This window comes from Coptis chinensis, chromosome 2, assembly GCF_015680905.1.
Source record: "Coptis chinensis isolate HL-2020 chromosome 2, ASM1568090v1, whole genome shotgun sequence".
Classification (NCBI taxonomy): domain Eukaryota; kingdom Viridiplantae; phylum Streptophyta; class Magnoliopsida; order Ranunculales; family Ranunculaceae; genus Coptis; species Coptis chinensis.
Window position 1 is genome coordinate 8,268,618 of NC_141457.1, and position 72,089 is coordinate 8,340,706.

General features: G+C 36.8%; 5 protein-coding genes and 1 long non-coding RNA gene across 8 annotated transcripts; 3 read left to right on the forward strand and 3 right to left on the reverse strand.

The window, feature by feature from the left end:
* The first annotated feature begins 3,487 nt into the window (after positions 1–3,487).
* U1-70K (U1 small nuclear ribonucleoprotein-70K) lies at positions 3,488–9,835 on the forward strand. Its single transcript, XM_086584655.1, has 11 exons — positions 3,488–3,760; positions 3,852–3,966; positions 4,072–4,151; positions 4,861–4,936; positions 5,041–5,105; positions 5,191–5,253; positions 7,319–7,400; positions 7,483–7,645; positions 8,607–8,684; positions 8,828–9,485; positions 9,570–9,835. The coding sequence occupies exons 1-10, from the start codon at positions 3,653–3,655 to the stop codon at positions 9,483–9,485; spliced, it is 1,488 nt and encodes a 495-aa protein (XP_086440781.1). The 5' UTR covers positions 3,488–3,652; the 3' UTR covers positions 9,570–9,835.
* On the forward strand, positions 6,687–7,219 carry LOC147514690 (uncharacterized). The gene is made up of 3 exons (XR_015209257.1): positions 6,687–6,824; positions 6,918–6,956; positions 7,077–7,219. It is a non-coding gene; the product is annotated as an uncharacterized LOC147514690 (long non-coding RNA).
* Positions 9,836–11,317: 1,482 nt separating the features above from the next.
* On the reverse strand, positions 11,318–12,271 carry LOC147514691 (deoxyuridine 5'-triphosphate nucleotidohydrolase-like). The gene is made up of 3 exons (XM_086584688.1): positions 11,972–12,271; positions 11,792–11,883; positions 11,318–11,710 (listed from the first exon to the last, which is right to left on the reverse strand). Exons 1-3 carry the CDS (start codon positions 12,157–12,159, stop codon positions 11,466–11,468), a joined length of 525 nt encoding a protein of 174 aa, XP_086440814.1. The 5' UTR covers positions 12,160–12,271; the 3' UTR covers positions 11,318–11,465.
* Positions 12,272–12,980: 709 nt separating this feature from the next.
* Positions 12,981–17,627, reverse strand: LOC147514692 (F-box protein At3g59000-like). Of its 3 annotated transcripts, XM_086584678.1 has the most exons (5): positions 16,015–16,149; positions 15,454–15,564; positions 15,206–15,357; positions 13,863–14,027; positions 12,981–13,346 (listed from the first exon to the last, which is right to left on the reverse strand). In XM_086584678.1, exons 2-5 carry the CDS (start codon positions 15,470–15,472, stop codon positions 13,062–13,064), a joined length of 621 nt encoding a protein of 206 aa, XP_086440804.1. In that variant the 5' UTR covers positions 15,473–15,564; positions 16,015–16,149; the 3' UTR covers positions 12,981–13,061. The 3 variants fall into 3 exon arrangements, with proteins under 3 accessions (XP_086440804.1, XP_086440793.1, XP_086440798.1); XM_086584667.1 differs by adding an exon at positions 17,345–17,627 and having other exon boundaries at positions 15,206–16,349; XM_086584672.1 differs by lacking the exon at positions 16,015–16,149 and having other exon boundaries at positions 15,454–15,988.
* Positions 17,628–24,905: 7,278 nt separating this feature from the next.
* LOC147514693 (sulfite exporter TauE/SafE family protein 3-like) lies at positions 24,906–33,277 on the forward strand. The gene is made up of 12 exons (XM_086584703.1): positions 24,906–25,188; positions 25,291–25,450; positions 27,136–27,336; positions 27,774–27,835; positions 27,930–27,969; positions 30,863–30,921; positions 31,020–31,106; positions 31,315–31,365; positions 32,031–32,252; positions 32,414–32,507; positions 32,698–32,838; positions 32,925–33,277. Exons 1-12 carry the CDS (start codon positions 24,967–24,969, stop codon positions 33,032–33,034), a joined length of 1,449 nt encoding a protein of 482 aa, XP_086440829.1. The 5' UTR covers positions 24,906–24,966; the 3' UTR covers positions 33,035–33,277.
* LOC147514694 (guanine nucleotide-binding protein subunit beta-2-like) lies at positions 30,963–38,543 on the reverse strand. The gene is made up of 7 exons (XM_086584697.1): positions 38,359–38,543; positions 38,187–38,281; positions 37,701–38,125; positions 35,819–36,176; positions 34,835–34,948; positions 33,647–33,728; positions 30,963–31,381 (listed from the first exon to the last, which is right to left on the reverse strand). The coding sequence occupies exons 1-6, from the start codon at positions 38,462–38,464 to the stop codon at positions 33,693–33,695; spliced, it is 1,134 nt and encodes a 377-aa protein (XP_086440823.1). The 5' UTR covers positions 38,465–38,543; the 3' UTR covers positions 30,963–31,381; positions 33,647–33,692.
* Positions 38,544–72,089: the final 33,546 nt, after the last annotated feature.

Genomic DNA, 72,089 nt, shown 5'->3' on the forward strand with positions numbered 1-72,089 from the left:
CCCAACAACAAGGTCTCTTAACTTTTCCAAAACCAATCCGGTGGTCATTATTTTCCTTTGGGACTATGGCAAATGCAATTGGAAACACGTGGCTATCGCCATCAGCCGCGATAGCGATTAGTATGATTGACTTGTACCTACCTGTCATGAAAGTGCCATCAATCATAATCAATGGGCCGAAGACATCTTTTGTAAGCTTCGGACAAGGACGCCAGAGCTCACAAACAAACGTTCAAACTTGTGCTCTCAGGGGCCAATGACGTTTGCATTTCGGTGAAACAATCTGAATCCACTCTTTTAAGTTCTTTACAATAATTTGGCAACATTTGGTACGACCGACTAAAGCTTCCCCTTATCCGCAAAGCAAAAAGCCAAATAAACAAAAGTTAGTTAGTTGCTACTATTGCGTTCATTAGTTCTTTGATGTAACCAAGGCGCTTACCTTTTGCATTGCAATTTCTTTTGCTTTCCAAGCAATTTTATACGACACATTTATGCGGTGTGTCGCCTTAACCTCCAATCTGCAATCTGCGTTTTGAGCCATATCAATATTGTCCCTAAGTTTCGATTTTCACAACTTCAAACCCATTTTGCATCACTGTTTATTAGTTGCAATTGCTTTATCTTGTGAACATGTATGTGCTTCTCAAGGTTATAATAACCCATATATCGTAACCGGTGGTCGGTTTTGCAAACAAATGAAATGTGCAAACTGTGAGACTTACACTTCATATAAATCCTCTCGGGAGAAGTGCTTTCGCGACGACGAAATCAAACATGTTTGCTATTGCGTATGACTTCATGTCTTTTATAAGATCATCCCGAAAGTAGGATAGTGTTGTCCTACTTTAGGAGGAACAAACTTCGTGTTCACATGAGGAGGAGTTACATCCACTTTAGCTGGTGTTTCTGGACTATGGGGAGAGCGAAGAGGATCATATCCTTGATGTAAGTCTTCTGAATTGAGATCTTCTACACCGAATAGCGTAGCATCAACCATTCCATTTGTTTCAATATCAGGTTCACTTTGGCCCTCCTCATCATTAACAGTCATATCAGGTTCACTTTGGCCTTCCTCATCATTAACAGTCATATCAGGTTCACTTTGGCCTTCCTCATCATTAACAGTCATATCAGGTTCACTTTGCCCTTCCTCATCATTAACAGTCATAGGCGTGCCTCCCCAAAAAAACTCTTGACTACGGTTAGGAGTAGACCATACATCACAATCATCATCCAATAATTGAATTTCATCATCATCATCTTGATTACCGTCCACCATTTACTACTCTAACTTCATTATCATCAGCTCCATCCTTTACTTGTACTACTTCTTCTTCAAAATTAACTTCATGTAGTATTTCAACTTCATCATCATCACCCTCATTATTGTCAATATTTTGATTCATGGAAATTCTATATTCCTCAGGGACGTCCTCTGTATCACCATATGGATTTTGGGAATCAAAGTCATCATAATCAGGTTGATCAAGATCTGGTACACCATCTTGCTCATCACCATCATTGACCGTCCCTATATTATATCGATGAATTAGCTCCCCACTATCAAAGAATCTGGAACTATATGTTACCTTGCAAGGCTATAGAGTGTACCTTCCACAAACGAGAGAAGCGCGTGTGACCGTTTCTCTTTCTCAGAAGGTTCAGTGTAACTTCGGAGGAAACACCCTCCGCCAAATATCTATATTTCAATGAACACTCAATAAGTTCCACACCACTATCGGTGATGTAAGCTATCATCTATCAACATATCCCATTGATATCGAAGACTTACCGCCATCACCTTTTCGAACGTTGACAAGCCGTGAGGTTGAATGTGTTCTTTTGACGCCGTGAATCTCCACATCTTCCCATTGATGAGTCCCCACTCTCCCTCCGGGGGTTGGTCAAGGGGACTTTCTCGGAAAACCAAAGATTCATAACTATCGGGAAATAAAGCATGTACCCACCCTCACTAATAATGACATAACCAAATGGAACCGCATTACTTACCAATTGCTTCATCGACAAGTTTAAATTGATTAATGGGACGCTTCGACGAGCTAGCTCCTTTCGTTTTGAAAAGAGTGTTTCACGGGAGAAACAATGCTTGAGTCGTCTTTCTTAAACAACTCAAGAAGCAACTTCTTTCTTCTTAACATTAGTCGTCCATTGCTTACCACTTCACCGTTGATAACCCAAACCATCATTGTTTTTCTTGGAGACTTTCTTTGTTTCATAATCATGTTCAAATAACTGTTTCTTCATCAATTCGACACGGGGACTTCTTCGTCAAGTATCTTATAGAAAAAGTAGATCTCTTTCTCGACAACACACCTTCCACGATACTCATGAATCCTTCAAATGAAATACCCCCATCACAAACTCTCAATTTCACCTCGCCACCAACATATTTCATCCGGCCATACTTGTCCGCTTTCATCTCCCCATTATAGTGAATAAGAACATCCAAAGAAGTACCTAACCAGTAAGTATAAAAAAAACAACCAAAAAGCGATGGTTACAAAGAAGTACCTAACCATAAACCATAAAAACTGAAAAGTAAATTCAAACATTTAAGTACAAACTAGTTAAACTAACACTTTTAGGACATTTATGACAGAATCTATCTTAAATGCCTTAATATTAAACCCAACATTAAATATATAATCAACATGGAAACCACCAACACATTACCACAACTATATAATCAACATGCATTTATGCATGGAGACGTCATAGCTGTCTTCAAAACCCTCTTCCTTGAAAGATGAAACATCAAACAAACAAAACACTAAACTACGTGGAACAAAACCGTAGACCCAAGGCCCTAGATAGCTTAAAAAACAACAAATTATACCTTTATCATGTGAATGTGTCATGTTTTCCATGTCAAACCTTAAAAATACAAAAAGGAGAGGACAATGACGAGGGAAGAAGAAGAAACAACCAAGAAAAAAACGAAACTTTGAGCTTTTGTCCTTATTTTTTTAGGTTGGCTCAAAATACGAGGTAAAAGTTGTAAAGGTAATCGACAACCAAAATCACCGAGAGTTGCCGATAGTTTATTAGTCGGGTTGCTTCTTCATTATAGCAAACACGATACTACAACATATTTTGATTAACATGTTTTCTTGATCAAGATCCAACGGTTGTCCATCATTTGTAAAGTCAAACTCATCAGTCTGATATATGAGTTATCGCTGATGAGGTAAAAAGAGGGGAGAGAGTGTTTTGCAGGTCCACGCGTGGGCATTGTTTGAAAATAAGGAGAAGGGCAAAAGTGTCAAAAGTGAGGTTGAAAAGTCAAAATTGAAGAGTGGTTACTATTTGGGAACAGATTGACATTATGGGTTACTAATTGGGAAATTACCCATTGAATCCCTGCATCACTGGCCTACTGGGACGAGATATTTTCATTCTGTTGACATTCCAATATATATATATATATATATATATATATATATCGAGAACCGGAATTATCGGCATATAAGAGTGTATATAAATATAAAAATAACAAACCCTTTTTCTCCAAATCAGTCACCTCACCACCGCCTTTCAAAACAAAAAAAGAGATCCAAACGAAATTATGTATATATATGATCTTCAATAATTAGATCAACGACGAACGAATAATTTGGTGGAAAGAAAGATGAGTGATTACGGTAACAATAACGATGCTTTTATGCGAAACTCAAACGCTGCTGTTCAGGCTCGTGTTAAAGCTCAGAGTCGGGCTAATGTTCAGCAATTGAAACTGGTCTGCCATCCAATTTTTATATTTTATATACGTTGATTGATCCAAATATTATATTATGTCAAGTTTATTAACGGGATATATATGATTGCAGATTGGGCAAAGTCATCCAACGGGGCTTACTTCTAGTCTTTTGAAACTATTTGAACCTCGGGCTCCATTGGAATATAAAGCTCCTCCTGAGAAAAAGAAATGCCCACCTTATTCAGGTAGTAAGTTTTTTTTATTTATTTATTTATTTATTGTATTACACTATTGCGAGTAAATTGATAGGGAGTCTAAATATTTTTTTGCCCTTTGGGTATGTATTTTAGGTATGGCTCAATACGTGAGCAATTTTGCTGAACCGGGTACCGCTGAATATGATCCACCTGCGAAAAAGGCTGAAACTGCGGTGCGTTATTTACTGCATCAATTTTATTTTCTGTTTGTGCTTTATCCTTGTGTCTTTCCATATGTTATGCCTTAGTACTCTTCAAGTGGATAGGATGTCTTCTAGAAGTTGTAACCAGTGGGTTATCATCGTCTGGTAATGTCACCCAGCGCATTTACCATTCGGAGAAATAATTTACCCAAAGTGTATACCAATCAGAAAATAGTGTTACTCAAAGCATGGAGATGTTTACTAGCACATGATATTGTTCTTGATTGGCATCGCCCAAAGTCAATTCTTGTGATTATTGTTTTTTAATTGCAGGGTTATCAATTGTTTTGTGGCCCTAAATTGTTTTATCTGTTTTCATTGTTGTTTCTGTTATAATTAATCTGTATTTAGCTGTTATGCACCGTGAATTCTGAACCACGCGTGTTAATTCAACTTTGAAAATTGAATGATTTATCTTGGTAATAATTTCAAAAATAAAAACATTGGAAAATGACTGGCATGTGTTGGCTATCATGTTTAATCCATAAAAAAAATTGATAACGATCTCATTTGAGTTCTTAAGAGTTGGCCAGCCCTTGGATACCAATCCGTCTCTTTTTTTTTGTCCTGTTGTACACCCTTCTCCCTCCCTCCCCAACCCAACCCAACCCAACACAGATGTTGTTACTTTCCGTCATTGTTGCAGATCTGATTTTTGGATGTATTTTCTTATTTGCAGACTCAAAGGAGGGCTAGAGTTCACCAGTTGCGACTGGAAAGTGGTGCAAAAAAGGCTGCCGAGGAGCTTGAGAAATGTCAGTACCCAGCCCATGCTTTTAATTATAATTTCCTATTTGGTTTGATGTATATTAGACTAACTATTTACTAATTATTTGTTGTTGTTTATTTTTCTTTCTAGATGATCCGTCGAATGATCCAAATATATCAGGCGATCCGTACAAGACACTGTTTGTGGCAAGGCTTGTGAGTGATCTTAGAATATTTTATTCTTTAATTGTTTCAATGTGAATGTTCTTTTGATGACTGACAAAAGGATATTCTGTCACAGAGTTATGAGACAACTGAGAGCAAAATCAAAAGGGAGTTTGAACAATATGGGCCAATCAAGAAGGTAGGTACTTTAGGGCAAGCCAAAAGGCGCTCAGGTTATTGCCTTTTGACTTGTTCGGTAAGAAATTTTGATTGTTGTTTGTCTTTACCTCCTCAAGTTTTCAAAAGTCTTCAAAATCAAATGCCCTGCCCTTTTTATTTTATTTTTACTAAGTTACGTAGACATGGATACGTGTGTCCGTATCCATCATGGATACGAAGTGACTGACACGGTGAAATATAAAAAAATTGAGGTATATCACATACAATATGTGTCAGTGTGTGTCCAACACGGACACGTGGATATGTATCCAACACGGATTATTTTTAAAATATGGCGAGTCCATGTACCATATATTTTTTGATAGCTTCACAAAAGAAATCAGGAGTGTTAGACACCCAAGATGTTCATTTATACCTGACCATAGGTGTGTGAATTTTGATTACTGTCAAAATTTACACATTGAATAGGAAATCAACTGATGTCAGGAAATGGACCTTCAAATTATGTACAGCTCCTTACTCTTTTTTCACATGAAAGAGTACATATCTAAACAAATGAGTTTAATATCACCTTTTGCATGCTATCATTGGTGGTGAGACGTCAGATCTAATGTTTCTTGTGAGATTTATCTGAAGTAATGTTTTTTGTGGAACTGCTGTTTGTACCTAAATAAAATGTTTCCCCAGTCGTTTGTCAGGTCTACATGAGAGTGAAGCAAGTCATTTGAAGTCACTATCTGCCTATATCGTTTATTAGTTTATATCAGAATTAACATCTGACTACCCAAGATGTTTTACCTAAAAGACACCTAAGATCCAATCCATATATGGTGTCAGTGATTACTTGTTTTCGGGAGAAAATTGAAGGTAAACACATACTGGCCTCAACCTGGGAGTCTTGTGAGACTGATCTGTAGTGCGTGTGTGAAAAATTTGTGAGTTTGGATATCTCCTGTTAGTACATAGTTGGATTAATGCTTGCTTATGTCTGTAGTAATGACACAGCTTCATATATTAAAAGGTTCCTACAAATGAGTCGTATTGAACTATTGACCTTGTAATGTAAATTGAAAGCTAGTAAAGAGTGTATTTCAAACTTATACCTGGTCAGTAAGTTGCAATTGGCTTTTGTGAGGCTCTAAGAAAACTTGGCCGCAAGTTATAAATGCATGGTCCCCACTTTTCTAGCTCGTATGCCTACTGTGGAAGCGAGTCTTTTGAATAATCCTCCACAATCTGGTGAATTAATAGATACAGGCCACACCTGCAATTATATACGTGTTAGTTATTTGTGTCCTAATTTGACAGTCAGAGAATTAGTAGGGAGTTAGATATTCTCTTAGTTTTGTGATGATGGTATTTGGTTCTCTAATGGGCAAAATCCCTGGTAAGAGGGTGGTTATTCTGTTCCACATTTGGTATTTTCTCCTATATACCTTGATTTTCTGGCAATCCATTTCCAACATTCAGCTGCATTCGTCTTGGCAAAGCTGTAAATTCTAGTGAGCAGATTAGTAATGCACATAGACTGTTGGCCTTTATTTGTCAAGCCGTATGAAAGGAGAGCTTCAATTTCCTTATCCATGATAGGTAAAACAAGTCGGGAGTATCCTAATCCTTTCCTTTATTTGAATTTTGGGTTAATTCTATAGTTATACTAAAAAATTTGATTTTACTTCAAAGGTCATCCAATAATCTCACGGCCATTCAGAGGATATCTAGGTATTTCCTATGCCATTTTATGTAGTTTTCTTTTTGTTACGTTTGCCCTGGTAAGGGGATGGTAAATTTCTTCACAACCGGTTAAATGGCTTCAAACATTGGTTTTCCTGCGAACTCTAGCAATGGTGGTGATGCATCCAACTTGGACGAAGCTTTACACCTTAAAAGGTGAGCACGGCTAGTGAGGCATAGTGCCTGTCTGCCGTGCCATATAGGATTTTTGTAGTTTGAAAGCTTTATTAGGTTATAAAGTAGAAACAAAAGAAGTAGTTGGTATGAGGTGATTATTTTGTTCTATAGTCTGGATATCTCTGAAGAAGAGGTCTTGTTTTCTGACTTTTGATTGTTTTCGAGCATCACAGGTCCGTATGGTCACTGATAAATCGACAAATAAGCCAAGAGGATATGCTTTCATCGAGTACGCGCATACACGGGATATGAAATGTGTGTAAACAGTATGCTTTTAAACCTTCTGTGTTGTTTTCCTATCACTGACACTAATGGTTTTGATTTTTTTGTCATACAGCTGCATACAAACAAGGTGATGGAAGGAAGCTGAATGACAGAAGGGTTCTTGTGGATGTTGAACGTGGTAGAACAGTTCCAAATTGGAGGCCACGCAGACTGGGAGGTGGTCTTGGATCAACCAGAATTGGAGGTGATGAAGTCAACATGAAGTACTCTGGCAGGTAAATGGCTCTCTTCTGACCATGTCTTTTTAGTTTGCTTTGTGGACATCATAGCTTATTTTGGATGTAAGTTACATTGACACGGATAGGTGTGTCCTTATCCAACACGGATACAAAGTGTCTTAACACAGAGAAATATCAAAAGTTGAGGTATATCACATGTGTGTCCGATACGTATCCGACACGGACACTTTGATACGTATTGGCGTCTGACACGGATTATTTTCATAATGTAGCGTGTTCATGTAACATAGGTTTGGATCCTTTAACCTGCATAAATTTGTATATGTGCTACTGATCCAGAAACGAGCAAGAAAGAAACAACAAAAAAAAATTGGCAACAGAACTCCTAATTTATTTTTTCTGTGTTATACCATGTGATACAAAATTTTAGGCTCCTTTGATGATTTATGTTTTATTAGTATTTTGTAAGGAAGCAGGCAACTCATTTCTGCGCTGCATGCATGCCACCTCACAAAAACAACATATTTTGTCTTGCAAATTCCAACATTATCTTGATACTTCAAATCCTAAGACAAAAGGTGAAGTGGTATGTACGCAACTCTGCCTGCCTGCGTTCTTATTTTTTTATATGCCTTGTGCTCTTTCTGAGCTGCATGCATGCTACCTCACAAAAACAACATATTTTGTCTTGCAAATTCCAACATTTTCTTGATATTCCAAATCCTAAAACAAAAGGTGAGGTGGTTATGTACGTAATTCGCCTGCCTGCGTTCTTATCTGTTCCATTGTGCCCTTTTTTCTTTATTCCATTTATTCTCTATTACATTTATATTTATACTATTTGAGATTGATTAAGCTTTTATCCTCTTATCACATGTGGGGCATTGTAATCACACAGATCCAATATGTTGTTGGTTTTGCTTGCTGACATTCTGTAAACGTATCTATTTCTCAAATGTATCTTACTAAATTAATTGTTGTTTAATATATTTCTCAGAGAGCCACAGCAGTTGACTTCAGGTGGACCCTCTCATTCTGAAGAGCCAAGGTCTAGAGAGGAACGTCATGTTGACAGGTAAAAACGAGTCCTGTTATATATTTTCTCAGTGCAATTTTGCGAGATGTAAAAAGTTCTCAATGTACTTTTTTAGTATGATTGCTGCTTCATTTCTGTTCGGATGTATAATTTTCATATGAACATTTTTTTTCTGGGGACAGGGAGAAGTCTCGTGAAAGGGGTAGAGAGAGAGACCGTGAACGCGAGAAGTCTCGTGAACGCTCACATGACAGGACAAGGGATCGCGAGCCTAGGGATGAAAGACTCCATAGGGACCATGAGAGGACTAGGGACAGAGATAGGGATAAGGACGGGAGACGAGAACATGATCGACCACGTGATCGAGACCGAGGTCGTGATTCTGACCGTGGCAAAGACAAAGACCGCAGTCGTGACCGTGGCCGTGAACGTCTTCGAGACAGGGATAGGGATACTGATCGCGATCGTGGGCGTTCCCGTGATAAAGACACTGACTATGACCGTGTTGAGTCAAAACATGGAAGAGATAGACGCGGTGAGCGTGACAGGGAGCATGACAATATGGAACTTGATCATGGACATGGCTATGACCTTCCAGAGCCTGAACACGACCTGTATGAACCAAGAGGTGAGGGACAGTATTCCCATCTTGAGCCTCAGACTGATCACGAGCGTTATGATCATGATTCTGAACGCAAATATGATCGTTATGATGAGGAGGATGAGGAATACCGCTATGACCGTGATATTTCTGAGCCACGGGAAAGGGAAAAGATCCGTGATCAAGGATGGGACTATCGCCACTCTGAGAGATCTGTTTCACGTGAAATCGAACACTAGGTACGCATGCGAGCACTCTATATTGGTCAATTAGCTATAATATATTAGGGAAACAACTTCATTGTTATTCCTAGAAGCTTATAGATTGCAGGTTTTTTGGATGGAAAGAGTGGAGGTGTGCTTTTGCTTCATGGACCTGGAATGTGTGAAGACGGCTAAAAGCCTTTCTATGGATATTTATAATTTGAGAAGCTAGTTTTGCTGTAAACTTCATTGGTTCTTTTGGACCTTGTTTTAGTTTTCTCAAACTACATAGTTTGGATGTGTTATGCTCCTGCTTTGTATTTTACATAATATGATTTGTACCGAGCAAAAAAACATAATATGATCCTGTCTTATTGCGTGACTAATTTAGTCTTCTGTGCAAATAGTTGAGTGTGGCCTCTCTGTAATTCGTTTATTTCTTTGAGCGGTAGAAGCAGTGGCATTGAAGTTTGACCACAGCATGTGTCCGGAATAGAAAAGTGGAAATTGAAGAGTTGGTGTGTGCCAACCCAGCATTTGGCATCATTACCATTTACCATTTTGTGTTATTCTTTACGTCATTATAAAATATAGGGTTAACTAGTATTACCCCCCACTAGATGAGCCAATTAGAATTCGCCCCCCCACTAGATGGGAAATTAGAGTCTCCTCCTAAATACATCAAAGTGGGTTGACCGAAATTTTTTTTGTGTGTATTTAGGGGGGAGGCTCTAATTTCCCATCTAGAAAATTCATTGGGTACACAATTTCCACAAATATAAGTGTGATTGATTAACTGTTGAAATTATGAGTGTTAAAACACATTAACTGTGTTTTCCGCAACAGTCCGCTGGACGATGTCATTATAATCAAGCTTTAAAAAAAAATTAATTGCACAAGTGATATTACTCATTTGGAAATTGAAGAGTTGGTGTGTGCCAACCCAGCATTTGGCATCATTACCATTTACCATTTTGTGTTATTCTTTACGTCATTATAAAATATAGGGTTAACTAGTATTACCCCCCACTAGATGAGCCAATTAGAATTCGCCCCCCCACTAGATGGGAAATTAGAGTCTCCTCCTAAATACACAAAAATAAAATCAAAGTGGGTTGACCGAAATTTTTTTTGTGTGTATTTAGGGGGGAGGCTCTAATTTCCCATCTAGAAAATTCATTGGGTACACAATTTCCACAAATATAAGTGTGATTGATTAACTGTTGAAATTATGAGTGTTAAAACACATTAACTGTGTTTTCCGCAACAGTCCGCTGGACGATGTCATTATAATCAAGCTTTAAAAAAAAATTAATTGCACAAGTGATATTACTCATTTGGAAATTGAAGAGTTGGTGTGTGCCAACCCAGCATTTGGCATCATTACCATTTACCATTTTGTGTTATTCTTTACGTCATTATAAAATATAGGGTTAACTAGTATTACCCCCCACTAGATGAGCCAATTAGAATCCCCCCCCACTAGATGGGAAATTAGAGTCTCCTCCTAAATACACAAAAATAAAATCATAGTGGATTGACCGAAAATTTTTTTGTGTATTTAGGGGGGAGGCTCTAATTTCCCATCTAGAAAATTCATTGGGTACACAATTTCCACAAATATAAGTGTGATTGATTAACTGTTGAAATTATGAGTGTTAAAACACATTAGCTGATTATAATCAAACTTTAAAAAAAAATTAATTGCACAAGTGATATTACTCATTTGTTTGGATCAATTATTACATCATGATGAATTATCCAATATTTGATCATGCAAAAAAAATTGGCATAACTAAAGGTTAGTGTAATGTGGTTCGAGAGCATGAAAGATCTAAAATTGATCTTACGATGCAAGTTCCAAAAAAAGAGTCAAATAAAACATATACCGTATGAAAGTCTTAATCACCACTTAAAACATCTTTCCCATAAACCTAATAAAACCATTTCCAGAAGACAGATTACATGAAACCTAAACCTCCTAAACAGTAGAAACCACATATTAACCAGAAACGTCTAAACACCAGTTGAACCAAACCCTCCTACACCTCTAACAGTGGAATCCAAATCCTCAACCTCAAAAACTTCAGGAGTCACAATTTTCTCCAAAATCATCTGAGCAATTCTATCACCAGTCTTAACTTCAAAATCAACATCAGAATGATTAAACAATATCACACCCACTGGTCCTCTATAATCAGCATCGATCACACCAGCACCCACATTTATTGAATGCTTCCACGCCAAACCCGATCGCGGCGCTACAAGACCCAACAAAAAAACCCATCTCAGTAAACCAAATCAATCAACAATAACAATAAGTATATAAAACAAATGATTACCAATACGAGCATAGGTTCCTTCAGGTATCGCGATGCTTAAATCAGTTGGTACTAAAGCTTTTCCTCTTGCTGGAACTTTAGTCTCTACAGCACTGAATCAAACACATAAAAGGGGCAAGGCAAATCAAATTTATATAGAGAATGCAACAACATAGAGTAAATGGGTGTTGTTATATTTACCTTGAAAGATCATAACCAGCAGAAAGAGATGAACCTCTAGAGGGCAAAATGGCATTTTCTGAAAGTTTTTTAACTTTCAAGAAAGGGACAAATACATGAGAACTTCCTCCATTTTGTTGATTGAGTTTTTGAATCTTGGGTGATGGTTCTTGGATTTCAAGGCTGTTGTTGTTGTTTTCTTGAACCATTTTGAGTGATGGAAGAAGATTTGTGAAGTGGATAAAAAGGGAGAGTAGTTGGGTTTAATAGCAAAAAATCTGGACATGAATTTTTCAGTTGTTTTGGCGCCTTTAATTCCCGCCATAACCTTAGAGTCTTTTTTCATGCACATGGACCAACTTCAAGTGCAATTGTAACCCAAGTAACTAAGCCCACGTTTCTCAGCAAAACCACCCATTGTCTATGCTCAGTATGCTGTCAAGCAGCGAGTTATCACAGACAACATACCTTTTAAAGTGTCACTACATATTGGGTATATCACATATATGAAATATGACCACATTGGAGTATACTAAAGTTCCTAGGAATAGTTAGCTATTACTAAGTGAGGGAAGAAGGAAATAGTTAATTTGAATTTTGAAGTAGTTTTCATTATGGACATTTGTAAGTTCAGGTATATGGATGAGTCCTTCCATACGTGAAAGCTAAGTAAGTGTGACGTATGACCTGTCCAAATTATTGTACTCCCCACCATGGTTGGAGATGTTTATTTCTTAAGAATAAAGAAACTGCATTTTAGCCTTCCCATACTGTACCAGCTAAAGTTCCCAAAAAAAGAGTTTCAATAAGCATAAAAGCCAGTGGGATTATGACCACCACTTAATTACTCGGGCTCTCTGACTGATTTGGTTGAGAAAGATCCGAGTGAGTGTAACTTCCCTCTGTTTGAACAAATCCACCCTTTTGCAGTTGATCCTTAAGCACATCCTCGGATCCTTAGTAGTAATATCAAACAAATCTTAGATCAAACAATTGATCGAGCTCTTTTACGGAATGAAATGGAGAAATCTTAGATCAAACAACAAATGCATATATACATTTCCTTTTAAAAAAGTACATTCAGTATACAAGAAACAAGTTAAAGAAAACATCATTTGCATAAATGTATTGTGACATCGGAAGAAGCTCGAGGTAGTGATAAGACTTCTTTAGGAATATCCAGCTCTCTCCTCTTGGGACGAGTCCGTACCTTAGAAGTGAAAATGCTCACCTTCTTCAATGTCACAGCCTTCTCCGACAAAATATTCAGGTACTGAAGTTCAGCGGCAGATCCAGTGACGTAATGAAACTCAACAAGTTTCAGGTGATACAGCTTGAACTTCAATGAACACTCGACTCCTCCATCTTCTGCTAAGTTGCTTGAACTTACTTCTGTCTAAACAATGACCAAGAAGAACAATGAAATCAAACCAAGCTTGCAAAGTGAAAACTTTAAAATATCTAAAACAGTCTAACAGATACATATGAAACAAAAAAAGATATCAAGGCCTTATTATCTAAATGAACATGTTTGGTGCCTTCACTCATGGTTCTACACAGGAATTAATTTTCGAATGAAGAGAGAGAGAGAGAGGTACATGAAAATGCGTTATTCAGGTCTTATGTTAATGATTTAGATATATTAACAGTATTTTCCTCTCACAAAGAGGCCTTCGATGTTTCGACGGACATAACGAAGGAGAAAGGTTTGGGGATTGGGACAGACAATATGCTTACAAAGATTAAACTGAATCTATCTATTTTTTTATTTTTACTTCGTTCATGTGTATTGTGTACTTAGAAGTTTGAACAATGTCACGACTCAAAGAGGATGCACACTGTGAATGCCAATTCCTTACTTTTGAAGCAAAAATAAATAATAACAAAAAAAATGCAGTAACACTGCTATTACCGGATCCACGTCAAGGTCAAGGCCTTCAATGTTTGGAGAGTTCAGGAGTAAGAACGCAATAGCTCGGAAGCTACCTCTTGAAAGCCAAGTTTCCACATGCAAGTATCTCAATTTACTGAAAGGAGTTGGCCAATTCTCTAGTTCAGTCGGGAGCTCTGAGATAGCCTAGTAAGAATAAAAGCAGAATCTGTTAAGTTGATGCACTGAAACACAACTTAAATATAGATCTAAGGCTTTAAGCACTTTTCTTCGCAAATGCATCAAGAACATTTCTGGTGGTCACGGTGCATGTCGTAAGAATTGTCGAAAGAACAAATTGGGACTCAAACTGGGAAACCCAAATACAAATTGGAATAACATAGCCAAATTACATAAGCAAAAAAATTGGAGGAACAGAGCCAGAATAGCAGATCGATCCCTTTTCCGTATCTTTGGCTCTAGAGCCACACCACTAGACAAACACTATACATGGAAGCAAAACAAAATAATGAATGCACTGTATGAAATGTCCAAAATTTGGAATGCAGTTCTAACAAATTGGTGACTTTGAATTCCATTTTTGTGAAATCTCTCCTTAGTCATTTCAAACAATACAAAAATTCTTATTGCATTACCTCTTGAAACTTTCAGTTAAACAAAAACAACTATGAAGCAGAATCTGATTCTCCTATCCATGTGTTGATTGTGGATAACCAAAACGGTTAAAATGGTCTTGGCTGCTTTAAGATCCTTTTATGTGTTTGTCGAGGCTCTAACACACATGTGGTAGAAATAGCCACATGATCCATATGTGGGGTGAAAGAGGGAGGGGTTAGGATATAGATCAGTGCTAAACAATAATGCCTTAACTTCAAATATTGGGGAAGCTAAATGAATCCTGATCCTCTACTCAAATCTTTTTAAGTTTCTCTTAATATAGTCTAACCAACTCATACAACCTTTTGCCATTTAAAATCCTTAGAAAGTGTGTTGTTGGTCTATGTTGTGCACCATATCACAAATGCAGTAATATATTTTGACATCTTCGAGATTGTGAAAATTGTCACAGTATTCACCAGTGTCAATACGGCGTTTTGCCAGTGTCCTATATAGTGTAGGTAGCTCAACAACTGCCGGCATTTCAATTGTCAAGATTAAGTTAGATATCAACCGAAACAACATTCTGTACCATCCCATGAACAACCAAAATGTTGCCCAAGAGTCGAGGATCCAATATATTACCTTCAAACATTAACTACCAAGAGCATAACGACAATGATAAACCAAAAGGAAACAAAACAGTTCTCTGTTGAAGACAATGTGAGACTGATGAAGTAGAGAGAAAGGAAGAATTTACAAAATACCTGGAGAAAAGGAGCTGATACCGTTAGAGAATTGATGTTATAAAGTCCGTTGAGACATTTAATCATATGATAACCATCTCCATCTACTATTTGCGGTATAAGACAACTTTGATTGCTACGATATGTTACATCCATCTGAAGTTTAGCAATTTCTAAAGCAAAAAGATTCCCAAGAGAACAATCAGTGAACATGAAATCACACAACAAAAATTTAATTAGATTTGGAGCAGATACCACAAGAAGGAAACCTTCAGTGGCGGAACACATTTCAATTTCCAAGTTCTTGAGTTGAAGAGAAGATATGTTCAGACTTTTGAACTGAGATCCGACTAATATCAAGGTCTCCAAAGCTGGACGACCTAAAAAGAGCTTGTCCAAAAAATTAACACTCGAAGAAAAGTTAAGTGTTTTAAGATGCAAAGTTCTAAGAACAGGTAAACTTATATGATTAGGCAATGTAGCTGTCATTTGACATGAATCATCTAGGCCCAGAAACAAATTCAAACTCGTCAACAACTTAGATGCGAACAGGCAATCAGGAAACACAAAGACCTCAGACACTGGACAAAATTGGAGATTGAGTTCTTGAACATTTCTACAAACTACAACGCAAATCCATGTGACTTGAATTGCAGTAGTCATTATCCCAAATTAAATGGAAAGTTTGGATTGCAGAGTTATCGCGGAGAAACAAAACTCGGTGTACGAAATCAATAAATCTTTGTAAGGATAATCTATACTAACATACTTTAGACAATCAAGAAATGTGTCTATTGAAACTAAGGAAAGGGAAAGAAACCAAAAGATACCTCCATTTTCGAGATAACATACTGGTATAGATTACGTATTTCATGTCGAGGAAAGAAAATATGTGATGTATAATGTGTTCTGGTAGGTGGCTCAGTTTATCTGCTTTCTCTTTCCTTCTCACCACCATTATCAGTAGAGGAAGAACAAAGCATTTTCCTTGCTTCCATGGTATGCTTTGGTGCTGAATCCACTTCGTCTATTTTACTTCTCGCTTAGCCATGTTTAGCCAACAGATGAATTTGTATTACATACTGAACATTGTCTAGGCGATCCAAGTTTGCAAATGTGTTACTTAAACACGATTTAACTGAAACGTGATTGTTGGTCGATTGTTCTGCCACAGGTTTAGCATGTCCAAGAGTTTAGTTGACACAATAATTTGTTACATACTTCAACAAAAATACTAAGTGAAATACAAAATAATGCAACATTAATTCTAAAGAAGCGTCATCTTACATTCTTAATATAAACCAGACTCAGAGATGAAAATAACATAATCCAAAAAACTCGCATCATTGAGTTTTGATAAGTTCTCTCACCAAAACAAAAACTGAATCTATATGAGAAATAAACATACATGTAATGTGCATATTATGGAATAAGGGACCAAACTATTACCATCATCCCACCTAGAACATATTCAAGTATTATGACAATAGCCTAGATTATGAAACTCAACCAAATATGAAACCGGCACAATTATAACATCAAATAGAAGCACAGAACATTGTTATGTTATTCGACAATATGCTTGGCGAGTGTTGCTCCCCACTCAACTCTGCTACTATCCCCAAAATTTGAATTGCATAAAATTTTATTGTCCTCTCTCATACCGGCATATCGTCCTAAACGTGCGGTTTACTTGTCTACTCCGCTGGGACAAGAATATAGAATTCTATCTGTGTGATACCCCTGGCTGTAGCACGAGGAGGGGTATGATGGAAAGGTGCCTAGCCCAGTGGGTGCACCATGGTGTAGTCCCACTTCGCTTAGGGCAGCTGTCTAAGATTCGGGTTGTCCGCCAAATCCGCCGTTAAGCGTGCTCTGGCGGGAGTAATTCCGAGTGGCTAAGTGGGCAATATTTGCGTGACAGAATGGGGTGGTCGTTGCAGTCTGTGAGCACTTGCATCTCCCAACTGAATTGGTATCCCAGGCACAGTGTTTCTACGCTAGAGTATGGGACTAATTGCGTTGCCACCAACTCTAGTGTGTGAACTGAACTGATCCCCATATTGACATCTTACGGCAGTTATAGTTAAGCAGTATGGGAAGGACAAAGATATTTGATCTAGATTAATCTAAGAACAACTTATTGAAAGAGATTATTACCTGAGATGGTTTTTCTTGTCGTAGGTTTCAAGCCAATGCAAATGTGCCAGTGCGGCACAAGAAATGATTAAATGAATTGCAAGATTAATGGGCTTAAAGTTAGCTAGTCACTGGGCCTCCACCAAATGCTAAAACCCACAGTCTGTTGCTCGTAGTTGAAGACATGGCATAATCAGGTTAAAATGCAGAAGTGCAAAGACAACTAGCCGGAACAACAGAAGGCTACATTTTCTAATTGCATTTGTTTTCTTCCATATGTAGGGAACATGAAATAATGGAGCTGAACATGCTGCACGAGATTGTTGAGAAGCAATTAAAAAGCAAGAAGTAACCATGAAGTTTCCCTTGCTGCAAGTGGGAAAGTTTGTATGACCACAAAACATCTTCACATGATGCATATGGACATTTATGTTAATTGATAAGAATCCAAAGAACATTAAAAACCCATTTTAGCTATAAAAAATGTGTGTAAGCAATAGACCAATAAAAGATAAACTTGATCCATGAACTGAGAAAAGCGTCTCAAAACATAACGCGCAGTAGCACATAGCCACATACTGAGATACTGTACATGAGTTGCACTCGCGGGACGCCATTCAGCTTTTATTGCTTTTGTCACAGACTGCACCAAATGAATGGACCTATGTAAACGTACACGCCATGCAGCTCTCGTTTTGAATTTTGAATCGTGCAGTGAAAAACATATAAAGGTTATGGAAATGCTGACAGACGATATTTACGAAACTGCCACCAACGACAGAAATAGAATTCACTATTGCTCGTCACCCCATATTTGTTATACTGTTTAGATGGATACGCCAAAGTACACTATGAGGCTAAAACGTGCAATAAATTTTAATCAAAGGGCACAGAAAACTTGGGACTGCGTACGAGACTGCAAGCACCTGGCATGTAGGCCCGCTAAGCCGCTAACGGAACACGTGATGCTAATTGCCAGAAACTGAGAGAGATATGAGGAAGAAGGAAGTCAAGGAACGAAGCTTATTAGCTCTTTTGGTTAGAATTATCTACTAGCTCTTTCCGAGCACTCTGCCATATGTCGATCACTCATTCGCAATCTAATTATGTACATCGGTATTTTTAGTAACTGCGCATAGTGGAAATCCATTTTAGATGAGAAAGGCCATATCCCCCTGCAGTTTTACCGATCGACAACATGAATTATAATTTAGTTTTTTTGTGGTTTAACTAACCATAAATTATCATCTCTATAAAATTTCAATTTGCTTTGTAACGTTTAATTATGTCAAGAGTATGGGTGCCAACGGGTCGATTTTTAGCAGTTACGGTTTGGGTTTTACTATTTGGAGTTCTATTGGTTTCGGTCCTCAACGGTTTTAACATGAGAATTATATAACCCAATCCAAAACCATCAAAACCCACGGTTTTTTTATCAGTTTCGGTTCTAATTCAGGTCTTTATTATTTATTATGATTATTAAACAATTTCAATCATATCATTTAAACACTAAAACTTGTTTTTATTTTATTTTTCTATTCCTACATGATAATATTTTATGTATAATTAGTGATGTATTAACAATCATATTTACATCAATCTATGAACATATATCAATCATACACGTTAAAACATTTACCATTCATATGATAATTCCAAACTTTGATATAGAAATTAAAATAATCAAATATCTAACCTCAAAATTTTGATTTTTTTTTATTTGCATACACATATATTTGTTTCCTTGTATTAACTCGATCGTGTAAACGTGCAATCACATATATTTGTTACTTTGATATATTTTACGTGCATACATATATATTTGTACACGTGTATTAACTCACATTTTAAACGAACATGCGAGTACATGCGTCTTACAATTACATCTCATCACTAATTTTTAACATGAGCAGTTGAACACTACATATTGGTTTATAATAAGTGTGTGTAATACAATATATCAAGCATGTGTATTCTATTTAAATATGCACGTGCATAAGTTAATAAATATAAAATATATTAGTTAATTCATAATATACACATTGACATTATTATTAACATCTATGATACACTTGTTTAACGTATTGTTATAAAATATACATTTAACAATACACATTCACTATTATGTTATATATCTTTAATAGACTTTTACACGTAAAAAATATATTTTATATTATAATGTATGAGTTTGATTATCTTAAATGTAATAATACTAAATTTTATATATGGAAATCATAATAATCGGTTCCGGTTTCGGTTCGGGTACCCACGGGTTTTTTACTATTCGGTTATGCAGTTTCAGTTTTTTATCGGTTCGGTTTTTAATGACCCATTTTAAATAAGTCTAACTTTTTAAGACCCAAATCCGGAACATTTGGTTTCGGTTCCGGGTAATCGGGTACCCATTGCACCCCTAGTCAAGAGATGATTGCAAGATTAAAAAAATTGAGCTGTTAATAATTAAAAAATTCAAAATTGACAACAATTTTTTTACTAGCTAGATTAGAGATTTCCAAATGAGATGAATTTTTGTATAGGATTTATATATGATTAGAATATTATATTCACAAATTATTAGCACTCAGCTCATCTTGTAGAGTTGTAGGGGTGTGTGGTATAAAATATTGTAAACATAATCTACTCATATCACCGATTAACCGATACATCGCACATTGCTCTGAAGCCCCTCTTAGAGCGGCAACACAAAGGGTGAGCAGATTTATTGGACATAAATTTTCAACTTTGTTAAGAAAAATAAAGATGCCAATGGTATGAGATATGTGGCCTCTCTTTTTCCTTTTCTTTTTTATGATGAAAATACGGGCCTAAAGTTTTTTTTTTTTTGAAAAAGTTGCGGGGTTGAGGCAGACCCCTACCTATTGATTAAACTTCAAAAAGTTGCATACCTCCCTAATTAAGAGTATGATCATTAGAGGGAGAATCTCCACTACAATAATACTGGGCTCTAAGCCTGATGGCCTGAAATTGTGTAATCCCTCAAATGCTACAGTGGCCAACTTGAAGTCTTGAACTAGTCAATGAATATTTCAGTGACTGACTCATGAATCATCGTGTTCTAAGAGATTTCGTTGACGATACAAGAACATTTAGAACTCATGCCATTATCGGAAAAAAAAAAAAGTAGAACTCATGCCGAGATTTCCTTACGCTAGGACGACTCTTTCTAGTATCGCTTTGGGGAAAAAAAATAACATTCCAACCAACAGCAACAATTATTGTGTGTTGAAAAAAGTGTTGAATAACTCTTCATGTTGTTTGTGCAACAACTCGAGGGAGAATTCAAAGCATATGTTCTTTGAATGTGAATACAGTAAAACCATTTGGGAGGAAGTAAAATTAATTGCTACTAGGAGGTCAATCTGCTGCTTTGAGCTCAAATGAAGAATGGTGGTACCTTATAGGTAAATGTAGCACAAATTCTTTACAAGCAGAGATCACCAAAATCTACATCTGTGTGGATTGAGAGAAACCATAGAAGATTTCAAAACAAAAGGCAACCAGCTCAGGTGGTAAAACAGAGGCTCCTTCAAGATATGAAAGTGTATGTACAAAGTCAATTAGATGAAGTCAAGAATATATATAGTGATATAATTGTCACAGCCCGATTTTCTAAACAATTAAAATAATGAATATTTGAAATATAAATATCTCAAACATCACTATATTCAATTGTCTAAAAACCCAGGCTATGACGGGGGAATACAACACATGTCAAAACCTAAAACCCACATCACAACAGGATCAACTTAACCACAAATAAACTCCAAATTCCTCAACTATCACTTTATTAAAAACTTTCTTCCATCCCAATACAAACATAAACAAACTTTAAGAATAACAATTTCCAACATCGTATTCTCATGTCATATAAAAATGTAACCTACGTTATTACATTCTTCCAACAAAGAATCAGACCTAAAAGAAAACTAACGGACCGCTCCAGGCACGAATCCCAATCACACGCCGCGGTTCCACTGCCTTCCACCTATGTTCCCAAGAACACACCCACGTTGCCAAAACAAAGCAAACATGGGTCAGCAAAATGGAATTTGCTGGTATGAGTAGACTAACCACAGATAAACATTATCATACTTTAATTATCCAACCAACACTTTAACTCTATCATGACCTAATCATTCTCAGCTTAGAAGACAGGTAGTTCCGTCATCTCAACCGGCATAGTTCTTCCCAAGCAAAACTTATATTATCTTAACTCATTCAAATCACTCGTTTTAATATCTAAATCATTGCATTAAAACTTACCGATATCCACTGCTGTATAAGGGTAGGACCGCGTCCCTGCGTAAAAATATTATTAAGTCCTACCCTCCTGCAAAAGAAAGTTAGCAATTTTATATAATATGTGTAGATATCCTATAGGTATTCCAATGCAAGCCCAAATACACTCGCATAATCAAATCAATTTCTCTTATTAATTAATCAATTACTTTTCTTATACACATATTTCACAACCTATGTACCTTAAGTCATTCCGCCACATTCAAGGAATACCCAACCTTACATTCGTGACACTCAAGGAATACAACTAACATGAAGGCAAATACTTTAGTTCCTCTCTAGGGTAGTCCAAACAACTGGTCATTCATGGCACATTCAATGAATACGGGTCATTCATGGCACATTCAATGAATACCCATAGATAACGCTTAACGGTCATTTATGGCACATTCAATAAATGCCCACCTAACCTATGACATCAACAAATATAAAACTAAATTCCAAAACTTGCGTGAAGAGTTCTCAAAGAGGTGGTAAATTTGTTTACGATTATTGAACTTTATTTTATATATCATTTCAGGAGAACGAATGAGTATCTTGATAAGCGTATTTTTTGTTTACGCGTTATTAATTTCATGGATGTCTAAGTGTCATAACGTTGAATATCATAAAAAATCTTGCAAAATCACATAGTAGTTAATACACATACACACGCGTATATATAGAGGTCTTAGCCTAAAGTCAAGTATGCTAATAGCCCTAGACCTATCTTAATAGCCCAAACATAATCCGAGTTAAAAGTCAACTCTGGTCAACGGTCAAAGTCAACTCTGGTCAAAGTCAACACATCATTGTCAAAGTCAAACTGTCGTTTTCATGTTCGACCGGTTCAGGGTCATAGCTATGGTTCATGACTAAGGTCAAAGGTGTATGACTCATGGGCTCATGGTTAAGGCCATGGTTCGGACCCAACTGGCCAAACCCAAACCTTAGAACCCGGAAGTCTAAACATTTAAAGACCCAATTAGATCTATTTTAAGTCCAATGGACTGGCCCCAAACAATATTAGAAACTGGCCCAAAACACAAATGAGTTCGGCCCGAAAACAAACAAAGAAAAGTGTCCCAAAACTTAACTTAAACTGGTCCACAACTTAATATAAAACTAGTTCGAAACAAAGGATTAATCCGGCCCAATAACTAACTAGTGTTTAGGCCCAAAAACTGAAACTGAACTGGCCCACAGCAACTAATTAGTTTGGCCCAAATCCGGAATAGAACTCGGCCCACAACTAACACTAAACTGAAATTTCGGTCCAACTACCATTGAAATTTCGGCCAAGCCAATAAAACATTTCGGCCCAACAACTTAAAATAGAAATGGGCCCAACACAACTTAAAAATGAAATGGCCCAACCACTTAAACTAGCTAAGGCCCAAACCGAAACCAAAAGGCTTTGGCCCAGGCCCAAATCGGTGAACGAATGTCATGTCATCTCCTTCATCGATTTCTCTTCCACCACCGGCCACCCACTCCCATTCCATTAAGTCGGTTAGACTCCCCATAAGAAACCCAACAACATTAATGAAAACAACAAGCCAAAATCGTCCAATCCAAACATCACAAAAACTAGATCTAGGAAATTTCTTGCCGCCATTAATGGTCGGGCTTCAAGCTTCCAAATGACTCTACCAATCGCACTCAACCCCCAAACATCATCCCCAATGTTCAATCAACACAAAAACAACAATCACAGTTCACCTATATTTTTACTGACGATTTTTTTCTTACTGCCGCCATTGATGGACCTTCAGGCTTCTTCGACAGTTCTATGTCGTTTTCAAAGCCTTCAACATCCATCCCTAAACACCGTTCCAACAACATACATCACACAATAACAAAACAGTTCATATTTCTAATTGGCTGGCGCCTCCATTACCAAAACTCCAGAGTTTTGAACCGTCCCAACAGTTCAACAGTTTCAAATACCACTATTACCAAAGTTTTCGACGGTTCTATATCAAATCCAATTTTAACAAAATTTAATAAAACAAATGGCACGAAGTCCTATACAACGAAAACGGAAAATGAGCAAGATCCATACACGAGAAAACCATAAGTTGGTGAAATAGCAAAATAGCTACTCACCTTAACTAACAGCTCAACGAATTTTCCTAGCCGAATCGGTGTGCTCCACCTCTCCCAGCAAACCAGCTTCTTTCTCGCCTCCAATTTTTTATATTTTATTATCTTCAAAACCCTATTCTCTAGAACAATGTGTTTATATACTTGGGTCCGAAACCCAAGCCCAACACCGACTCGGGCCCAAAACCAAGCCCACGTATCCTGAGTCCAATCCGACGAATTTTTAAAATAAACAATTAAATTAATTAATTAAATAGAAAAATACGTATAAGAAAAACACGGGGTGTTATAATAATGTTCTTGGACAGACTTGGTATAATGGTCAGATACCGAAACTATGCTCAGAAGTTCTGCAAATGGTTAAAGCCAGAACAAGATATGTTCAAATTGAATACTAATGGTGCAGTGTCTGATGATCAGTGTGGAACAGGAGGAACAATAAGAGATTGTGAGGGAAATGTTACAATGTGCTTCTCAGGTTCAGGAGGGATAAAGTCTGTCTTATTTCAGGAACTAAAGGCAATATTGCAAGGTCTCTATGATTGTCAGAGTATTAACATTCTGAAGGTGGAGGTAGCATCAGACTCTCTTAGGTCTATCAAGATTCTCTTGGGTAAGGAGAAAATACCATGGTACTGTGTCAATCTAGTCAAAGAGATTAAGGCAGTTTCTGCTAACTTTTCTGTCATTAGGTTCATACATGTCTATAGATAATGTAATAGGGCAGCAGACTTTCTAGCAGCACTATCAAATATAAATGATGTCCTCTATTTTCCTCCTCCTCTAGACTGGATAATATGTATTGTAGAGGAGGATAAAAGAGGTCAAGTTTATATAAGAGCTTAATATAGGTTGGGTCTGCCTAACCCCAAAAACTTATTTTAAAAAAAAAACAATTACTGTGTGATTCACGAAAATAAAAATTCCAAATTTTGTTAATTCAAATTTAAATAAGGCCTACTTGGACCCGAAAACCAGATGTCGAAAATATTGGCATCTTACCGTCATTTAGGAATAAAATCGCAATTTTGTCATGGCTCTGGGTATTTTAATTATAGGTGATGTCAACTCTTCAAGAATAAAATTCTGGCGTTGTCTGACAATGTTTAGGATGTCCATGATATGCAGCTGTTTTTTTACTTATAAATACATATGCAATGTTTAGGAAAGAGAACTCAATGAGACACGTGACTGAAACCTACCTACCCACTCGATCTCCGGCCTTCTAGTCTCTCTCCATGGATTTCTCTAAGGTGCCACAGATCGTATTTATAACAACATTGATAGTGTGTTTAGGTCTTGTAATGGTGACTCAACTAGCCAATGCAGAGAGGCCTTTGAGAGCTGGTGTTGATGAACAAAGTCAGGTTGAGGATGAAGTAGGTCAAGAAGGGGTGTTGATTAAGCTTATAAATTTCTTGTGGCAGACTGGAAAGTCCTCTTATCACCACGTTTGGCCGGTGAGTCTCTCTATCGTGCATGCAGCAAATTACTCTTTCTTGACTTCTTCATCATGAAATAAATAATATATTTGGTGCTTGTTTAATTTGGTGAACATGCAGGAAATGGAGTTAGGGTGGAGATTGGTGGTAGGATCCATAATAGGATTCTTAGGTGCAGCTTTGGGGAGTGTAGGAGGAGTTGGTGGTGGTGGCATCTTTGTCCCTATGCTCACACTGATCATTGGCTTCGACCCTAAGTCCTCAACTGCCATTTCTAAGTGTCTGTCATCCTTCCTTTTTAACTTCTATTTCTTCCAACAACTAATAATGAAACCTTTTTTTTTTTATTAAGAGTCGAAGCTAATTTAACACGACGGTACTGGTAAAGGTGCTAACTGCTTGACTTGGCACTTAAGTATCTAAGCTAACTATATACTAAATTCTGAACAAATATAATTATTTTGCACCTTTTTGAGCATTTAAACATTCATACCTTGCCGCTTCAAGAGTTAAATTATTCAAGATAAAAAATGTAAAAAAGAAAGAAAGAAGATGTTTTGCTCGTCTTCAATCTACTGTCAATGATTCTTCATGAGAACATATACAGTTAAGGTTATGGCATGCAGAACTTACAAAGATTTTGTTTTTAGGTGAATGAGAACGTACTTACAAAGAAGTGATCATAATTTCCAGATAACCTAATATATAACTTACAAAGATGTGACCATAATTTCCAGATAACCTAATGTACTACATACATTGGGGAGTCCATACATTTTCAAGGGTGACATTTTTTTGTAAAGCAAACAAACTTTAAGCATAAAGAAAACCGAAACCAAATATGTCGTTGTTTGGTTTTTGCAGCATATATTAGCATATATAACTGGACCTGTGTGGCTGTGTCTAACAAAAACAGAAGTGGATCATTGACTCGATCAAGATTTGAGTTTTTCTTAGAAGTTTTTTCGGTTACCAATTTGTTGTGTACAATTGGGTTGTCTTCCGAGTTACGAAGTACCATTAAGTTCCTCATTTTCATCTGCAGCCTACAACTTCTAAACGGAAAGGGTAATAATATGTTCTTGATCGATTACTTTAATGATACACTCTTTCTCAGTCATATGCATGATCTTCCTGCTTACAACTAGAAACAATAGAGTTTCCACTTTAAGCAGCAGTATAAGTGACTAAGTGTATAACACACGAATTCTCAACTTCACATTTTTCTTTTTTGCTTTTCCTGTTCACCTTTTATCTGTTTATTTCTTCCTTAATTTGGCATATAGGCTGTACCGCTGTAGGCCCCGCACTACTGCCTTAGGCAGTTGATAGTTGATACCTGGGAGATACTTTTGCACAAATGTTTTTCATTATTCCAGACAACATTTGTCAATTGTCATTTGCTGCTAAAATCATAGTAAATTTCCGCAAAGCTGACCACATTTCAACAGATCTTCAGACATTTCGGTGAGAGCTGTTTGGAATTTTCAATATTTCCTCCTAAAATCATACAAAACTAAATTTTCCCCTCTATTGAAAATGGTTCAATGAAATTCTTTTCTCAGTGTGAAACAATGAAACTCACTAATAGTAATTTCTGTCTCTTACAAGTGAAGTTACATACTAACCCTAAGTCCCTGACATCTTAAATACTCAATGGAATTTACAATACAACCTCAGAAACTCAGCACTGAGATATATTTTTTTATGGTACTCAGCACTGAGAATAACAATATATTTATGACTAACATTTGCAGCTTACTGATACCGAAAACAGAAATCTACTGATATAACAGTTCCCTGGTCAGAAAGTAAATAAAACCTAGATGTATATATTCTACCAACAATAAAAAAAACATAAAAACAAAAATCCAGATACATATTGTCATTTTAATATTTACTTACATCTCTTTCCATGTGATTTCACGATGAAGATCTTTCATATTTTATGGTGACTTAATGCAGGTATGATTATGGGTGCGGCTGGATCAACTGTGTACTACAATCTTAGACTTCGGCACCCAACGCTCAACTTACCGATTATAGACTATGATCTAGCCCTACTTTTTCAGCCTATGCTTATGTTAGGAATTAGTATCGGTGTCGTGTTTAACGTCATTTTTCCTGATTGGATGGTTACAGTTCTCCTCATCATTCTCTTTCTCGGTAATTTTACTACCATATCTACGTACTATTACTTTTGCTAGCACTACTACTCAAATCCTCAGACAATCAATCCAAAGAGCAGGCCTTATACTATTTGTTAATGAGTCCAACCTCACAAAATCTCATTGCACGAGCGTAAGCTCTCAGGTTTTTACTGTTAGATCACGTTGAAGTTTTGCAAATAATATTAATTAAGTTTAAAATATTATAAGATCACTGGAATATCTCACCAAATTTACTTAGATTAGTATATACCTGGCACAGCTTAGTTGTTTAAATTTTAAAGCAGATTAAAACTACTAATAATGTAAGTAGCCTATGACAATTATATCTATTTCCATAGCATGTTTGCAAACATCAGTACACTTTATATAGTAATTGGTAGCATGCATGTTAGCTAAACAACGTATCTAAATTATGCTAACGAATGGCGGTAGGTACATCAATTAAGGCGTTACTAAAAGGCATCGAGACTTGGAAAAAAGAAACCATAATGAAGGTAAGGTTCCTCACTTAATCATTAAAGTCCTTCATATAACTTGTCCTGAACTACTTGTAATGTAGCTGGGGTTTTGGCTGTAATTTGTTTTCAGGAGACAACCAAGGTTTTGGGCTCAGAATCTAAACCAACCGGTGAGTTTCCCATGTTCCTTCGCTACTTCCAAAGAATAACCATGTTAATCAGAGAAGAAAAGGTCGATAGAAAACACCAAAAATGGGGAGTTTCAGAACTTTGGATAGAGTGGCTCATGTGATATGAGTCTGAGTGTCTGACTGGAGTAGCATCTGGATCATGGCAGAAACTGTTGGGTTTGGACTTTCGATCTATTCGCTCCGGGTCCAGCCCATTACAAATCTAATTTCTTAAAGTTTTGGGTCCTGCACTCACCAAATTCGATTGGGCAGCCTCCGGACCAAGCCCAACATCCAAGCCCAATACACCCCCCTCCCCAGCACCTCTTGTTACTCAATTTTTTTTCAACCATTCTAACCAGTCATCTCTCTCGCGAGTTCTAAACCCAAAAAAAAAAAAAAAAAAAAAAAAAAAATGATGAGTTTTCTCTCAAACCAGTCATCTCTCTCGCGAGTCTTTGGTTTTATATTCTAAGTTTCATGATGGGCTGAGATCGCTACAACACCAACATGGAATTTGACAGAAATTGTTTAAACCAATCATTCGAATTTCTTGTATTAACCGCCATTTTTTGTATTAATCACTCCTCCAATGTTGAGTTGATCAAGATATGCATTTGTCCTAGTGAAAAAAGAAATAGTCAAGATATACAAGTACCAAACCGAATTATTGTTTGAAAAATCCCCAAACGACCCAATGAAGTCGTTTTCAAGGTGCCCCAAACGACTCATTGAGATCGTTTTGCATATGGGCCAAACGACCCAGTGAGGTCGTTTGAATGCCTTTGTTTTATTTTTTTTGAATATTTTTGTACATTAGTTGTATGAGTTAATATAAGATTTTGAGTTATACTAGAGTTGAATCAAAGTGAGATCCTGTATTGGGCAACCACCGAATTCGACTCAGATTTTGAGTACATACATTAGCTGGAGCTGAATCAAAGTCCAGTTTCTTTCTTTTATGGTTCAAGTCCACTTCTCATTTTGCACCCAACTTCACTAAAATGAACCTCATGACAAACAAACCGAATTTTTTTAGTTCAAACGACCCAGCTATGTCGTCTAAAAGAGTCCCCAAACGACCCCGCTATGTCGTCCTAGAGACTGCCCAAATGACCCCACCATATCGTCTAGCTATAAACTCAAGAGTTTTGTCTCAAACGACACACGAAGACCGTTTGAGTGTATACTGAAACGACATTGCGAGACTATTTGAGTGTATACTCAAACGACATGGCGAGACCGTTTGAGTGTACACTCAAACGACTCGAGGGTTTCGTTATGGCGAGACCGGTTGAATTGGTTGTTGGGCTTGGGTTTTGATGCAAACTTGTAATATATATATATATATATAGGGGAAGGTTCCATTTACAACACTTTTTATACAACGTTTTATACAATACCCTTTGAAAATATGAACTAAGCCTTGATTATTTGTAGATATAATCTTCACACCATAGAGATCATCTCCACAAAAATTTAACTCATTTAAAAACTCCTAACCATAAGAAAAATTACTTTCAACCTATGAATTTTTATTAACGGTCCAGATATATCGATTTTGTAACTCTTTTTTGGCAAACTTAGAAATGGTCAAATGACCCGATTTTTTGTAGAGGTCATATCCACGGTGAGAGCATCTTATCCACAAAACATTAGCCCTTAAATCATCTTGAAAGCTCTGGTGGGGAGTATTGTATAAAAAGTGTTGTAAACGGAATATATATATATATATATATATATATATATATATATATATATATATATATATATATATATATATATATATATATATAGCCGACTCTTAAAAGACCTTAAATAAGTACCAAATCTAAAACACCCACAACTTCACCTACAAAATGATTTATAACCTAATCTTTTGTGCATATAATTTACTAACCATAAAGAACATTTTTACAAAAATTCAACTCGTTTGACAATTTTTAACATTGACAAAAGATAATTGCAAAAATTAGACATTTCTAGACCTTTATATATATTTTCAAAAGTGGAAAACAATTTTATCTAAGTTAGAGTATATCAAACGAGTTGAAGTTTTGTAGAGATGTTTTTTATGGTTAGTAGATCATATGCACAAAAAATTAGGTTTTAAATCATTTTGTAGGTGAAGTTGTGAGTGTTTTATATTTGGTACTTATGTAAGATCCTTTTAAGAGCCGGGCAGTATATATATATATATATATATATATATATATATATATATATAGGGGATGGTTATATGAACTCCACCTTATAGCGACTCCAAATGAACTCCACCACTTAACTCAATGAACTAGAAGCTGATTTTTGGTGGAGATGTTTTCCATACAATAGAGATCATCCTCACAAAAAATCAGCTCATTTGAAGATGTACAACCTCATCAAAAATCATTTAGAAAGTTATGAAATTATCCAACGGTCAAGATTTTTTTAATTTCGATACAATTTTTGACAAGGTTAGACATATTCAATTGAGCTGATTTTTGGTGGAGGTGTTCTCCATCATGAGATATACACATCCACAAAAAATTAGTCCTCAGTTCATTTTGTAAGTTCATTTTTATGAGTGGAGTAACTTTGGAGTCGCTATAAGGTGGAGTTCATATAACCATCCCCATATATATATATATATATATTTTTATTATTATTATTATTATTTTTTTTTTTGGGTTGCCCAATCCAATTTGATGAGTGCACAATTAAATCACCTTTCTTAAATTAGGAAAAGGGGGCGAAGTCGATCAGTTTCAATTCCCAATTTCAAGATGCAAATGAATGACATATATATATTATCAAGCGGAGGAAACTCGTGTGTTATGCAAAATCGATACATTGATGGCACTGGCATATATATTTACTTAAGGACCTATTAATCTGTCTTTCTGGACTTCAGATTATGGACGGGATTATAAACCACTACCTAGTGGTCCAGCTCCTTTACTCGATGAGGAGGTAAATCCCATTGCACATGGTTGTGACTACACAAGTGAAACCATTCTCAATATCTATTCTCATTATCATAATAAAATATCATTCTCATCAAAATTCAGGTTCCCATTATAAAAAACATCTACTGGAAAGAGTTGGCTATGCTTGTGTTTGTGTGGGTGGCTTTCCTTGTAGTGCAAGAAGTTAAGGTGAGCTATATTGTGTTACTCGTATAGAATCATACATAAATGGCTTGTTTCTCTTTCTACAGTGATCATCATAAGCTACATACGGATCCAAGGTATAAAGTTAAGACATGAGCTTTAAGCGTGATTGCTCGCCAAATGGCCAACACTCGAAACTCACTTCTCAAAATGCCTCTATAGAACATTGATTCTGTTCTGAATATTTGTGCAGACTTATGCCGTGACCTGCTCCACCCAGTACTGGATTCTGAACTTCTTACAGGTAATCTTTCCATAAGCTGAAACAATCAAATTTATCTCATCAGGACATGTAAGCAACTGACCAATTTTTTCAAAATCAAACTGATTAAGTTTTAACAAACTACTAATTCTCATATCACGGGGTCTGACCACAAATGACCCCAATAGGAAATCTGATTGTCTCTACAATGTTTTTGGAGCTTACTAGATATTGTATTATAAATCCTACCTTCCTTCCATCCACAAGAAGTCAAGTTGCTGTAGCATGTAGTTTTAAGATTGTTATAGTGCAGTATGGTAGAAAACCTACCAAGTTGACATAGATGGGAAGCTCTGGTGTCCATTTAGTTTAAACAGAAGCTATGGTTCCCATGAATTATTTATAAACTAAAATCCATGTTCCATAGCATATAATTATTATCTAACTACAAGCTGATCGAATAGAGAAATTTTAATCCCCTCAAAGCCTCATATCTTTCTTGCCTGAATTTGTTAATATTACTTCATTCTTATCTCAAAATCCCACTAGAAACTTAGACTTAGGAAACAGCTTTCAATATCTTAATCCCAATGGGTGATCTAACTACGACGATGAATTGGTTCACCTTGATGGTATTTACATGTATTGAATTTGAATAGCAATTCCTCCCTTTGTGTTCTACTAAGATGCACTCAAAACTGATTAAGGTACCAATCGCTGTCTCTGTATCGCTTTATGAAGCCGTGTCCTTATACAAGGGGAAGAGGGTGATTGCCTCTCGGGGAAAACAAACCACACGCTGGAAAGTCCACCAACTTTTCCTCTATTGTTGTTGTGGGATATTGGCAGGTGTAGTTGGTGGGCTTCTTGGGCTTGGAGGGGGCTTCATCTTGGGACCACTTTTTCTTGAGCTGGGCATTCCTCCTCAGGTACTTATTCATACTTAATGCATCCATCTCCGAAAAGCACCTGAAACTATACTTAACCTTCGCAGGTTGAGAGTGCATCATCAACCTTTGCAATGACATTCTCGAGTAGTTCATCTATATAGTCACATTATCGAGTAGTTTATACAGGGTGCCTTTTGCAGGTTGCGAGTGCAACATCGACCTTCGCAATGTCATTCTCATCCTCCATGTCAGTAGTTCAATATTATCTTCTGAAACGCTTCCCAGTCCCATATGGTGAGTTACACTGACCAACTCCCTCAAAATTACTAGATAGAAGCTTATCTAAAAATAAATAACACTAATAGTAGATCCAAAACCAACTTTTGCTGCAACCAAATAAAACTATGTAAAGAAAACTATGTAATACCCAAGTATTAATCAGTTCTAAACCTTTATTACACTACAAATTCCCTTTTGGCTGCAGCTGCATATTTTGTTTTAGTGGCCACTATTGCTGCCTTTGTGGGTCAGCATGTTGTCAGGAAATTAATACTGCTTTTGGGCCGGGTATCGTTGATCATCTTCATCCTGTCTCTGACCATCTTTGCGAGTGCAATCAGTTTAGGTAAGGACCTATCTTATGTGGTTCTGATGACTAAACTTTTACAACTTCATTCAGAAGTTTCTCATATTTTCATCTCAAAACTGCAGGTGGGGTTGGAATAGCAGACATGATTGAGAAGCTGGAGCAGAAACAATATATGGGATTCGAAAGCTTGTGCCACCATAACATGCAGTGGGTCAACTTAACTGGGAACTAAGAGATAATGGCACTTTATTCTGTAAGTTAGTTTGTCAATTTAGTTTCACCAAGAAGTGCTGCCTTTTCGTATTTCAACAATTGTAGTTGCTCCTATGGCAATGACTGCAGAGAACTTCCAACACAGCTCCTCCTCTACCATCCATCATTAGTATGTATGTGTAAACAACTAAGTAGATAACAAGCGATGGACGTATGATACAAGGATTTATTTAATGAGTGCAATAATCCTCAAGGATTTGTTTAACAACATTGCGTCATACTCAATGAGTTGCATGGGATCATGTGAAAGTAGGATACTCCAAACTCGCACTGGAATCCAACTTGAGTATGAAGATCTGGAATTGGCAAGTACCAAAAATATAATACGATACAACCTTAAATATATCTAATGGGTATATCGATTTATAGGATTAGGAGGCTAGCGGCCTATAGTATGCCCATGTGTAATACAATGGCAGGGAATGTACTTCAAGCCTATGAATCTAATGAAAGTAGGCTTGGATTTAGATTGGGCCTGGGCCACGTAGTGTGGTCATAAAGTCTCACCTTCAATGTAAAACGCTATGGATAGAATGGAAACCATGGAGGGTAATCATACAAAAAACCGCACCTTCAATGTAATATTGGACCTCAAACCCTTTTCTGCTTGAGAAAACTCAGATCAACTTCCGGTGCCCTCCAAAAGCCCATATCTGCAAAACGGCAAAATTTGCTTGTTCAGCAAATTCACTAACATTTTTCACAAGGTCATTTGATGCTTTGACAGGTCAACTAAACGTTTACATTATTACACCACTGCAAAGCTCCAAATGCTAGATGACAACTTCATGTTTAATAGTGACAACTAATATGTTTAATAGTATTGAACGGAAAAGCATGCATGTAATATGACACCTAATATGTTTAATAGTGTCTAGTTATGCACAACCTAAGTAACTTGGACACTTCATATTCTTAAGAAAATCCATGTCGGACACACAGACACAAAGACACTCGTGTCGGACATGTTGTGCATACCATTTCAAACTAGGGTATCTTCTATAACAAAATAATCTCTTAACAAGTTACAATTCCATGACATGCCACTTTTATAGTTATTTATTTGTAAAGAGGCGCTTTGTAAGGTTTTGAGCCAAGAGTTAGAATAGCAATACTTTTCTTGTCCCCATGTCCTACTTCATATAGGTCCGTGTCGGACACCAAGACACGTATCTGTGTCGATGAAACTTAGAGCATAATGCATATTGCCCATATATAAGCAAATCCTAAAACCAGATATATAGCCTTTATACATAATTTTCTCAAGTGAAGACATATAGAGCTATGCTAGTTCTCTTCTCTTTCTAACGTTTGCAATTAGATCTATAGATTGCATAACAGTAATGAACTGGTGAATGAATCTGCTTTTGGATTCAAGAATGTGAATGCTAGTTCTAGCTTATAAGCAAAGGCTTCCATTGATCATAATGATTAATTTGCATTCTATACTACCATTCCATTAATACCCACTGCGAAATTTTAGCAAACCAAGACCCTTCCAAATGCTTGGCAGTTAACATAACTCGCCCATTACATGTCCCGAAATTTTGCTTTTTACCAAGCATGGCCTTACTATTTAAGCATGCTTTTGTGATGGACATTGCGAAACAAAATGAGTAGAAAGCATATAAATAAGTCTTATTATCAGACTTGTTTTCAGGTTTAAAAGATAAAAAAACATCACTGGATATCAAAGGTTCAGTTTATTGATATTGAGTCTAAAACTAACTAATATGATGAGGCTCGTGAGTAATCTTACTTTTAAGTTTCTGTCCCAACTTCCTGTACACAAGGCACTCCCATCAGCTGACATACCCAAACAACTGACCCTTTCATCGTGCGAGTTTTGCAGGGAACCCAAGTTCAGAACAACCTGATATGAGGAAAGCCATTATACAACCATAGATTTCACAAGATCTTCAAAATAAAATCAAAGTTAAAATGAATAAAGAACAGCAGTAAATGAAAATTATAGTTCCATGGTTCAAAATTTCAAATATCAAACTTTAACCAATAAAAAAAATCAATAATGTTGGATAACCTTACGAGAAAAAATCATAAGCTTCATCTTCATGCAATTGAGAATGCTTTCAATTAAATATTCCAGCATAAGGAATGCCCAGACCTCTCTATTATATATACGCTGGACGTGTAAAAGCTCCAGGCATGGCTTTGATTTGTTAAACAGCGCAATTGAGAGCCTGAGAGCCTGAGAGCCCAACATGTCTAATAACTGTAACAAGCTAAATTCTTCACAGGTGATTGTTTCTGAACATATGTCCAGGATTCTCTGATCATGTAGATATAAATAAAATACACCAAAAAGAAGGCCAAATTTTCAAATGCCACTAGCAGTTGGTTCACTGTACATTTGTACCTGTCGGAAACCAAAACTCGGAGGTCACAAGTATATAACAGTTCAACAATTTGAAGGCCATGACGCTACCTAGTGAACCTAAGTACGAGCCAATCTAAGCAAACTTTTCAGCCTGTGTATCAATAAAGTTTCTGAGTTTCTTCTCTTCCTCTCCTTTTAAGTTGTACTCTTCTTATTCATTTCTTAAGTAATTTACCTTTCTTCTCAACCATGTTTCTATTTGTCATTGAATATTCATATCAGACTATGTTTAACAAACTGATTCTTATTCATATCATAATCTAAACGGCTTTACGTAGAATAATTTTCAATGAAATCAGACTATGTTTCCACACATCACAATCTTGAAATCAGAAAAATATATACCTCCGCCAGTAAAGTGTCCCACACATAGCAGTCGCCATTTGAGTAGCCAACAAACAAAAGTCTCCCTGATATTGAAAATGTGATGGAGGTAACCGTCGGGACATCGTCATCGCCATGTTGTTGAGTGTACACTTGGAGTTGATTTCCAGTCCTCATATCAAATAACCTACATGTGCCATCATCCGACCCAGTCCCAAATCGCTGGTCATCTGGGAAGAACTTCACTGTATTAACATCTCTTTCATGGCCATGGTGGGTCCGGAATGCTCGACTGGCTGCACGAGTGTCCCACAACCGTACAGTTGCATCACAAGAACCAGATACAAACATGTTTGGGTCTGATCTATTGATTGAGACACTGTGAAATACAAAGGATAACTGACTCTGTTTAGAAACTTTAATGCATACAGCATTACACCATATGTAAGAACTAAGAACACATATTCCAGACACAAATAATAAAGATATGGTCTAATCAAACCCTTTAGTCCCACCGCTCAATGATAGCTAAGTAAAGTTAAATTCTAACATCCATTTTGTTAAAACATCTTTCCTTTCCCCGATGATTAAAAAATAAATTCTAACAGTCATTTCGTTGGAACATCTTTGTTTTCCTCGACTGATTAATCTGTTCATAAAATACTTTGAATTGCTCTACTGCCAGTCAGAACGCAGTGGGGGACCTCAATTTGTGCATAATATGTTCATTGCTGACAAATAGTTTATTATATTAATCACGCTACTTAAGTTACAAAGGCAGGAGTTCTATTGTTTACGGCCCAAGTTTGTTCCAGTGCTTGCACTCCTGTTGGTGAAGGCTTCTGGATTAGACATTTTATAACAATTTTTGGCCCTCTCCAATTCCAGACTGCACAAGCAAGTGTCTAGTAGAAAAAGTATGTCAAAAGTGTCTAGTAGAAAAAGTGTGTCAACTACTAGCCAATGTTACCAAAGAAAAGAAGGTGGGGAGAGTTCTTTTAATTTTTCTGTGACGATTCTTTTTACTTAGATTCGTTGTCAGGACCTATTTTCACATATATTTTTCACTTTAATGGGTTCTCATGTAAGCAATAAATATAATAGAACAGCTAGCTAGCTGTCGGTGTCTGATACGTGTACAGGAAGTCGGACAAAGCAATCTCATGCTGATACAGCAATATAAGTTACAAATACCTAAGACATATATAATCAGGGATATGGGATTATACTCCATGCATTCCACGATTATTAAAGTTTTGGTGATTTTTATTAGTAATCTTCTAAAAGCTAACTTCATTTTATTCGTAATATGTGGTGGAGGTGGAACGAGTGCATGTGACCTGAAAAATAAACTTCCCATTAAATGCTCACAATAGAGTGAATAAATACTAGTCCCCAGTATTTAGGCGTCTTATTAACCTAGTACTTAGGAAAACCATTAAAGAGAAGTACGGGAAGCAAAGAAAGAAAATGAATCAACCAACAGCACAGCAACATTCAAACTCTTTAAGGCCAGAAACCAAAAGATGGCTTTCTTCAGAAAGAACAATATTCTGCCAACCTATGTTTTCTTATGGTTGCGTCTTCGAGTTTGACACGAGACAACAGGGATGATTGATCAATGAAACAAACTACGCCTTCTCATTGCTACAAAGGTTGATTATAGAATTGCTATTTATATGTGTCGTGTGGTTTTTCAAGATATGTCGTAATACAAACTATGCATGTAAGAAATAGAAGGTATACTGATAATTTAGCACACTATTAGGCAATTCCAAGATGGACATTTTAAGACCAATTTATGCTAGCATGCCTAACATTTCTCAAAAAAATGGTTAAAAATCAAACATGATACAATTACAACGACATTTGTTACAGTACATTATTTCCAGATTATATATACCTCAACACATCTGCAGTGTGGCCTGAAGAGAACTCACCGCCAAAGATAGATATTCTCTGACCAGTCGTAACATCCCACAAAGCACATGTCTGATCACCAGAGCTAGTTATCAAATGTGTATCATCATTTGGAACATACTGACACGACGATACATAACCTTTATGCCCACTTAACATTCTTGATAATGGTAAATTCCCATCCTTATCAACTGGTGAATTAAGATTAAAAATGGAACACGTATTATCCAGCCCCCCACACGCAACAAAGTGACTACTAGGTGAGAATGTGCATGTCATTACCCAAGCACAGGGCAGTTTTATAGCATGTGTTTTCTGACTTGTTAATGCATTCCATATAATTAATCTCCCGTCTTGTGATGCACTCACAATTCGATTCTTCTCACTTGTCCAATCCAATGAATACACCTGTCGAAGAATATGAAATGTGAGAGTATGAGATTAAAGATTAAATATTTATTCAACTTACTTTCCCAGAATGGCCTTGTAGTGTTCTACAACAAACTAGATCGGTTGGTCCGAAACTAACTGGTGTTCGTGACTGAGACCTCACGTGACTTGCTACTGCAAATCAGAATGGAAATTAAATGAGTTAAAAATTACAAAGAACAAGACAAGAGAGAGTTTAATAAATGAATTACCATCAGTGTCGATGAGAGTAGTTCGTTTTAGCTTTACTTCTTCTTTAAGAGAGATTAGATTTTGTGTTGCGGTTAAGTGCTGTTGCTTTAGTTCTTCAACTGACATTTTTTTTAAACTTGGAAACGGAATCAAAATGGAAACAGAAAAGATGAAGACTGATTCTGAGGTGAAGTGGGAGGGGGCCACCATTATTTTTCTGACTTTTCAAAACCAATGATTTAACTAAGTGGGTCCCGCGTGCATTCACACTTTGCTTTTTACTGCTTATTAGGTCAACCAGAGTATTGACTCACTATTATTGAATGGAGAAAGTCCTCGCTCCACATAGTTCAGGATTTCGGCGGGAATTCCGATATATTTTTTACTGAAATTTCTATTTTTCAACCCTTACATCAATATATTGTTCGGTTTCTTCGAAAACAAAAACCAAAATATTCGATTCCCATTCGAAGGAGTGATTCAAATCAAATGCATAATTGCATACTCCAAGTGAGCGTTGCTCTTTAGGAGGTGTTTGAATCGCCCATTATTTATTTCAAAAAGTACACAAATTTCTATATCGAGAATTATAAATATAGTTTAATTGCTTACTTGTTAAAGTAAGAAAGAAATATATAGTACCTGTTGTAAATAATATTTTTATCTAAAATAAACTTGTTTGGTTTTTATTGTTTTTGAAGAAAAAAAATATATGTTTTAGTAAAAAAAATTGATTTTTGATAAACACCAAGTAGTTGTTCTTTATGAAAAAAATAAAACAGCTTTATCTAGCCAAAAATGAAAAAGAATAATCCCATATTAAAAACAAAATTTATGTTGCCAAAATATGTGATCGCCTACGTGCAATTTGAGAAAAAGAGGTCATGAAAGATATTTCTCTACTTTTTAATCCATACAAGAAGGACCAAGGCCTATCATATTTTTTTGGAAATTTTTTTGGGTTTATTATATTTGTAAATCGATGCATATTTTTATGGAACATTTTGGAGATTTTATCAATTTACGAGAAATAAAGCTTATTTTTATGGAAATTAAACTTTTTGAGATTGAGGGCTTCCTAAAAATGAGGCCTTTGGGCCGTCGCCTTTTTCGACCAAAAGACGAGCTAGCACTGAAAAGGACATGAGTTTGTGAATTACTGAATTGTGATGGTGCGGCAATTTGAGACGAGTCAAAGATTTTTTATAGTGTGAAAATTATTAAAAAGTAAAGCTTTGAGACTATTCTTATTCTTATAGTAGAAGAAGGAGGTGTTTGTGTTTCTATAGTACAACACTATTTATGATAAATTATGTTATTGTCACACCAAAAAATATAAATAAACAAAATATATATATATATAGGGCCGGCTATGTCGACATACTATTCTAACATACTATCTTGACATACTTTTAGAAAACCAAGCAAATAATTAAAAAAAATAAAGGCAAAAATGACATTTCATTTTCCAAATGGAAAAGTTTTCTTCTTCTCCGTAGCTTTTAAGTTTTTACACCCAAAAAAAACACGAAAAGAGAAAAACAAATGTAGTTTCTTCTCCAAAATCAACACACGAAGATGGCACATTCCACGAATCCCAAGTAACCGAGTATGGCACAGATTCTCATATGAGAATTGAGAGTAACCGAGTATGGCACAGATTCTCATATGAGAATTGAGAGTAGGCAGAATCCACCAAATAGTCACAGAACCTAGCTCTTCTCGACAGGGCGGTTGTATGCTAATACTTCCTAATTTTTCAATAATGTTTGTCTCTTCTCCGAGAAGTAAGAGAGTAGAAGTGAGTGCTAGTCCCACTGAAAACTTGGAAATGTTGCCAAGAAAAACGGATCGGTTTGAAACATGTAACCACATCTGGATGAAAGGGAAAGAACGGCTCACTGTAAGTACTGACTTGATGGTCAAACCCTCATTTTCAAAGTCGAAGTGTAAGTTGAATGGAATAAGATCTGCCTCAAAGAAACCCAGATACATAGATTCATAACTGAAATGGATGACCAGTAGGAACAATGCATATGCCCTTAAATGCGGACGATCAGTATCATTGTTTACACGGTTCTCCCAATAATCTACCTGACGCTGATAGGAGCAGCGGCTGGCGATTCAGATGGAAGAAGTAATAAAGTGAGGCCTGAGGCAGAAAGGATAATTGTCCATTTGTCATTTGATGAAGACACTTTGCTGACGTCCAGGTGTGTGAGTGAAGCTTCAAGAATTTCTGAACGAGAAAAATCCATTTTTAGGGATGCTTCCCTTTCAATAACAGAAAATCATGATCTTGATGTAGATGCAACTGTTGGATCTCGTGTTAGAGCCCCTTCCCGGAAATTCTGGTGTAGCATTAATACAACAGTTAGTATTGATGGCCTATAAGATGCTGAGGAGCTTCCAGTCAAGGCAGACAATGTTTCTAAAACTTTCTCAAGTGCAGCTGTCAGCCTTCCTGTTTCAGAATCAAGCAAGACAATAGCTTTAGAATCTCGCAATTTGACCAATTCATTTGATGCTCAACTCAACTTTATGTAATCTACTGAAAAGAGTAAAAGTTATGTATGTGCAGCCGCGAAGATGACGAACCTTATGCAACAAAACTTGCTTTATGATTCAAAGAATTCGGAGGCAAAATCATTTGTAGAACGTTCTGCAGCTCATAATATCATAGGCTTCTCAGATGATTCCACAGAACTTGTAGTGGGGAATGCAGCCTCTTTGCAGTTCATTACAAATGCAGATAGAGCAGAGAGAATCAATTTAAATGGGGAGGAGTAAATCTACTACAACATCTCAAACAGAAGAATCTGTGAAATTTACAGATAACCAACCATGTTGTTGTTAGGAATATACAACTTAATTGTACTTACTCTTTACCAATTACCAAACTATACAAACATTTTGTCTTGTACGTGTCTTGTACTTCATAGTTAAATCCGAGCCTAATGTAGATACATTATATCCTTAAGATAGATTTTCCCCCTCACGGTGCTTGAAGGTTGATGGGAAATTGTCTCCTAAGATAGAACGGATTTTCTTCTATAGAAAGCTAGCACTTCAATTCTATAGAATCAGCGAAAAGAACATAATATTTGACTAAGAACAGGGGGAGAAGAGAAAGATCAGAACTCTGTGTGATCTGGTGTGTCTTTCTCTCCAAATTCATCCACTATTTATAGGTGAGTGGTGCCTCTTCAAAACAACACAGTGACTCTTCAGAAAAAGTAAGCAATTCTTTGAAAAGTCACATGTTTTGAAAAGACACACCATTTCGGCATAAATCACTATTTTGAACCAGTGCCTATTTCGAAAGGTCACACCTTTTCATGATGATGATTTGTTTTCAAACCAAATGCACATTTCGAAAGGTCGCACCTTTTCGACATAATGTACTGTTTCAAACAAGTGCATCCTTTTGAAAAGGTTTTTCTCACTTTACGTACTGTTTCAAGATAAACTCATTTCATCTCAAGTGGGGTAACTTGGGAGACAAATTACTCATTTAAATCTCAGTAGACTTTATTTTTCTAACAATCTCTCACATGAATGAAAATTTTGCTTCTTCTATCATAAACATCGGATTTCTGTTATTTTACAAATGAAAATATACCGCATCAGGTCAAGTAGCATGGGAGGCATTGAACTTGCCTTAGTGAAAGACGATCGGATTTAATTGGACAATCAGTAAACTTCAATTAATGTCCTTGAACTGTCAACCGTTTGTATAAACCTAGACAATCATCTTCACACAGTACCTTCTCGAATACGTACTGTTGGTTCTCACGTTTGTGTTCATTTTGGCCTTGAACACTTCTTGGTTTCAAATAGTTCTTTTGAGACATTTGCCTTAAAATTATCATAGAAGCGGCCCCACTTCACACTCACATAGGCGATTTCTATAAAGAGTATCATGTAATACTCCACTTGGATAACATAACTTTCCAAGATATAGTAAATCATTAAAAGCTTGACTTATCCTAGGTCTCGCGGCAGATATACACTGTCTTATATAGGAATGGGTTAGAGTATAATATTACTCTCCAGTGCTAACTGAGTCACAAACATAATTCAGTTGGCCCATTGAACCTAGATCTTGGGATCTCAAGTCAACTAGGTTGTTTTTTCCATTATAATGACTCTTGGTTTATTATCTCAAAGGCTTTAAGCCCATTCCCCTTGATAATCTTTCCACTTGCTCTCTTGTTAAACTTTTTGTAAGAGGATCCGCAATGTTATTTTTTTGACCTTACATAGTCGATTGAGATAACTCCATTTGAGAGCAATTGTCTAACGGTGTTATGTCTACGACATATGTGTCGAGACTTCCCGTTATACATGCTACTCTGTGCTCTACCAATAGCAGATTGGCTATCGCGGTATATACACTGGCAATGTGTTTAGCCCAGTTTGGAATATCCTCTAAGAAATTTCGAAGCCAATCTGCTTCTTCTCCAGCCTTGTCCAATGCAATGAACTATGATTCCATAGTGGACCTCGTTATGCACGTTTGTTTTGAAGATTTCCAAGAAACAGCTGCATTTCCAAGTGTAAAGACATATCCACTTGTGGACTTTGAGTCTTTAGTGTCAGATATTCAATTAGCATCGCAGTACCCTTCTGGAACGGTTGGATATCTTATATAATTCTGAGTATACTTTAAGTATCCCAAAACTCGCAGTATGGCAGTCCAATGATCTCTACCAGAATTACTTGTATATCGACTTAGCTTGCTCACAGAGTATGCTATGTTAGGCCTTGTACAATTCATGACATACATTAAACTACCAAGTATACGAGAGTACTCTAGTTGAGATATGCTATCTCTAGTATTTTTGGCTAAATGAAGATTTACGTCAACTGGTGACCATTTTGGTGTGATGTTATATTTCTTGAACTTTTCAAGAATCGTCTCAATGTAATAAGATTGTGATAGAACAAGTCCATCCTCTGTCCTATAAATCTTAATTCCTAAGATAACATCAGCGACACCTAAATCTTTCATGTCAAACTTACTAGACAATATTGTTTGGTAGATTTTATGACACCCATATTACTACCCAAAATTAGCATACCGTCTACATAGAGACAAACAATGACACATCCCTTTTGAGTGCTTTTGACATAGACACACTTGTCACACTCATTTATTTTGAAAACGTTTAACAACATTACATTGTCAAATTTCTTGTGCCATTGCTTAGGTGCTTGCTTTAATCCATATAAGGATTTAACAAGCTTGCAAACTTTCCTTTCTTGTCCAGGAGCAATAAACCCTTCGGGTTGTTCCATATATATTTCTTCATCTAACTCACCATTCAAGAATGTCGCCTTTACATCTATTTGATGTATCTCAAATCCATGTATTGATGCTATTGATATTAGCATCCTTCTGGAAGTTATTCTTGTAACTGGAGAATAAGTGTCAAAATAATCCAATCTTTCCTTTTGTCTAAAGCCTTTGACCACAAGTCTAGGTTTATACTTGTCGATTGATCCATCAGTCTTAAATTTCTTTGTGAATATCCACTTATATCCCAAAGTCTTGGAACCTGGTGGTAAATCTACCAATTCCCATATATGATTTTGCATTATGGATTCAATCTCGCTATTTATTGCTTTTTCCCAATAAGTAGTTCTAGAGATGACATTGCCTCCTTGAACGTTAGAGGATTATTTTCCAACAAGTATGTTAGAAAATCAGGTCCAAAAGACGTTGACGTCCTTGACCTTTTGCTACGGTCTAGGTTCCTCCTCAATTTCGCTTTGTGTAGGATGGTTACTAGTTGTAGCATCTAAAGTTCTCTTTGTTGAACTTGGCTCTATACATATGTTATATGGAAACATATTTCAAAGAATGAAGCATTCTTTGACTCAATAATCGTATTAACATGTATATCTTGAATCTCTAATTTATGAATCAGAAAACGATATGCACTACTATTGTTTGCATATCCAATTAATACACAATCAATAGTTTTGGGTCTTATCTTCACTTTCTTAGGTTTAGGGACTTCCACTTTAGCAAGACACCCCCACACTTTTAAGAATTCGTAGGAAGTCTGATGACCTTTCCACAATTAGGTATGGTGTTTTAAAGCGTCTTCTTGTTAGGAATCTTGTTGAGAATGTAATTGGCAGAAAGCAAAGCTTCCCCCCCCACACACACACACACAAATTCTGGGGTAAACCAAAACTTAACAACATAGCATTCATCATCACTTTTAGAGTTCAGTTTTTTCGTTCTGCAATACCGTTTGATTGAGGTGAATAAGGAGTTGTAGTTTGATGAATGATTCCATGTTCAGAACAGAAACCTTCAAAAGGTGATTCATATTCACCTCCTCTATCACTCCTTATAGCCTTAATCTTTTTGCTTAGTTGATTTTCAACTTCATTTTTATAGTGTTCGAACACTTCAATTGCCTCGTCTTTACTTCTCAACAAGTAAACATAACTATATTTAGTGTTATCGTCAATAAAAGTAATGAAATACTTTTTACCACCTCTAGTTTGCACGTACTTAAGATCACATATATCTGTGTGTATTAAGTCTAGAGGTTCAATACTTCTTTTAATGGAATGAAAGGATGATCTGGTCAACTTTGATTCTACACAAGTTTCACATTTATGGTGTGGGTCTATTTTTATATTTGGTATATAGTCCAAATTAATTAATTTATGCAAAGTATTATAATTAACATGTCCTAATCTACCATGTCATACATGTGAAGACTCAATCAAGTAAACAGAAGATTCAACTTTATTGGCGCTCTTTGGCGCAATAGTAAAACAAGATATCCTAAATAGCCCATCCTGAAGATAGCCCTTTCCCACGAATACATCATTCTTAGTTAGTACAAATTTATCAGAAACAAAGACTAATTTAAAGTCATTCTTGCTCAGTAGCGACCCAGAAACCAAGTTCTTGCGAATGTCAGGCACATAGAGCACCTCATTCAGAGTTAGTTCCTTCTCAGAAGTCAACCTCATCACCACTTTTCCTTTGCCTTCAACCTTGGATGTGGAAGAGTTTCCCATAAAGAGTTGTTATTCCTTTTCCATAGCATGATAAGTGGTGAACATCAACTTGTTGGAGCATATGTGGCGAGTAGCACCAGTATCCACCCACCATTCCCTTTCATTTCCAATCATGAGACATTCAGAAACCACAGCAGATAGGTTAATGTCATTAACATTATCAGAAAGTGTGTCCATTGTCACATTTGCTTCAGTCTTTTGCTTCTTGTACTTCTTTGGCTTGCGACATTCACTTGCCTTATGTCCAGCCTTCCCACAGTTGTAGCACTTGCCCTTGAACTTAGTATGCGTACTACTTTCTTCGCCTTGAGCTTTGTCTTGGCGCTTCCTCTTTCCCTTAGCACTTGATCCTTCAACAACATTAGCCTTTGCCACCATGGGATCCTTGCCCTTCTTCTCAGATAGGCGGTTATCTTCCTCTATCCTTAGACGGACAATCAGTTATTCAAGATTTATATCTTTGCGTTTATGCTTAAGATAGTTCTTAAAATCCTTCCAAGATGGTGGTAATTTCTCAATCATAGTAGCCACTTGGAAAGATTCTCCTAGGGTCATTCCTTCAGCAATGACATCATGGAGGATTACTTGAAGTTCTTGGACTTGGCTTATGACGGTCTTACTATCCGTCATTTTGAAATCAAGAAATCTGCCAACTATGAATTTCTTGATGCCAGCATCTTCGCTCTTGTATTTCTTGTCCAACGAATCCCAAAGTTCCTTAGCAGTCTTGAACACACTATACACATTGTATAATGAGTCAGCCAACCCACTAAGGACATAATTTCTACACAAGAAATCAGCATGAAACCTAGCATCATTGGCCAAAACCTTCTCCTTGTCGGTTTCATCAGGACTTACATCAGGAGCCTTATCCCACAGAAACCTTGCTAAGTTAAGAGTGGTCAGATAGAAGAACATCTTTTGTTACCAGCGCTTGAAATTAGTTCCATTGAACTTTTCAAGCTTCTCCCCATGAGGAACAGAATGGGGGATAACATTAGGAACAGTAACAACAGGAGTAACTGGTGGTGTTGCCATATTCTGAAATACAGCTTCACTTTGTTATTCCCTTAAACCAAAAAAGAAATGAAAACAGAAACAAATTCTGTTCGGTAAAGAAGAAGAAGAAAATAGAATCTGTCTTAAGTTATTAGGAATATACAACTTAATTGTACTTACTCTTTACCAATTACCAAACTATACAAACCTTTTGTCTTATACGTGTCTTGTACTTCTTAGTTAAATCCGAGCCTAGTGTAAATACATTATGTCCTTAAGACATATTTCCCCCCTCATGGTGCTTGAAGGTTGATGGGAAACTGTCTCCCAAGATAGAACATATTTCCTTCTATAGAAAGCTAGCACTTAAATTATATAGAATCAACGAACACAATATAATATTTGACTAAGAACAGGGGGAGAAGAGAAAGATCAGAACTCTGTGTGATCTGGTGTGTCTTTCTCTCCAAATTCATCCACTATTTATAGGTGAATGGTGCCTCTTCGAAACAACACAGTGACTCTTCGAAAAAAGTAAGCAACTCTTTGAAAAGTCACATGTTTCGAAAAGACACACCATTTCGGCATAAAGCACTGTTTCGAACCAGTGCCTATTTCGAAAGGTCACACCTTTTCGGCATGATGCACTGTTTCGAACCAGTGCACATTTCTAAAGGTCGCACATTTTCAGCATAATGCACTATTTCAAACAAGTGCATCATTTTGAAAAGGTTTTTCTCACTTTACGTACTATTTTAAGATAAACTCATTTCATCTCAAGTGGGGTAACTTGGGAGACAAATTACTCATTTAAATCTCAATAGACTTCATTTTTCTAAGTACAGTTATTGCTCAAGGAAAAGGAGACACTCTTTTTATACTGCCCCAACCTATCAAGATTCACAATTTCTAAACCAAACAACCAAAGAATCACCTGTGATGCCTGCTAAATGGACGATTTTCGACATCGAAATTTCTAACTTTCATTTTTTTTTTACTTCGAGAGATCTAATCTTCTTCTCCAACATATACTTTTAAGAGGAAACGTGACATTGATGATAAAATTTGGGAAGCCCACAATCCCCCCCCTCCACACTTTTTTTTTGCGAGTATTTTCGCCTGATCGAGAAAATGGGGTTTCTATTTCACGATGAATGAAAGAAAAAGGTGTTGCAAAAAAATATAAAATGACATTTTCACCCCGTTTTTATTTGTGGCCCATTTTCTTTTATTTGTTTGGTTTTCTAAAAATAGATCTGGCCATTAGATTTTGTTTGGTCTGAAGGTTGGCTGGGTATATCAAGATAGTATGTTAGAATAATATGTCGACTTAGCCGCCCGATATATATATATATATATATATATATATATATATATATATATATATATATATATATATATATATATATATATATATAAAGTAAAAATTCATACCTCCAAAATGAAATCCAATAAATGCAAAAGTAATTCAAAAATTGTGAAAAATAATAAGAGTGTGTTTGTTCCGAAGGAAACACTATGGAAATGAAAGGAAAATAGGTGTGGTCCACCTTTCCATAGTTTTTTTTGGCTGTTTGTTTGCCCCATGGAAAGGAATAAGTCATTCCGTATGGAAACAAAACTAGGGAAACGGAAATGGTTTTGCGTCCATTCCCTGGCGAACCACTTCAACAAAAAAAGAGGCGAACCATACCCTTCTTATTCTCTTCTCTTCTCATCTCTGACACCACTCACTCAAACGTCATGCTCTACCTCAGGTACTTTCTTCCTCTCCTATCTTTCTCTTTGTGGGATAAACATATTTTTTAAATATATAATTTTTTTTCTTATTATTAGTAATTAATTAACTTTATAGAACCAATCATTTTGATATCACAGACAATTTCATGTTATTTAATATTATATATGTTGTTCTTAATATTTATTTGTTAATTAATTGTATTAATATTAACTCCTTGGTAATATTATATGTTTATCTGTTAATTAATTGTAACTCTGTTGATCAATAACGACTGTCTTAGGAATATGGATGACTACAAAATAGCTGCAGTCTTTTGTGTAATTGCTGCATATTTTGTAATGTCACATATGCTTGAGAACATGCCTATTGAATGGGCGCCACGTTGAAATCGGGACTACGAGAGACATCTAGCTTTAGAGAGGCTGCGGTTAAATCATTCAAAGATTTGAGATCTTTTTCTCATAGTGGTTTTGGTTGGAATTCAGATATAATGATGATATAGAAAGTGATGCTTCAGTATGGGCAGATGCAATTAAGGTAAGAATGTTTGTGCGAACAAGTTTTGTTAGTTATTGTAGTATAGTGAGTACTTTAATTATTTGATTATTTGATAACATAGTTATTAGTGCCCAAGCTAAGATTTTATGTTCCTTTAATTTTGTGACAAATAATATAGTGTGTAAGCAGTTTTTGTTGGTTTAATCTCTGGTGTTGGTTCAAAAGATTCTTGAAAAATCGTACTTGAGAATTTGGTTTCGGGGCTTGAATAAGATTTTTAGATCTGCGAGTCTGCTTTCCAATATAATTGGATTCATCTTGTTTTGATATTTGCACAGTAAGTTATGACTGTTTTAGTACATAACGGTCAGCCTGGATTTTTCTGACAAAGTTCTGTGTTTGGTGGCGTTCTGTGCATTTTCTATTGGGAACCTCCTTTCATGGCCTGAAAGCTAGTTGTAGACAATTTAGTGTAGTTTTATACCCAATTTACCCTGTACTAATCTAAGTTATACAAATAAAGTTATGACAATTTTAGTGCAGATTGGTTCAATATTTTTTTATTGAAATCCAACAAATATTTTTTTATGTCGCAGGAAAACCCGAAAAGGAAGACCTATAAAGGTAAGCAAATACCTAGGTTGTTGGAGTGGGTTGAAGTGCTCGGAGACAATATTGCTTGTGGTAACATACAAAAAACTGGTCTTACGGTGGATGAGGACGCTACAATGGCAAGTGAGATGGACATGTCATCACAGGTTCAGTATTCAAATACTTTGCTTAGGGAAGGCATGCATATCCATGTGGATAGTTTCCCACCAACTAGGCAACTAGTAACGAGGGTGGAGGCTCCCACACTGCTACTTCCCAACCATCATGTCAGTCTGCCAGTCCAAGCAAATTGCCTCAGAAGAAGCGCAAAAGCATGGAAGGTGGAGGCAATGATGTTATAGAAGGCATGAGGCTTGTTATGCAGAATGTGGCAGATTCTTTGCGTGTGAGGAGTGAAATTGAGCGTGAGGGGACTGAAATTGAGCGTGAGAGGATTGTAGTTGAGACTAGTAAGAACAATGTTCTAGCCCTCACTTGGGACCAAATTTGTTTAGCCATTGATGAAATTGATGTGTTGGATAAGGAACAAAAGATTGCAGCTATGGAGTTATTTTCACAAGATGGTGCTGAAAACCTAAAAATGTTTTTTCTCGAGATGAGTACCAACAAGCGTGCTAGTTGGTTATTGAAGAAGCTTGGCGATAATTGAGTGGATTGGTTCTCAAGTCTTCTGTGGTTGTTTTAGATACACTTTGGAAATGCTTTCATGTGTTATTTTTCTTTTTATGATGGAGTGTTAAAGTCTTTTGTAATATTTCAGATCCATTAACTATTTTGGATGTTTTCAAGATTATTGTAGTATTTTATTATTGTTTTAGTGAATGCAACAATAGTTTATGTGGTTTAGGGAGTTCTCTATTATTATTGTTATACAATATTATATATGAGTTTGCAGGTGTCATACAAGTGTTTATACTCCTAAAACAGGATAGTTTTTGTCTTTTTTTTTTGGTTATATATGCTAAATTCATTTTAATTTACAAGTTTCTTGTATATATCTGCAAAATGAAAAAGGTCATGCCATTGTTTTTTATTTATTTTTCCAAGAGCAATGAGTTTTGGAGAAAAATGATAAGTAATATGGATGAATTATTCATGTTTCCAGCTTTCTTTTCCTTTCCATAGCTTTTGCATAACAAACAGGATTATTCATTTCCTCAGTTTTACTTTCCTTTCCACAGTTTACCAAATAGACACATATTTGAAACTCTTTCCATTCCATTCCTTTCCACAGTGGACCACTTTCTTTAGTTCCTTTCATTTCCATTAGTAAAATTTTAACAAATTAAACACACCCTAATAATACTTTCTTGGAAGATGCGATATGTGTGGTAGTCCTCATCTCATATATTTTGAAAATTGTTATGAGATATGTCCACATTTTTTATTGGCGAAAACAAAAAATGGTTTATTTTGAAATAAACCAGCCTATTTTTTTTTTTTATACTTTGCTCCTTTTTTTCTATTCGCTCCCTGCTCATGAGACTAACTAGCGGTTTTTGTTCACCTAATCTCTCACCAAACCACATTAAACACACTTGTGAGGGAGTAATATTCATATGAATATCACACACGTGTCCAGCATATACAAAACTACCAACTAACCTAGTATCCTCGTCTTTAGAGCTCGCTTCATAGTGACTCCACTCAGGCAAATAACTTATTCAACTCACACCCAGAGCGGTATCACCACCAACCGATCTCACGTACTCGACCGATGAGCTCACTTCAAAGTGACTCAAGTCGAGTAGACGTCTCACCCCGAAGCGACCTCCATAGCACTCTCTCCTCTCGCTCCATAACGACTAGTAACGTATGTTTTTACTACAACCATCAAGACCGAAGCTTCAAGCCAGGCCCGCAGCTCATTGATTTTTCATAACACTACACCATAACAGGCTATTTACAACGGCAAAAACGCGTTGCTATAATTTTCACAACGCTTTTTAAGCGTTGCAAATATGGCGTGGGTAAAGTGTTGGAAATTTTTGCAACAGTTAATAAGCATTGCAAACAGAAATTTTCAACGGTTATTAACCGTTGCAATAATGATTTGTAACGCTTTTTATAACTATTTTGTACACAAATTTAAAACATTTGCAACGGTTTTTAAATTTCACAAACGCTTTTTAAGTGTTGGTAATTTGTAACGGTTCTTAACCGTTGCAAAATTGTTAGTTAATTTAAAAAAAATTAATTTAAAAATCGTTTGTAATGGTTATGAATCGTTGCTGATGGGTTGCTGATAAAAAAAAAATCTCATATTTTGTAGCAACTAGCTAAACCTACAAAAAGATGCCCCCTCTTGCACCATATACATAAATCATAAATTCTTATTTAAGCTAAATTTATCCTGTACACAATACATTTTCATACTATTTTACAAAGAAACCATAATATACATGGGAAAAAAACTGATAAAGTACAAAACTAATCCAACCATATACATTCACAACTTTGAGCGATTTTGTAAACCTCACAAACTTATTGTTGGACTATCACCATAAAAAAAGTTTTCATACTATGATCCTAAACAAGAGATAACAGCTTGCGTTGTTGAAAACCCTATGCCCATGTACTTCCACAAATGCTCCAAAAGAGATCCTAGCATTAAGATAAAATAGTCGACCAATAAAAGATCATGAAGCAGACAATAAGGGGATCAAGACCAATTCAAAAGCTAAATACTGATAATCTAAAGTATAGTGGATTGAGCTTAACAGTAAAGGACTATGGATTCTCACCTCTGCATCAAAACCCAAATGGAGATTCATGAAAGATTCACATTATCAAGCACGAACTTATCTCTCAGCAGCAATGTCTGGAACTGGTTAATACCCTACAATTATAGATGATAGGGCTACAATATTTTGCTTCTTACTAGTGGATACGCCAAGATTAGAATTTCGGACTACAAACCCAAGCTTATAGTGTCAAAACTTGATCCTGGCGTGGCCAAAAGTGATTGCGCTTTAGAATCATCTAATCAGGCGACCAGAGCTAGAAAGGGTGAAATGCACGCTGTATTTGCAAGCAGCACAATTTACAATGTGATAAGAAACCTAAAGGAAGGGGTAATGGTTTAGGTATCTATTACATGTGGCAATATGCCAGGCATTATCGAAAGTAAGCATTGGAAATCAAATCAGGTATCGAAAATATAAAACAAGGGAACCAGACGCCATCTACCAAAAGCATGATTGAAACTGAGCCAAACATAGGCCTATATCCTAGAATAAGATACTAGGTTTTCAGTGATCAAACAGTAGAAAAATCATTACCTGGGGCAATAGGAAGATCCTTTTTCCAGAATCAGCAATGAGCACATTGTAAGGAATGTTATTTTCTTGAAGGCAAATGGATGAATCCGATACAACAATAGATAAATCTTCAATAGAATTCCCACTCTCAAAGACAAGACCTCTGACAGGATAATTTAGTAGTTCAGAAATTTTCACCCTGCCACCATTTATGGTTATTTTTCAGGTAGGAGCCTTCTCAATAGGGAAGGGAACCGACAAGTAATAAGCCTGTTGTCATTGACTAGGCTAGTCTTCCCACTACAAACTGATTACAATTTTTTTTACAAATTGACCAGAGCAAGAAATACAAACCTGGAAATGGAGGTGATTAATTGTTCCAAATGCACCCAAGCTGTTGTAACCCAATTAGAAGTATGGGTTTCCTGCTTCTGCAGCCATGTTTAGAGCAAGTAAGAAGCTCTGACGGTCAATCCTTTGAGGAAAGCGCTCGAGAATTTTAGGGATCAGAAGTACATGTCCATATTCAATGGGACTCACCTGAGAAATTAAGTAAAACACAATCAAACACTTGTTGCAATCTCACATAAAGCTTAATAAGAATCCTCTAAGATAATCACAAGACATTACCAAAATGTAATATACATATCCAAAGAGTTCATCAGAAAGGAAAAGATGCATTACAGGCTTTTATATATAACATTTCAAGAACCTCAGAGAAGAGGTCGCTCCTTACCGTAGTTTGTAGTTCTTCAGAAAGCGAAATTTCTAGTTACCTGCTTCTACAACTTGGGTTTATTTTTACTTTTATTTCTGTCATTTTTTATTGAGTTCTTATTTAAGAACTCCACCCATACCTTGCATGAGCGAGTAACCGTTTAACTTATTAACATTAAATATAAAGTAAACTTCACTTATTTACTCTAAGGAAGCTTACATTAATAGCAACAACATTTGGGGAATCTTCAGTATCAATTGGAGCACTTGGGAAGAACTGAGTTTCATCAATGTCACTCTCTTCAAACTGGAAGAGCACCTCCTCGATCTTGACCAACCTTGGTAAAATTGAACTTGTTCTTGTCAAACGGTTGGAGGACCTTATCAACCTGAAACTCAGTAGGCCTCTTCTTAAGGTGACGACCTTCATTTAACTGGGCAATGAAACCATATTCCCCAGGAATCACCTGCACAGAATACAAAGCAGTTTTAGAACAATGGCATGGTCCACATTTTTATCTCTCGACACCTCGAGGTCATTTCTCATCCCGACAAAAAATGCCCATGAAGGATCTACGACAAAAACAAAAACGGGAAGGAATCTGATCAAACCTTAGTCTCACAAGCAGTGACATCGTAGCGGAAGAGCCCTCTCTGCAATCAAGTACTACATGTTAGATGGATTATAGTTAAAAGTTTATCTTGAATATTAATAGTGCAAATTTTATGAAGCCCCTTTACCTCTCCGAGAAGAAGTGAATCCAGAAAGGCAACTGGAGACTCTTCATCTCACCAACAAATTCCTTTTCGTTCATTCTGTTTTTCATCCTCTTAAATGTATACAAAGGGAGTTTTGCCCCTGTTCAAGAGAAACATATATCAAAATGAGAAATACCCAAATTCCAAAAATCAAGAAAGCTAAAGTAGAGCAAAACAACAACACTTACACATCAAAGATACTAGAATGATGTATCTATCATGCCAAACTACGTATATAACAGGTAAGTGACAAATACCCAGAGATCAAATAAGCTAAGGTTTACCGAATATAGTATATTCACAACTACCAAAACATGAAAGATTCGTAAGGCATGTCAAATAGAGCAAGTTGACTAACACCCAACTAACACTTGCTAATAATAAGTTTACGTGATAAATGTTAAAAGTCACTATTACGAAAACATGAAAGGATTCTCAAGGATGTCAACTATAGCAAATTGACTAATACCCAATCATCATAAAAAAAAAAAAAAAAAAAAGACTAATTATGCCAAAATTAGTGAATCGACTAATACCTAAACATCAAAGATGCTACAAGTAGATATTCTAAAGTGTCGAAACAAACAAACATATATCATGCCACAATCAATAATTGACTAGTACCTTGTAAAGACTCAAATTCTCACTAAGGGTATTTTCGTAAATTTCATATTTAACCTAGGGACATTTATGTAATTGGTCGGTCGGGTTATATTTCAAACGTACGTAACTTAATGAAACTTAACTTCAACTCCTAAGCCACGTTAGGTAAGTAACTCACATACGAAAATTTGACCAAAAATATCGGTTAGCGGTTTTCTGCGTTCGAAGCTGGCACGAGTTAACAGCTTACACGCATGAGTGGGTTATTGTTATAGCCTGCGGTGGGATAGAATCTAGGAAATTAATTAAGCGGGTTGGGCCGAAAAAATAATTAAGACGCTAAGTCGAATTAGTGGGTGGTTAGAAGTTAATTAGGACCTTAAGCCTAATTTGGTCATATTGGGCTTGGGCCTTAACAAATTAAACAAGAAAAAGGAAAACACGTATCGCACCCAAAATAGAACGAAATCGCGAACACAGAAAAAAATCGGCCCAAACCAAACAAATCGCACCCATCTTTTCCCCAATTTCGCACCTCTTAAAACCCTAAGAGAGAGAGACTCAATTCTCCAAAATTTCAGTGATCAAAACCAATAATTCAAACACCCAATCCTTAGAAACTATAAACCCAAGTGTGAAGCTTAAAAAATTGAGTGGAATTTCGTCGTAGTTCCGCCAAAGGTGAGTTAAATTTGTTTCAAATTAATATGTAGATTCAAATTCAATAGCTTGAGGTTGCATTGATGAAATTGAATTAAATGGGGTTGGTTTTAATGTCGGCAGTAGCTTGTTTGGAGAAGGAGAGCTTGCGAAATTGGTGGAGGAGAAGCTAGAGTGAGCGAAAATTGGGAGAGAAGCAAGCTGAGGAGCTATTTGTGCTGACTCGGTAAGAATTATAAATATTCAAGCTATTTTAGAGCCTTGATGTTAGTTCACACTTGTTTAAGATCACGTTGAGTATCGAGTGAGTGAGAAAGAACACCCACTTAGTACTATTGGATTAAATGTGAAGTGAAGAGTGGAATTTGTTGTAGTTAGAATTGGGACAAATCGTAATAGTTAGTGGGATTGATAGATATGAGTGGCGTTGACGTGCGGTCCTACAGTGGCTGTAAATGACTACAGAGCCCTGTCAGAGGAATAGTGTTAGCAATGGCCTGTAGCTCTGTTAACTACGAAACCAAATTCTTAACGTCGAGATTCTTCTCGACTTTCATAGATAAGAATTTTCTTGTTAGTTTGATAAACTCTAACGACCGACGTATACATATGATGTTATAGGAGGAATTACGAGTGGATTCGGCTAAGCGGGCTTTATTCGGTTAAGTGGGCTTGAGGAGAACGGAGCTTGCTGATAAGAGCCCAAAACTGTAGTTTTAACCCTGTAACAGTCATACTTTTAGACCAATTATGTGAGTAATAATTAAAAGTTAATACTGATTACGTGTTTTTATGCTTTTCAGGCTTCAAAGTCCATTATGTGCAGAAATGTGCCACTTTAGCGAGATAAAGGAGCAAAGGTCGGTTGCTAAGGAGTTCTGTGATTAAAGGCCAATTTTCAAGAAGACAAAGCCTCTGTAAAGCCCGGTCAAAAGATGAAAAGTCAAAGTCCACGCGGGCAGAAACAGTGCACAAAGTCAATAGAACTTCCGAAGACCATATCTTTGGACTCAGACCTCGGAATTGGGCCTACCTTACTTCAAAACGACCAACGCGGAAAGAGCTTTCCAATGGTCTAAGCCTTGACCCAATCAGAGGAGCAGAAGTGGACGAAAAGTCTGTTGAAGCCAACTGCAACTGAAGAGGCCTTTTTGGACTGAAAGAATTGGGTTTTGGGCCTGATTCTCTGGCCCAAAACATGGCTCCAAGCCCATGCACGATTTTTGGATCTGAAAAGATATAAAAACAAAAGCTTAGCTCTTTGTTAATGGTAGCTAGTTAGACCTAAAACTATAGATAATTCTAGATCTAGTTTTCATTTAATAAAATTAAGTTTAGTTTAATTCCAATTATTGTTTTAGATTAATCTTTAGAATCATTGTTCTTTATTAGTTTGATAAATAAAATAGCTAGTTTGTCAATTTCGATTCTTGTCATTTACAATTGTTTAGATCTAAATTCCCTTATTACGTAGAAAGCTAGACCTAGATTAGTTAGATTATTAATTTAGTATTTGAATCATAGTTTTATTATTCATTAGATTAATAAAATAGTGTTCTCCATAATCTAGTTTCATTTCCATTAATTGTTTAGTTTCAACTCGTAGATTCAATTATTTGTCAGTATTAGTTTAATTCAATTATTGCATGAGTAGTTTTGAATTGAGTTTAAACAAGTAAAGTTCAAATCTTTATATCATGTCTTGTTTGAATTCCATTGGGAATGATAGCGTGATGATTCTCGGCTAAACCTCCATTTGAGGGGGTTGAAAAGCCTTGATGAAAGCTTGATCCCGATTATCGTAGAGTCGTCGTAATTTTGTTTCCACTCTAGAAATGATTAGTTCACCATGAGAATGGGTGTAATCGTTCACATGCTAGTTATGAATTGGTAGAAATGCCATGTGTAATTGGGGATTAGGAGTAACCAGATTGTTCTGCGAAGCAGTTCAATTCAGATTACGACGATTCGTCGTTAGTAAGATTAAGTCGAGTTAAGGTGGAATCAATCCCCCTCAATTCCTTATCATAGAATCGACGTAGCATTCCATAGTTGTTATAATAGTCGACTAGTTGCATCTTGTGGGTAGTTGCATCGTAGTCTAGTTGCCATTTCGTAAATCTCTCATTAGACTTAGAGTAGAGTAATTAGACTAGAAAACACAGCATGCGGAAGGACTAGGAGTGGAACGAATCTTCTACTCCACTATATCTCATAGGATTGAGAGTAGAAATCTTTGATAAATATAGGCACATAAGATAGTTTTAGTTTACTTACGTTTTGAGTTTTATCGTTCATTTCGTAGGTAAACTATCAATTTTATGTTTTATCAAATGGCGCCGCTACCATCTTAGTTTCACTTTCGCATTGTTTTCGTAGTATAAGTACTCTTCTTAAAGTCCCATTAAACCCACCCACCCTTGTTTGATTCATACGTGGTTGTCCGTTTCAACATTGAAAAGTTCTGGAAAAAAAAATACGAGCGACCGCGATTCCAGCGGCGCAAGACGCTGAAACAAACACGGAACCTTGAAGCGACCGCCTAAAAACTGTAACTTGAAATTACCGCGAGCGACCAGCGCAAAAGTGAGCACACCGCACACTGGCTGAATTTTGCCGGATTTCCACAGGTTTGATTCGAACTTTGATTTTTCAAGTTTTTCAGTGTTCTAACTAGTTATATACACTGAACACGCGTAAACAAGACACTATTCATAAGCGAAGCAAGGACAAAACCAGGTATTCCTTTCTTCCACACCTCGCATCTCCTGTTAGAGGTTTATACTAGTATATTAGGATTGTTTGGAGTGTTGACGTGTTTAGCTAAGTTTGGTCTTAACTTTGTATGAGATTAAGGTCTGATCGAACAAAAACACCGAATGTAATTACACAACAACGTCAACAAACAATTCTATCTAGTATACCACCCACTACACCTCTAGCTACTATTTCACACACACACCACCGACCACAATGCCCGGCGAAGGAGAGACTCCTCTCTCGACTTCTACAAAGCCTTGGCGATAGCCCCAAATCTTGCATCGTTCTAGCAGACCGAGTGGGGGATTTCCGAATCCCCCCAAATATTTTTAATTTGTTACCCGTTTTTTATGGTTTAGACCATGAAAAACCTTATCGGCTACACGCGTAGGATTGAACAAGTCCTTACAACATTCCATCATCCTACGGTTGGTGCGGAACAAATTAAACTAAGGGTATTCCCTTCCACCTTAGGCGATAAAGGCGCGTCTTGGTTAGCGCCCAAACGCCTAATTACGTGGACTTCGTGGGCTAAACTTGTTAAAAGCTGTTTATGGAACATTTTTACCCACCCCTAAAGGCGGATGAGATGCTTTCCAAGATTCATTTCTTTTCGACAAAATCCTCATGAATCATTTTCGGATGCTTGGAATCGTTTCACCGATCTCCTTATAGAGTGTCCACATCATAACTTAGCTTAAAGACACGTTAGTTCGTGCCTTTTTCAAAGGACTTCTACACCACCATAAAGAAGTCCTTGACATAATGAATGGGGGTAGTTTCTTAAGTAAAGGAGCCTCGGAGGCTTATAAATTTTTAGAGGATCAAACTAAGCGAAATAACAACTGGGGGGGTAGTGACGATATCCACCGCTCCGCTAGTTCTTCTAATACGATTAAGGCCGCCGGTATGTTTGAAATTAAACACGATCCCGAGCTTAAAACTCTAATCGAATCACTCACTAAAAAGGTAGAGGCCATTTCTGTTCAACAAAATCCTATCCCCGTCATGAATGTAAATTCAAATCCATATAGTTGCTGTTGAGCATCCCGACTTCCACTGTCCTATAGCCTATGAACAGGCTTGTTCCATTAATAGTGAACCTAACGCCCCTTGGAGACAAAATCCCAACTTCGGGTGGAGAAATAACCAACACGTCACACCTCCAGGGTACAATAATCAATATGTTAGGCCAACACACAGTTTTATCCAAGCTCCACCACGACAAGGACAGGGTCAGGGTAATTTTAATAATTACAACAACCAAGTGCAACCTCAACAAGGTCAAGTACAAGGTCAAGGTAGTTATAATAATTATAACGCTAATAGAGGTATCGTCCCGGTAAATAATAACTATCATAATCCGCCCATAAATAATTCACGCGAGATAGTTCCAGCCACACCACCCATGGCTACTACACCCACACAACCGGATCGTCTTGACACCTTCATACAAGTGAGCCAGAAACTTTTCCAAACCATGGCTCAATCTAACCAACAGCTTCTACAATCCGTTAATAATTTAGGCCAACAGTTGGCCCAAGATAAAGCCCAACCCAAAGGTGTGTTTCCAGGTCACGCAATACCTAATCCTAAAACAACAAACATAGCCTTTGAGGTAACCGATAATACTAGTAATGAATATAAAAGTGTAGGTGAGCTAAAGGCCATCACCACCCTCCGTTCTGGCAGAGTGGTTGATAACAAAGTAACTATGCCTATAGTTACCCCACCAGTAGCCCCTACACCTGCTATTTTACTAAATACCGAAATAGAAACTGAAGAGCCTACCACTGTAGAGGTACCAATTACAACACAACCTAAGAAACAGAAAGCCAAGGTTAAACATCCAGGTGATACCATTGCTAAATATAGACAGAAGCCACTGTTTCCACAAAAGTTAGCCATGTTAACTAGGGATACTAATTATGAGGAGATTAGGGACGTTTTCAAGAATTTAACTATAAACCTTCCATTCCTCGAAGCTACTAAAAAGCTACCACACCATGCTAAGTTTCTTAAGGAGTTGTGTACTACTAGGCGTAAGACTAATATACCAAAAGACGCCTTTTTAACAGAACAATTCCCAACTCTATCTGAACATAATAGAATTGTTAAGTACAAGGACCCCCACAATTAGATCCCTCTTGTACAATGCACCTTAGAAGATTCTTATACGACGACCGCATTATTAGACCTGGGGGCTAGTGTTAACTTACTTCCGTTTTATTTGTATAGACAAATAGGTCTAGACGAGATGCAACCCACTAAAATGACGTTGCAATTAGCTGATCGGTCTATTAAGTATCCTAAGGGTGTGGTCGAAAATGTGCTGGTAAAAATTCAGGATTTCTACTATCCGGCTGATTTTGTAATCCTCGATACAGAAGTCTCTAACGACTCTGTCCCGATCATATTAGGGTGTCCTTTCCTGGCAACTGCCAATGCGCTCATTAATTGCCGTGATGGTTCAATGTACATGTCTTTTGGCCATCTTGCTGTTGAAGTAAATGTTTTTAAAACAAAGACACATTTACCCGATTCGTCTATGAATGGAGAGGTTAGCATGATCGAGAGCTTCGCTCGAGATTATTTCAACAACACGTTCCCTGATAATCATATGCCAAAATTTCTTTTCTTTGGAAGTTCAGACTCCAACATTTTCATCCCTACACTAGTCGATACACATATTATGGATGAGGACGAGATAGATGACTTTCTCAAAGATATTGTGGACTACCATAGTAATGTGGATATGACCAATCTAGATGAGGAATTCAAGGAGTTTCTTAGAGCAGGTGATGATTCACCCTATCAAGAACTACTTTGCACAACATCCACCTCAACTCCCCTCCTTCCACCCTTTCAAAGGAATCTTAAGTTTGCACTCGATCCTTTTGTTTCTTCTGTGCTTCATAATTTTTTAAATCCACCTAGTAAACAAATACTTCAGAAGAACCAAGCATTTGACACCTTCATTTTCAGACTTGAAACAGTCCCTACCTACACTATGAATGAGTTTTGTGCTAAACCCACATCCTCATTTTTTCCATGCTTTCCTTCTACAACTTATCCATATCCACCATATTCTCCATAACCATTCACTTTTCCACACTTATTCACTAGAACACTCTCTCGTTCAAAAATAAAAAAGAAGGTGCATGCTAGGTTACGTTATAGGGTTATCCGACTTCGCTTTCATTTCACTAGGTTGCGTCATAGGAAATCTTGGTGCTTGATTGTGTTTGGATATGTTTTCTGTGATATTTATTTATGAAATGATCCACAACTATTTTGGTTGTTGATATATGATAAACTGCATGTTCATACATATGTTTAGATAAAGTCTCGAGTATCTGACTATAAATGACTCAAGTTGTTGTGTTTGGTGCATTCCTTTCATTTCCAGATATTGGTGAGTGCACCATTAAGGTAACCGGGCCCTCCCTATGGAGTGTGTGGCTATAAGTACCGGATTCTAAGTCCACATTTAACATAATTCATGTTTTAAACTCATGCATGTTTTCTCGGTTTTTTAGTCATGTTTCACTATTGGGGTGAATTATGTCCTTATTGCTTATTGTTTTTAAATATATTAATCAAGTATTTATAAAAATAAAAAATAAAAAATAAATAAATAAATAAATATATATATATATATATATATATATATATATATATATATATATATATATATATATATATATATATATATATATATTAAAGAATAAACATAGTAATCTAGGAAGTCTCGGGAATCTGACTTTAAAAGACCCACTTAAAAAAAAAAAAAATTTCTAAACTTTGTTGTAAAAAATTTGTTTGGGGGTGGGGTGTTCGTGTTTCCATCCTAGAATGTTTTATGCCCCATTAGAGTTGTTTAGGCCGTTTAATTGTAATTCGATTCGGGTTGACATATTCTATGAATTTATAGTTCATTCGTTCGCATAACGTATGTTATTCACGCACTTCGAGGCGTTTTCTACTATCTTATATGTCATCCACGGTCGGAATAGAGTGTTTTATGGATCATTGGATTGGAAATTCTCTCCTGATCATTTCCATATCTCATTCATAAAAAATCGGACCGAGAACGGCGGCAATTTTAGTTTGAAGTTGTGCGAAAAATAAAAAAATTCGAAAATTTTGAATTGGGCTTGGGCCCAACCCGCGCGCACCGGCAGCGCACCTGCGCCCCTTACCTTTGCACCAACAGTCGCGTTCTTCACTTCCAACCCGCCATTAACAACCACCAAAGCTTCTAAACCTAAAAAAAAAAAAAAATTAAAAAGAAACCTTAACTAACCCACGCCAACCATCAAAAATCCACTTCAAATCTTCTCTAAAACAAAACAACCACGAAATCCACTAACTTACATCACCAAAAACCACCGAAATTTACAAAATTCAAGCTGTCGCGCCACCACCGCGCTTTGTTTCATTCGGTCGACTCAAATTCCAACACCACATCCCATTTAAACCCCCACTATATTCCAAACACTCCAATGGCTCAACAACGTCGAATTTTGCCGGAGCAAGCATTTGCTGGTGACCACTTCGCACCGTTTTACGGTGACGAAATGATTAGTAGAGACTGGAATAGCTTGTGGTACTCGATCGAAGCCTTTTACCATGAAGACTTAGTCAGACGGTTTTACAACACGAGGGAGTTGGAGGGCAGTAGAATTTTTGTTATGGTGGCGAAGAGGAGGAAGGAAGTAACTGCTGGGTTGTTGGCTGAGATTCTAGGCATTTCACCTAGAATCCATTTGGATGTCACGTTACAGGAGTCCCAATATAATGGGGTAGAGCGGTTGATGAACGTGACAGTTACCGAAGGGAACTACAATGCGAGCTCGCATTGTGTTCGCCAGGCATCCCTTAGAACCAACCAGCTGGCTGCAGCTCATTGGATTGGTCGGAATGTCCTATGAAAGGAGAAGGTCAGCGACATCGGTCTGAACTGCCTCCACATTTTATGGATACTCCAGGAGCAGAAGTACAAGTTCTATATCTTGGAGTTTATGTTTAACATGATTAGGGGAGTAAGGAAGTCTGTTGCACCTCTTCCTGTGTTGATAACCAAGATCATGTTGAAGTTGAGGGCAGCTCCGGCGTCTGATAAGATTTACCTCACCCTGCACCAAAATTCTCGTATCTATAAAGATTATGTCCAACGAGTTTGGAGGTTGCCTGAGGATAGGGAAGAGGATGAGGAGGATGGTGGAAATGAGAATGCCTCGGAGGATGAGGAGGACTTGACTTGTTTTAATGTTGATGCCTTGGAGAGGTGTTGGTCAGATGCAGAACGCATGGCCGTAATTCATCGTGGCATGCGTTCACTCAACACTATCTGCGAAGACCTCCAGACTCGACAGGCTACTATCCATCATAACTTCGAGATCCGATCCCGAGGAGGAGGACGGCGATGGGAACAGATGAGATGAGGGAGCTAGAAGCTCAGCGCCAGTTCTGGGCCGACATGCTTGCACGATTCCCACCTCACGGGGATTCTCCTTCTGAGGACACACTATAGAGGCACGAGCATCGTCACCGAAAGACGAATGGTGCTGGCCCATCGGGAGCTCAGGAGCCATCTCCTGAGCGTGTGCCCTCCGCTACCAGTACCGAAGTGGTTAGGGATAGTATAGTTTGATGTTTTTTATTTGCAGTTTTATTATTGTTAGTTATTTTCATGTAAGGTTTAATTCCGTAATTTGGATTTTGTAGTAAAAGGGCATTTAATGCCAATTTTAATATAATGTCGTTATTTTTATTGTGCGTGGTTGTTTAATATTGATCCCACCTTCCCAAATTGTTTGGGGGTGGTGTTATCTATTCCAGCATGATTTTTATATGACATTCGTTTTAGAAGTTATTGCGGAGTCAGGGTGAAAATATGGCCGTTTAGGCATATCTATGAATAAGTATCATCGTAGGATGAAATCTCGATAAAATAGGTAGATTCTATCCTAAATTGAACCTAAAAGATACTAGGTTTGTTTTAGAATCAAGAAAATGAGTTGTTTCCGTTTTCAGGTTTGGAAATTTTAGTATTTCCGAAAACTGCTGTAAAAACTTTTTGGCAACTTCCCGATCCATTTTAGAAACTTAAAACCTATATAAACTTCATTCATTCTACACTCACAACCCACACTACACCTAACTTCCATCACTCACCTTTCACTCCCACGTTTCCCACGTTTCGTCTCATTTTTCGATCTTGGCACCTCGGGCTTTTGCACCCGAGGAGCACACTCGCTCTACACATTTGTCGAATTTTGTACGAGGCGCATTTCGCTTCAAGGTAAAGCTTTAACTCGCGCTCAAACACTGGAATTCCAAATCATCAGAGCGCACTCGCGCCCTGACTTCCGTGGACCAGAAAAATTCCAGTTTTCTGCGGGTTGTTCCCGGGTCATTCGCAGCTATTCCAGAGCGTCATTTTGAGATGACTTCTCCTACATTGATACCGGAACAGTCTTTCGAAGATTTGTTCCAAAGCACTACTTATGGTGTTTGGTTTCGCGAGGCGATCACATACGTTGGCTGGGAACCGCTTATGGTAAGACCAAATGCACTTTATTCTCCAACACTAGCTTCTTATTTTTACGATAACTGCATTTTCTTTGAGAGACCAGATGGAGAATAAGTGTTCTCCATCAACATTGATGATGAACCAATAGAAATTATCAGATTCTTGCTAGCATTTGTTCTTGGACTTGCTATGCCCGCGGAAATACAAGACCCATGGTGCTATTGGGTAGATAATATGTATGTCTACACTTATGAGTTTTTGCATGAGTCCTATGGGGCGGGGCATTTTTCGTATCGAGGACCAAAAGGGAATATAACGCGTCGCCTTTGGTAGCTTTGTCCATGAACATAGGAACTGTTATGTTTTTATCATGCTAAATATTTTAGGGAATGACGATTTTCTTCTGTGAATGATGCCACTTGCAGCATCTTCCTTGCTTTAGCCACGGGACGTATGTGCCATGACCTTCCCCAAACCTTGATGTCTAGTTTAGCACGAGCCCATAGCATGAGGCATAAGTATCTTCTTATGCCTGTTCTAATTTCCCGTATTATGTTATGTTTCTTTTTCTTTTTTGTACACGTTTCACGATTGGATTACGGCTCCATTAATCGCATGCGACCCACCAATAGTATTATTCGATCTTTCCGTGCAATGCCTTGGCAAGGGTGGAGGATACAACCTCATCAGGTTGCACCCTACACCCCGTCAGACCAAGTGACGCTTAATAGGTTAGCAATAATAAATGATAAATGGCGGGAAGCTTGGCAAATTATCATGGCATGGCAGGACGCGAAGGAACCTCACTTCTTTATAGAAGAAGATGATGAGGAAGATGACGAATAAAGCGGGAGATAAGGTAAGTTTTAATTCTAGTTAGTGTCTGCTTATGTCCCAAGCAATTTGATTCTTGTTAACCCCATAATGGGTGGAACTCTTATAGAGTTGCGTCAATTTTTTATTTCCTATATTAGTACGTTCTAACCTTGTTTTGCAGATGTTCCTAAATTTCACGCACTTTAATGGTATTTTTCCTACCCTCTTTATTTAAATGCTTTGAGGACAAAGCATGATTCTTGTTTAGGGGGGGGGGGGGGCATAGAAACATGTGTAATTAAGGTATCTGTTAGGATATAGATAGGTATAATATGCATTTGTTTTCTAGTTAAAATTTTAAAAATTCAAAAATATAAATAAATAAGTTCATGCTATACACTTAGGAATATTGGTCTTGTTTTCCTTCTCTATGCTCTTAATAATCTAGAAGTCTCACGTAGCTTTTGCATTAGAATAATTTTTAGAAACTTAGGTTAATATGTAGGTAATAATCTTTGCATCTATCTATAAATATATTACATGAGTATCTATGATTGTTAGCAGTAAGTTTATAAAATCTAGGCTAGAGTACTTATTCTACAAACTAACCCTGTGAGAATATAGCCTAAAGCCTTATATGAGCGAAACATTTGAGAAATGACACAAGGGAGAAGTAAAATCCGGATAGAGAAATCACACGTCCACTTGCTTGATCACTATGCCATATCCTAAGCGAGAATTTAGGCCCTCTTTGGATCGATATAGCCAGAAATTCAAACCTATGAATTATTTTCCGCTAGTCGCCCTTCTGATGCCCTTCTTTAGCCTTTCATAAACCACAAATCCTTTACCCTATTACAAAAACAAAACAAAATAAAAAAAATCAACCTACCCAATCTAGATAAGTCTAAGAATAGAATGAGGAAGAAAGAAGAAGAGAAAAAACATGTGTAAACAAAAGTTAGTTAATTGCTTCAGAAAATAAGAAAAGAAGTTTCCATCCAAAGAAAAGAAAAATAAAAATAGAAATAAAATAAAAACTCCAAAAAAATAGAATAAAAGGAGTCAAAAGCCAAAGAAAAAGAAAAAAATATGGCTAAGGATGGAAACAAAGTGTAGAAGCAAAAGTAAATAACAAGGTTTTCTCTAGTTATATAATATGAAGACTCTATTATCTCAGACTTGTCCTTTTGAATATCCATTTCCTTCCTTCTTAAACCATCTCATAATCCCCGCAACACCTAATAAAGACCTCTAGCTCAATTAGGAATAGGTTAGTGTGATAGTAAGTGGCAGATGTGTTTGATCGACTCCGGCTTCCTTGTTGTCATTGAGATTGCAAGGTAAAGTGTGCCCACTGCATTAATCGGAGTAGATGTAAACTTGAGTGGAAAAAATCAGAGTGTTGTATCTTGACTATTATTGTGAGAACCTACTTAAGGACGCTATTCCAAGTTTCAAAAACGAACTTGCTAGGCATTTCATAGTATTACTCGTTGTATATATGTTTATTATAGATGATTGATTATTATGCATATATTAGCTTAGATTTCGACTTGATTACTCTATATGCATTGCTAGTGAGAGGTATAGTTAATTTAGAGCATGAATAAGGAAACAATAGTTTTATTTCTTAGTCGTTGTAGTATAGATGAAGTTGTGAGTACCTTAACTGGAAAACTCTCATGAGGCTATAACTCGTCCACTAGGGAATTCCTAGTAGTTTAAGGCCTTGTTGCATATGGTCAATGCAATCGCACTCAGCGAAACGAGAGTAGATAGAACTCCATTTTTGGTCACTTATTCTAATTTCTCATCTTTGCTTGAGGACAAGAAAAATGCTGTTTGGGGGTTGTTTGATAAGAGCCCAAAATTGTAGTTTTAACCCATAATGATCATACTTTTTAGACCAATTATGTGAGTAATAATTAAGAGTTAATAATCGACACGTGTTTTATGTTTTTCAGGCTTCAAAGTCCATTATGTGCAGAAATGTGCCACTTTAGCGAGATAAAGGAGCAAAGGTCGGTTACTAAGGAGTTCTGTGATTAAAGGCCAATTTTCAAGAAGACAAAGCCTCTATAAAGCCCGGTCAAAAGATGAAAAGGCAAAGTCCACGTGGGCAGAAACAGTGCACAAAGTCAACAGAACTTCCGAAGACCATATCTTTGGACTCAGACCTCGGAATTGGGCCTACCTTACTTCAAAACGACCGGCTCGGAAAGAGCTTTCCAATGGTCTAAGCCTTGACCCAATCAGAGGAGCAAAAGTGGACGAAAAGTCTGTTGAAGCCAACTGCAACTGAAGAGGCCTTTTTGGACTGAAAGAATTGGGTTTTGGGCCTGATTCTCTGGCCCAAAACATGGCTCCAAGCCCATGCACGATTTTTGGATCTGAAAAGATATAAAAACAAAAGCTTAGCTCTTTGTTAATGGTAGCTAGTTAGACCTAAAACTATAGATAATTCTAGATCTAGTTTTCATTTAATAAAATTAAGTTTAGTTTAATTCCAATTATTATTTTAGATTAATCTTTAGAATCATTGTTCTTTATTAGTTTGATAAATAAAATAGCTAGTTTGTCAATTTCGATTCTTGTCATTTACAATTGTTTAGATCTAAATTCCATTATTACGTAGAAAGCTAGACCTAGATTAGTTAGATTATTAATTTAGTATTTGAATCATAGTTTTATTATTCATTAGATTAATAAAATAGTGTTCTCCATAATCTAGTTTCATTTCCATTAATTGTTTAGTTTCAATTCGTAGATTCAATTATTTGTCAGTATTAGTTTAATTTAATTATTACATTAGTAGTTTTGAATTGAGTTTAAAAAAGTAAAGTTCAAATCTTTATATCATGTCTTGTTTGAATTCCATTGGGAATGATAGCGTGATGATTCTCGGCTAAACCTCCATTTGAGGGGGTTGAGAAGCCTTGATGAAAGCTTGATCCCGATTATCGTAGAGTCGTCGTAATTTCCTTTCCACTCTAGAAATGATTAGTTCACCATGAGAATGGGTGTAATCGTTCACATGCTAGTTATGAATTGGTAGAAATGTCATGTGTAATTAGGGATTAGGAGTAACCAGATTGTTCTGCGAAGTAGTTCAATTCGGATTACGATGATTCGTCGTTAGTAGGATTAAGTCGAGTTAAGGTGGAATCAATCCCCCTCAATTCCTTATCATAGAATCGACGTAGCATTCCATAGTTGTTCTAATAGTCGACTAATTGCATCTTGTGGGTAGTTGCATCGTAGTCTAGTTGTCATTTCATAAATCTCTCATTAGACTTAGAGTAGAGTAATTAGACTAGAAAACACAGCATGCGGAAGGACTAGGAGTGGAACGAATCTTCTACTCCACTATATCTCATAGGATTGAGAGTAGAAATCTTTGATAAATATAGGCACATAAGATAGTTTTAGTTTACTTACGTTTTGAGTTTTATCGTTCATTTCGTAGGTAAACTATCATTTTTATGTTTTATCACTTGCTAAGGTAGGAACCTACATACCAATATATAGCATGCTTATTTTCATGCATGATTTGATTTGTTTAAATTGTTAAGAGATAGTTTGCGTATCAACCATTCATATATATATGGTATTCATGTTTGCATTTGTATTTTTCCGCGATATAAACTAAATATACGAATAGCTTTTGTGTGAAAAATGGTTTTTGTGAAAGCGGGGTAGTGGGGATTTATTTTCTTTGTTAAAAGAGCAAAACTGGTTTTGGGAAGGGTTCGCGTCTCTTGTCTCAGTAAGGAGACAAAGAGATGGATTTTGTAATGCGGGTAAGGATTATCCGATTGTTTGTAACTAGGTGGGAGGTTCTGGATTGTTCCCGGGATGGTTGTTATTATTTACGATGATTCGCCGTTTGGGAATCATCGGTTGTTATTTACTATGACTGGCCCGTTTGGGAGTCATAGGTAGTTTTTACTCGATTGTGGGAAATCCAGGAACTCACACCTACAAAATCAACAGTTTTAAAAGAAAAACTAAATATGTAACTAGAGTATTTGGAAACAATCGGTAATACGAGTATATATATAGATATTACTATGCTTATCACGAGGGGATTTAGAAAAGGAATTGTGAATTCCTATAAAGAAGGAACTGTTGTCGCAATTCCGGAGACGACAGTTCGCTCTAGGATTCCAACTGTGGTGTACACCTTTCGAGGTGGTGGGCCACCTTTAAAGGGATGGATCACTGGATGTAGTCCGGGAATTCCTTTTACGTGTCACGTTGTATGGTGATTAGCTTGTGTGGGGTTATATGTTACCTCGATGAGGTTTAGACGCGAGGAGTGAGAGTTTAGTCCACTCCTGGATGTGTGTCAGGATCCTGAGCAGTCTGCAGTCGTCGAACGGTTGACCACCGTAAGTTAGGTGACGGCCGTATATGGGGTCGTGGTCACGGGGCCCACCGAGCCCTAAAAGCTTTGGGGATTTTGTGTAAAACGAACACAACAACGGCATTTCAGCTCCACGCGGTAAAATCAGGAAAACAACGGTTGCATGGTTCACTTTGGAAAGTAATCGAATCGAGATTTGCCTGCGGATCATGAGTACCCGGTCGTACCCTCACCATTCTAATAGGATGCAGCGGTCATAATAGTTGTATGATGATTGTGAAAACTATATTTTGAATATTAATGAAGCATGTCGAAATGAATTATGCTAGTTAGTGATGTATGTATATAGTCACGATATTTTGATTCGTATTATGGAAACCCTGCATGTTTTAAATGTTTTCTATAAGTAGACTATTTATTGGTTATGTGCGTTTCTACTGGGCATAGTTGTTGCTCATCCTACTTAACATTTCAGACGAGCCAGTTGCGGAGGAGGCTTTTCCTAACCCTAGCGATGATGGTGATGGGGATTTGGAAGGATTCCCTTATGCTTGACGAGGATAGAGTCAAGTTCATATTTTGGGTTGTATAGAGATAGTCTAGTCATTTTGGTTGTATATATAGAGAGCTCCACTCATTTTGATGTATTTATTTGATGTATTGGAGTGTAGTTAATCTTAAACATTTTGGTTATGTATATGGACACCTCGGTGGCGTATAAAGTTGATTTTGTATATATATGGTTGTTGGATGGGTACACATATTGCGATGTCCAGGTTATGATAGGTTTTCGGGTTTACAAATGTCGATTAAACAAAGGAAACTCTGCCGAAATTTCGGTAGAATCGGGATAGCGACCGCCTCGAGATTCATTCCACGTCCTCGGGATGTGTGTTGGGTCTCGGGGCGTGACATACCTAAACATGAAATATGGCAAATTTAAGAATAATACCTTGAACACAACAATTGTGGAAACAATTACGTCCACAGCTGGTAATAGGAGCTTCCTCTGAATCTTTCTGGTAATTAGAAACAACAGTAGGAACTCTCTTGATCCTCAACATCTTCATTGATGATGGTTTTGATGAAAAGGGGATATAAACTAAGCTAGTAAAGAAAAGAAAAGACGACCACCACCTGCAAGAAAGAGGAGATCAGAAGGTGAGCCGCCTTTAGAAGGCAAAGCACCACGTCCACCGTGGGGAGAAGGACTAGTTAAATACATACAACCTTTGCATCGTACACTACGGACATGAATTATAACAACAGAAACTAAAACTTTGGTTATTGCCGTGATTTCTACAACTCTCCTAACACTGGGTTTCACCACCTTCAATTCTACGTACTTGTTCAAACTTTAAACTAAAAATAGCCCCAGCACTAGCACAATCAAATATTAACTTCATGAGTTTTTATCTGATTATGCTATTAGTGTATTGAGCTTTACAAAGGGAGGGCCACCTATGTCTAGTTTTTTCAGTGCCTGTTTCACAACTCTTGCTTTCAAATACAAGTGGTTTATGGGTTTGTGGGATGATATGAACAATGAGCAAGATGCTTGGGTTACTAGGTACATATTATTAATTGATTCTTATTAAAATTTTAACTATCAAGACAAAAAATATAAAGTTGGGCAAACAAAGAAAGTCAATATGTTGCAATAACTGACAAAAAAAAAAGGAAAGAAAAGACATACTTGTTTTCCATTGATAACATGTGTTTCCTCAATGACAATATCAACAACAGATGGATCAGCATAAGTAATAAATCCAAAACCCCTTGGGTGTCCCATGTATCGATCTTTCATTATAACCAAATCAGTAATTCCTCCATACTTTTCAAAGTAGTTTGTAAACACAGCTGAAAATTAACCAACAACATCACAACTCAACCTCAAACACAACATAATAAAACTAAAATAATAAAAACAAAAAATTAAAGAATATGTTTTACCTAAAGTGGTGTCCTTAGCTAGACCACCAATGAAAATTTTCCTGAAAAGAATAATACAAAGAGTTAGATAGACACTAAATAAAAAAAAGTGAGAATGTGGTGTAGAGAAACGAACCCAGGGCTGGCTTTCTCGTTGTCAAAGGACTTTGTTTTTGAACCCATTGTTATTGTGTCAGAGAATTAGGAATTGAGTAAAACTGTTGGAGGTACTTTGACTAGATATCTAGAATGAAAATAACTAACTCGGTAAGATGATTCAATTGATGATGTTTCGACGTTTTGGTTTGCCCTCTCCGTTGTTTTCAAATGAAACTCCTGAACAGAATATATTTACTTTATGACCTTAGCCATATATTTTCATTCCTATCCTAAAGATCTATAGAAAACTAGATTACACGAAAACGGCGGTTGAGGGG

Bases quoted from the DNA above. Each gene is read 5' to 3' on its own strand.
- U1-70K (XM_086584655.1), top strand. From the start codon at position 3,653: ATGAGTGATTACGGTAACAATAACGATGCTTTTATGCGAAACTCAAAC. The intron at 5,106-5,190 runs GTGAGTGATCTT...ATTCTGTCACAG, and splicing joins CACTGTTTGTGGCAAGGCTT to AGTTATGAGACAACTGAGAG. The intron at 5,254-7,318 runs GTAGGTACTTTA...CGAGCATCACAG, and splicing joins AATATGGGCCAATCAAGAAG to GTCCGTATGGTCACTGATAA.
- LOC147514692 (XM_086584667.1), bottom strand. From the start codon at position 15,847: ATGACTACTGCAATTCAAGTCACATGGATTTGCGTTGTAGTTTGTAGA. The intron at 14,028-15,205 runs GTATTTTGTAAA...TATTCTTACTAG, and splicing joins TATCAGCTCCTTTTCTCCAG to GCTATCTCAGAGCTCCCGAC. The intron at 13,347-13,862 runs GTAATAGCAGTG...GTCATTGTTTAG, and splicing joins TTGACCTTGACGTGGATCCG to ACAGAAGTAAGTTCAAGCAA.
- LOC147514691 (XM_086584688.1), bottom strand. From the start codon at position 12,159: ATGGTTCAAGAAAACAACAACAACAGCCTTGAAATCCAAGAACCATCA. The intron at 11,884-11,971 runs GTAAATATAACA...TGTTTGATTCAG, and splicing joins GCTGGTTATGATCTTTCAAG to TGCTGTAGAGACTAAAGTTC. The intron at 11,711-11,791 runs GTAATCATTTGT...TGGGTCTTGTAG, and splicing joins AGGAACCTATGCTCGTATTG to CGCCGCGATCGGGTTTGGCG.
- LOC147514693 (XM_086584703.1), top strand. From the start codon at position 24,967: ATGGATTTCTCTAAGGTGCCACAGATCGTATTTATAACAACATTGATA. The intron at 25,189-25,290 runs GTGAGTCTCTCT...GTGAACATGCAG, and splicing joins CTTATCACCACGTTTGGCCG to GAAATGGAGTTAGGGTGGAG. The intron at 27,970-30,862 runs GTGAGTTTCCCA...TCTGGACTTCAG, and splicing joins CTCAGAATCTAAACCAACCG to ATTATGGACGGGATTATAAA.
- LOC147514694 (XM_086584697.1), bottom strand. From the start codon at position 38,464: ATGTCAGTTGAAGAACTAAAGCAACAGCACTTAACCGCAACACAAAAT. The intron at 38,282-38,358 runs GTAATTCATTTA...TCTGATTTGCAG, and splicing joins TACTCTCATCGACACTGATG to TAGCAAGTCACGTGAGGTCT. The intron at 33,729-34,834 runs GTAAGATTACTC...GCCGTTTTGCAG, and splicing joins GTTGGGACAGAAACTTAAAA to ATATGGGCTTTTGGAGGGCA.